The 72,089-nt window shown below is 44.8% G+C and overlaps 1 long non-coding RNA gene across 31 annotated transcripts; it reads left to right on the top strand.

Moving 5' to 3' along the window:
* Positions 1–33,390: 33,390 nt before the first annotated feature.
* Positions 33,391–52,519, top strand: LOC125539440 (uncharacterized). 31 transcript variants are annotated; one of them, XR_015617248.1, is made up of 9 exons: positions 33,392–33,967; positions 34,126–34,219; positions 34,312–34,383; positions 34,512–34,667; positions 34,763–34,826; positions 34,930–35,000; positions 35,207–35,552; positions 49,246–49,358; positions 49,966–52,519. It is a non-coding gene; the product is annotated as an uncharacterized LOC125539440 (long non-coding RNA). The 31 variants fall into 31 exon arrangements; XR_015617247.1 differs by having other exon boundaries at positions 35,195–35,552; XR_015617239.1 differs by adding an exon at positions 46,855–46,926 and having other exon boundaries at positions 34,763–35,270; positions 35,436–35,552.
* The last annotated feature ends 19,570 nt before the right edge of the window (positions 52,520–72,089 follow it).

Here is a 72,089-nt window from a genome sequence, read left to right as displayed (position 1 = left end):
TTGTTGGGTTGGCATAGATCAAGATTAGGATTTGTCACTCCGTATTTCGGAGAGGTATCTCTGGGCCCTCTCGGTAATACTCATCACTATAAGCCTTGCAAGCATTGTGACTAATGAGTTAGTTGCGGGATGAAGTATTATGGAACGAGTAAAGAGACTTGTCGGTAACGAGATTGAACTAGGTATTGAGATATCGATGATCGAATCTCGGGCAAGTAACATACCGATGACAAAGGGAACAACGTGTGTTGTTATGTGGTTTGACCGATAAAGATCTTCGTAGAATATGCAGGAACCAATATGAGCATTCAGGTTCCGCTATTGGTTATTAACCGGAGACGTGTCTCGGTCATGTCTACATAGTTCTCAAACTCGTAGGGTCCACACGCTTAACGTTCAATGACGATTGGTATTATGAGTTTATGTGATATGATGTACCGAAGATTGTTCGGAGTCCTAGATATGATCACGGACATGACAAGGAGTCTCAAAATGATCGAGACATAAAGATTGATATATTGGACGACTATATTCGGACACTGGAAGTGTTCCGGATAAGTTTAGAATAAAATTGGACTACCGGGGGTTACCGGAACCCCCACCCCTCGGAAGCTATTGGGCCTCATGGTCCATAGTGGAGAGAGGGCGGCCAAGAGGTGGCGTGCGGCCCTCCTTGCCCTAGTCCGAATTGGACAAGGGGAGGGGGCGGTGCCCCCCCCCCCTCTCCTTCCTTCTCTCCACCTCCGCCTTCCCCCTTCTCCTTGTTGGAATAGGAAGGGGGGCAAACCTACTTGGAGTAGGATTTCCCCCCCTTGGCGCGCCTCCTCCCCTGGCCGGCCTCCTCCTCCCTCCCTCCTTTATATATGGGGGCAAGGGGGCACCCTAGAACACACAAGTTGATTGTTTAGCCGTGTGCAGTGCCCCTCTCCACAGAATTCAACCTCGGTCATATCGTCGTAGTGCTTAGGTGAAGCCCTGCGCCGATAACTTCATCATCACCGTCACCACGCCGTCGTGTTGATGAAACTCTCCCCCGACCTCAGTTGGATCTAGAGTTCGTGGGACGTCACCGAGCTGAACGTGTGCATATCGCGGAGGTGTTGTACCTTCTGTGCTAGGATCGGTCGGATCGTCAAGACGTACGACTACATCAACCGCGTTGTCATAACGCTTCCGCTTTCGGTCTACGAGGGTACGTAGACAACACTCTCCCCTCTCGTTGCTATGCATCACCTACAGATAGATCTTGCGTGATCGAGGAAAAAATTTGAAATTACCGCGTTCCCCAACACGCGTCAGCATGGGCCAGACGACGTCGCCGCCGCCGACCTCCCTGGCGCTCTCTCGGATGATCACGGCGTGGCCTCCGTGCCGCGTCGGGCTCCACCCGCAGCTCTGTGTGCGGTGTTGCTGATCCGCCACCGGCGTCCCTGTCGGCGCCTGCGAACCTCGTCCGCCAGCCATGGCTCTTAGCTCTTGATCAGAGGCTCTGATGCCACTTGTTGTAGCTGATCCAGAGAAGAACTCGCCTGATGAACTCGAACACACACACACACACGAGAGAGAGAGGAGGGTTTTGCGCTGTGTGCAACTTCTGCAGCTTTTTTGTTTTCTCGTTTATTTAACAGCTCAACTAACTAACAGAAAAATCCTAATTTTGTGCCACGACCAAGCTAATTGGATGTGCCATCCCACGTCCTTGACCACGCACAAAGCATCATGCTAACAACCTAGCTACTGCCCCGATTCAGACGTGAACAAGCTCACGTTGCATGGACCAGTTTATTTGCTGAAAACAAACCTAAGCAACTAGTGCGATAGGATTACAAACATTCCAACAGAGCTTGCCGGCGGCTTGTAGACGAGGCCGGAGGCGACGCGCCGGACCGCGCCGGAGGGCGTTTGGACGAGCTCGCCAATGGCGTCATAGACAAGGCCGGAGACGACGCAGCGGACCACGCCGGAGGGCGTTTGTACGAGCTCGCCGACGGTGTCGTAGACGAGGTTGGAGACGGCCGCGCCAAAGGGCGTTTGGACGAGCTCGCCGACGGCGACATGAACGAGGCCGAAGGCGATGCAGCGGACCGCGCCAGAGGGCGTTTGGATGATCTCGCCGACAGCGTCGTAGACAAGGCTGGAGACGACGCGGCGGACCGCGACGGAGAGCGTTTGTACGAGCTCACCGACGGTGTCATAGATGAGGCCGGAGACGACGCAGTAGATGCCGCTCCGGAGGGCATTTACACGAGCTCGTCGACGGTGTCGTAGACGACGCCGGAGACAACGGGACGCCCACGCCAACGGCTGTTTGCGGTGGTTGCCATTGATGATGATCCTGTGAGAAGGCAAGAAAGATGAGGAATGACTTGCCCTTTTCTCTTCCTCTTTGCTTCATGATCGATCATGCAGAAGACAAAAGACAAACTCATTGTTAGACGATTTATTGTAAAAATACTAGATCGAATGGATACTTCCCTGATCCTTTTGTTTGTGCGAATGGCGCAATGGCCAGACATCCAACGGCCAATTTCTCTGACGATGGTCATTGATCCGCTGCCGCAAATTGAAGTAAAACCATTTGCATCATGGCTCGATAGACGCCATGCCACACGGTGGGTGCAAACTGTCGTGGGAATGATTCCGACAATAATAAGGGATAGTGTAAAGAAGCATGATCTATCGAGATGCATATGGGTAACATAGTGGTTTTAGCGAGTTCGGGCCTCTCGCGGTGAAGATAACAGCCCTACGTCTTGTGCTTCGGAGAGGTTTTGTTTTATTTGAGTATATATCTGGAGATTACAATTTGAGAGAGAGAGAGGAACAGATCCCCGTGCCTGAGCTAAGTCCTCAGACTAATGGCGAGAGAGAGCCAAGAGAGGAATGAGAGAAGAAAAAGGCCCCATGTCTAGTGGTGGGGGTGGCTTATATAGAGTGTGCCACCTCCCCACCTCTTATGTTACAAAGTGGGGTCGTTAATGCCATAACTTAGCCTAATACTAAGATGATGCTTCAAGTGCCTTATCAACTGTTGGTCTTCGCATATCCGAGTGAGATCAGGTGTTCCGAGTGGAATGAGTTCGTCGAATGGAGTGCTATGCTTCGAGTGGTTGTTATCATCCGAGTGACTTGATGGTCATCCGAGTGGATGGTTTGTCGATTGTCTAAGTGATGTTGTGGGTTCATCTAATATGTGAACCCCGTGCTTTATGATCTTTGATACTTCATGGGCCTACCTGTTATGTATGTCTCCAACAACAACACATACACGATTCGATGGAAAATGTGTAGCGCTGAGCTGTTGTGCATTGTGCCATGCTGCCATGGGCGGCAACTACAAGCCTGCAGGCGTTTCGATCCGCGCAAAGACGCGTGGCCAGCAAAAGCTAGCGGACAAGATGAGCGGTGAATCCCATTTCCCTTATTCTGCGCCATGTCGAGCCATCCAGTGCGTGTTGCTTGGATATCAAATGGGATGAATTGCTTTTGTTCTATACTTCTATTTATGTGTTTGATACGTGTACAAAAGTGAAGTGGGTTGGCTCCATTGCTACCTTTGGTTAGAAAGGTGCTGAGGTGGAAATAAGATTAAGCATAATGTTTACTCTCAGATATACTCCCTCCGTCCCAAAATAAGTGTCTTAACTTTGTACTAGCTCTAGTACAAATTTGTACTAAGCTCAAGACATTTATTTTGGGACAGAGGGAGTATATGGTAACTAGCAAGATGCCCGTGCATTGCACGGAAAATCAAGATGCATTTTTTTATAAACACCTGTTGTGGTTGATCCATGCGGGAGTAATCTCATATGTAAAAACTAATGATATTTCGAGAAAGAGGAAGATGAGGTGAGGAGGAGTGAGGCGTGGTGGTGATTGGTGGTCGGACTGAGCGAAGGCATGCTGATAGACGAGCCGACAGCGGCCACCATGCCAGATTGTTTCAGAGGCTTTCTTTTTTAATTGCTCAACAATGACGTTGTGGGAGATAAAGATGAACAAGAAAATGCCTTATCTGCAATTTTGTGGAGAGAGGTGCGGGTATTTTTTCATAAAATTGTCATAGTTTGTTTTCTATCCGTCAGATATAGATCAGACGGTCTATATTACAAGATGACAGGCACACCATCTTCACCAACTCAGTTTTTTTATAAAAGTAGAGAAGATCATGAACACATGAGAATGCTCTAAAGACTGACTTCAATCACTTTCTTCATGTTATTGTATTTTGAATAAACAAACCATAGCATGTCCCGCTATCTAATAAGCACATCCTGTCCAAGCTCCCATGAATGCATGCCTGCCTCTCAGCACATGGTTGCACTGTCTTTGGGACAGACCGATTACAATTTGTAATTGCAGGATAGTTGAATACTCATCCTTGGGTGACAATAATATTGAAGTTACAAATTGTCTGGGCACTATAGCATGGAGCGTATAAGTTTTGAAGGTGTACAACGATCGGCATATCATCGTTCTGCCTTTATTGTCAACATGTCATTACCTTTCAAAGACATGGCAGGTGAAACTCTATACGATTTAGCATGGAGCGTATAAGTTTTGAAGGTGTACAACGATCGGCATATCATCGTTCTGCCTTCATTGTCAACATGTCATTACCTTTCAAAGACATGGCAGGTGAAACTCTATACGATTTCTCAACCTGGTGGGCAACTACGGACTCATCTAGTACTGTAACACATACAAGGTCAAAGCTTATGAGAAATTTCAACTTACTCAAAGTAATTCCGTCCTTTATAAAATTTTTTTGTGAAATACGTATACACTTAAGAAGTTTATCTTAAGGATTCCTTCATGGCCCTAATTATCATTATTTACTATTATAACAATTCAGGCCCATTAAGAAGTGTTTGGGGGATCGTTGTGACAGTTTTAGATTTTCTCGTTATAATAATAATAATAATAATAATAATAATAATAATAATAATAATAATAATAATAATAATAATAATATAGCATATCTTTCAAAAAATAGTTAATTGAAATTTTCATGATTGAAATTGTTAGAATTTTTTATGTTGCCTTTGACTAAAGCCCCTTTGGAAGAATATTATTCCAGCATACACCATAGGGTAACCAGTAACATTAAGATTGATGGTGTGTTTCCCGCAAAAAACAAAGATTGATGGTGTGTTTCCTGTGGTACTATTGTAAACCTTAGAGCATGATTAATAGTATAGCCAACTCTTGGCTATATGGTGTTGCCATGTCATATATAGCCACCATTTATAGCCATTCAAACAATAAGGTTGGCTATAAGAATACTACCTTTTCTCATCTTCTCTCTTATTTTTTTTCTTCATATTTATTGTATTGGCCTAGGAATCCGCATATAGCTTGACTCTTGCATGAGAGCTCACTCACTACAAGAAATATGTCAACTAGTGACCTTCTGTCAGTGACCCTGGAAGAATTGGTCATAGATCTATGACCATTTCAGACTAATTGGTCAAAAGCTATTCGGGGGGCTCCAAACCCTGAACCATTGCGACCATTTTGGTCAGAAAGGTCGTAATTTCCTTACACGAAATGGTCATAAAGCAAACAGCGCTAGTCTGCTACCTTATTTCTAGTTGTTAACGACCAATATAGATGGTCATAGCCTTGTAAATTGTGATCGGTTGCTATGACTAGGCGCCACCTCATCAGTTTTGCCTATGTGTCATGTCCATGTGGCAGTTTTTGCCCTAGGTTGTGAAGCAACTACATTTCTGTCATTCCCAAAATTCCCAAAAAAATCTCATAAATTCTTTGGGTCATATCTTCGTCAAATATGTAAAAACCTTCCTTGCCTAGTTCAAAAATATTCATTTTCCTATTCTGTTCAGAACAACAGTTTGTGAAGGAAGTACCACTTTGGCATGTCCAAATAGTATCTATTTTCTACAGTGCTTTCCTATGCCCAAATAACCATCCTCCACCAAATGCCAGCTTAATCCATTCATTATTTTGAGTCGAGCTTCAACATTCGTATTTATGTCCAGTGTGGTAGTTTGCAAAGCAAGTACCACCTAGGCTCCTCCTTTTGAGCTGAAAATTTGTGAAGACGGTCTTCTTAGTAACTGATCATCCTTGACCAAAACTCACACCCATTAGCCATGTACATTTTCTGTACCGCTAATCAAACACTTGGCTGCTAATTCATGTTTGAGCATCGATCGGTCTCCTCGTGAGAATCTTATGTTGTAATTTTCTTCCTAGCACCTACCTAGGGAGTGCCCAACCCACTAGACATGCCTAGGCCGCCCAGAACACATGGCAACGCCACGGTCACGCGGTGACCACGCGGCGGGCATGCGAGTTTACATGCTCTAGAGTTGGGGCCTCGGCCACCGCCCAAACCTCAACGTATCACCACCAAACCATGTATTTCTGATTGAATAGGTCCTTATGTAACTAGAAATGATTTTTGGAAAAAATAAATAGCAAACTATGAGGCAGCTGCAGTTCAAATTTGACCCGCTTCCAGCTGAATCGGCGGAAATTTGTCTTTTTCACGAGAGGTGGATCAAAAAATTTTACACCCAACCATTTTGTCAATTGTGCATTAAATATGTCCTAGTATTTTAGAAAATTTATTTGGTCCAATTTTGCAACAATTATTTGGTAATTCCTTCACAAAAAAACCTCATTTCGAGCACTCGAAAAATGGAAAATGGTTTTTTCGTCCAAAGAAAATGAAAACTTCCTTAGGCAACATTGTTTGTCATTCCAATATGCACCCTTGTGCACAATATGAGATCATTTGAACAAACTATGTCATGGATGTGGCCATAAGATTGATCATTTGGCTTGAAAGCCATTGATCTCCACACGTGATAGCTCGTTTCTGAGAACAGTTTTTTATAATAATTGTCATATTACAAGTTTGTTATTTTTCCCTAGGAACTTGGCCACATATGATGACACAATGCGAAGGTTTCCCAATTTTTTTATTTTTTTTTATTTTTTATGCCCGTTTCAAAATGCTGTCAAGACAGCAGGAATGACCGTTCCTAGCTAGTGGTTGAATCTTGGAATTTTTTTTGGTGTTTCTCTGATTAAATAGATACTTATGTACCTAGAAATAATTTTTGGAAAAAATAAAGAGCAAACTACAAGGCAGCTACAGTTCAAATTTGACTCGCTTCCAGCTGAATCGGCGGAAATTTGTATTTTTCATGAGAGGTGGATCAAAACTTTTTACACCCAACCATTTTTTCAATTGTGCATTAAATATGTCCTAGTATTTTAGAAAATTGATTTGGTCCAATTTTGCAACAATTATTTGGTAATTCCTTCACAAAAAAACCTCATTTCGAGCACTCGAAAAATGGAAAATGGTTTTTTCGTCCAAAGAAAATGAAAACTTCCTTAGGCAACATTGTTTGTCATTCCAATATGCACCCTTGTGCACAATATGAGATCATTTGAACAAACTATGCCATGGATGTGGCCATAAGATTGATCATTTGGCATAAAAGCCATTGATCTCCACACGTGATAGCTCGTTTCTGAGAACAGTTTTTTATAATAATTGCCGTATTACAAGTTTGTTATTTTTACTAGGAACTTGGCCACATATTATGACACAATGCGAAGGTTTCCCAATTTTTTTATGCCCGTTTCAAAATGCGGTCAAAACGGCGGGAATGACCGTTCCTAGCTAGTGGTTGAATCTTGGAATTTTTTTGGTGTTTCTCTGATTAAATAGATACTTATGTACCTAGAAATGATTTTTGGAAAAAATAAAAGCAAACTACATGGCAACTACAGTTCAAATTTGACCCGCTTTCAGCTAAATCGGCAGAAATTTGTCTTTTTCACGAGAGGTGGATCAAAAATTTTTACACCCAACCATTTTGTCAATTGTGCATTAAATATGTCCTAGTATTTTATAAAATCTATTTGGTCCAAATTTGCAACAATTATTTGGTAGTTCCTTCACAATAAAACCTCATTTCGGGCACTCGAAAAATGGAAAATGGTTTTTTCGTCCAAAGAAAATGAAAACTTCCTTAGGCAACATTGTTTGCAATTCCAATATGCACCCTTGTGCCAATTGTTCAGACTTGTTTTTGCGGGGAGCAAATCTGCATGTGCAAAGTGTGTTTGTGTGTGTGTGTGTTTGTGTGTGTGTGTGTATGTGTGTGTGTCCAGTGAGCAAATCTGTAGTAATTATTGAGTATACTATCTGCTTTCTTTTAGTGTCTATTATCTGCTCAGTTCTCTTTTGACATATAGTTTATTCATCATACTTTTATCTGGTTGTTATTCATGCAATAGGAAGCAACTTAAAATGCGATTTAAAAATTAATTTCCAACCAAATGAGCTTTTCTTTCTTCTATATATTCTGTTGTCATTGAGTTTCTGAATTGCTTTATATTATGATCGGGCTGAGTCTTTGTGATGGCTGAGTCTTTGTGATGTTACTTTATGGTCACCAGCTCACCGGTGTACATGTTTGCTTTCTGTTGGATTCTTGGTGTGCTAGGAAGCACTCTTTATACTTCCAGGGTGCATTTTTTATATGTGAGTATCTTATGTTGCTGTAAGCATTAACACAATATGCCATGTGCAGGTAGCTCAGCATCCGAGTCCCAGCCCACCCCTCGCCCTCGCTCCGATCCCAAGGTACCGCGCGGTTCCCGGCCAATCCATGATTTTGGTTTCTGCGGGCTATGATCAGGTTGGCGTCCGGCGGCAGGATGAAGGCCAAGGTGAGCTCCCGCGCCGGCGACTCTAGGTCAGTGCCCCGACCCGACCCCTCGCTCGTTATATGGTGTAAGTGCAATGGTACGCTAGGTATGTGGTGTAAGTATCTCCACAAGATTTCATTCAGTAAATCATCTTAGTTATCCAGTTTTGAAATATTTTGCCGATGCATCATCTCTATGTGCCAGAGTAGTAGCACTCTTTGTTTGTTGAGTAGATGTTCCTGAGCCATATAACTACATAGCTGATAGTGTCAAACTATTCACCATATAGTTATGTTCCGATATGGCTGCTCTGGTCTAGTTGTGTGAACGGGAACAGGCAAGCTGATCTGCTGCTGTTTTTCTCCCCTTGAACGATCTAGTGAAGGACAAGTTGGTCCATAGGTCCTCCTGCCCTGCTATCTCTCTCTGTTGCATAGATAGGTTCAGTTTTTCTTTTGTTCTCTTTCTAGTTTAAGCATGAGGATATTCCAGTGTCTATGTATTCCTCTCGTGCTCATAAGTCAGAACATGTAATCTAATTAGGGACTGCAGACTTGCTCATGTCATGTGCAAAACTTTCATGAATGTACATAAACATTTTCATGTCCAGAACCATGACTGTACATACTCATGAAAATCATTCACAACCTTTGTTCACTAGTTCCAACTAGTAATCGTGTATATATATGTAAGCTCCAAGCCTGATGTGCTTTAGGCATTAAATCTGTGTATATATACGATCTTCTTGATGCATGTATAACATGACACACACATCAGGAAATTTGGTTATGTTTCTTGAGTCAGGATTCACTTGATTATGTTTCTAACTTATCATAATTTATTATTTGCAGATGCTGGCCTTCAGTCTTCAGAAGTTGGAGCTCTAGGAAGAAGAATCCAAGTTCACAGCTGTGAAGCATATCAACAAAGACTAGCATATTATGTGTTGTAAATGTAGGCAGTAGTAGGCTTATCTGGGTTGTAGTATACTGTAACGTTTGTAATAGACTAATGTCGTGTTGTTTTGGATGAATTTCATTTGCTATTTGGATTGTTTGAAATAATGATTGTGTATGTGATTTGAATACCCGTCAAATGGAAACCTGACAAGTTATAATGGTTGTTTGACAGATTTTGAATTTTTTGATGTGTGGGATCAGTTTTGTGATAAGCATGACAAGTGGGATCAATCTGATTGATGGGACCAGTGGCAAAAAAAGACGAAAATAAAAAATTAGTAGACTGTAAAAGGCTGCATCTTAGAAAAAAAAGGCCAAATTAATGGCCCAAGCCCATGTAGCTAGCGAAAATTAACAAGAAAAAAATACATTAAAAAGGCCGAATTGTTGGGCTAGGCCCATGTAGAAAACCGAATTGGACCGGGCTGATTCTTGTGCCACATCATATTGCCACGTCGGATGCCTACGTGGCCTAGGGAGGCTGCTAGTGACCAAAACAAGACAGTGGGCATATTTTGGTCGTAAACGTCCACGACCTTCTCACAGAGAAGGTCGTTAATTTCAGTTTACGACCGCCAACTTTTGACCTTCTGTTTTTGGTCAAAAAAATGTCGCAAATGAAAAACAATGACCTTTCAGTGACCAATAGTCAAGGTCACAAATTGACATATTTCTTGTAGTGACTCCCTGTATTTTTTTCATGTCTCTCTCCTTCACATAGACAAAATTGCCATGTAAGCGGGCTATAAGTCTGCTATTGTACTTGCTCTTATGTTATTAGTCTGCATACTATGTATTCCCTCCGTTCCTAAATATTTGTCTTTTTAGAGATTTCAAATGGACTATCACATATGGATGTATATAGACATATTTTAGAGTGTAGATTCACTCATTTTGCTCCATATGTAGTCACTTGTTGAAATTTTTAGAAAGACAAATATTTAAGAACGGAGGGAGTACAGGTCTTTTAAGAGATTTCAGTATAGACTACATACGGAGCAAAATGAGTGAACCTATACTCTAAAAGACGTCTATATACATTTGAATGTAGTCCCTATAGTGGAATCTCAAGAAAGGCTTATATTTAGAAACAAAGGGAGTAAGTTATAACTAAAACGACATTTGTGCAATGAAAAATTTAATGAAACATCAAGGGGTCAACATTGTTTGTTACGATGTATCTTGGATGTGGTGACCTATCTACAATGACGTATGAGGCGTTGTACTCCCTCCGTCCGGAAAAACTTGTCCCTTATATGGATGTATCTAGCATCAAATTAGTGCTAGATACATTCATTTGAAAGGGCCATTTGCATTTCTGTCCCTAAGTCGAACCACCTACTCAGATATGCCCCTAATTTCAAAGTCTGCTCAAATTTGCCCCTCTGCCGTTAAGTGACCCTACAAAAATGCCCTTCTGTTCCGTTTCCGTCCAGTCAAAGGGGCTTGACCGTCTATGGGGAGTTTGTTGGACATTTTTACCCCTGAAGAAAAATAAAACAGAAATTAAAGAGAAGAAAGAGAGTGCTTACCTTTTGGCCCAAGTGCAATGTGCACTTTCGGCCCATGTGCATATCGCCAGGCCCACCCATCTCCCCCAGTCGTCGTCTTCGTCAGCTCATCGACTGCACGCGCCGGCGCGCGCCACCGTCGCCTGTTGCTCGACAGTTGCCGCCGTAGTAGCTCGAGTAGGGCTACTTAGCGACGCCGGCAGGCCCTTGGACAACCCTAGCTAACTTTCCCTCCCTTCCCCCGCTCGCTCTCCTCCCCTCAGCCGCATCCCAGGACGGCCGTCGTCGTGACCTTCGCCATTGTCGCGGTCATTGTCCTCACAGACGGCTGAAAATCTATCCAGGAGATGTGCACGCCTCGACTTCTGTCTACTCCTAGGAGCAGCTCGAGCAGGACCTTGCAAACATGACCGGATCGACCATCTTTCTCGTCTGCAACCGCCGGAGCGCCATCATCGATTCGCCGCCCCTGTGCTGCTAAACCACAAATCAATGTCTCGGTCGTGTTCGTGGTGCCCCTAAGATGTCGCCCAGACCCCTAAACCACTGGATCCATGGCCGCCTTCTCGAGTTCGTTGAGCGCCGCCGTCGGCCGCCGCCTAGCTCGTCGCTGCAGTCGACTCCGACCACCCCTTCACACTCTGTTGGTACCACTGGACGTGCCCCAGTGCACTCGTCCGAACTATACTCTTCGTCAACAAGTTGGTCGTCGGAGTTGCGATTTCGTCCATCGTCACCTTGGCTTTGGTCACTAGAGCACGTCGCTAGTCCAGGGCACAGTCACGGGAGAGGGAGGGAGAGGAAGGAAGGGAGGGAGAGGGAGAATGGAATGGAGGGAGGGTTGCGGCGCGTGGGGAGCTGGTGCCGACGACGCACAATCCGGCCTGTCGGCGCTCGCCGGAGGTGAGACAGAGAAGTCGTGAGGTAGGGGAGAGAGGTGGAAGGGGTTTTTTTATTTATCTATTTTGTTTGGGGCCCACATGTAAGTGTGTGAGAGAGAGGGTGAGAGGGAGAGTTTTTCCTTTTCCTTTTTATTTATTTTTGATTGGGTCCCACATGTAAGTGGCACATGGAGGCAAGGGCAAAATGTCCAACAAACGCCCCATGGACGGTCAAACCCCTTTGACCGGACGGAAACAAAACGGAAAGGCATTTCTGTAAGGTCACTTAACGGCAGAGGGGCAAATTTGAGCAGACTTCGAAATTAGGGATAAATGTGAGTAGTGGGTTCAAGTTAGGGACACAAATGTAAAAGACCTTTTGAAATACAAGCTTGGGACAAGTTTTTTCGGACAAAGGGAGTATATCTCATTTGTGACTGCGGGCACCAACAAAATCATCCCATCATCAGCGACGATGGCAAACAGGAAAAGTGGCAACACAAATTGGTCGCTTAAGGCATGTGATCATTTATTTTTCCCGGCGCAATGCATGGACACATTTACTAGTAAAAATAAAGAAACCAACATAAATGAAAAACAAAAAGAAAGAAAACCCATTCAGGTAACCAGTGGAGAAAGACACCCCAGATGAGGGGTATTCGCTCTATGCAACTGGGGAAAAACGGTTAAAAATAAACTACTCATTCAGAAAAGCCGGTTTCTTACTGACTTAAAAAATGATCATGAAATCAAAAGTGTTCACAAATTTAAATAATGATCTTCAGTATTCTAAAATGTTCAAAAAAGGAAATATTCATTTAATTTTAAAATAATTATAATTCCAAAAACTTGTTCACAAAGTTTAGAAGATAATTATAAATTAAGTTGAGAAATAGAGGAAAACACAAAAGAAACATAAAAAACAATGGAGCAAAAGAAATTCAAAAATACAAAATGCAAAATCGACAACAATGTACCGGCCCAGCAGCCCATGTCACTGGAGGGGTGTGCAATTCAGGCACTATTCCGCTAGGAGCAGTACGCAGAATAGGATAAACCCAAGCACAGCAATGGCAAGAACTATACTCACTATATAAATAGCTTGCTGACGCTAAATATCAACACACAAATTGAAAAAAAAGGGAAAAATGATTCTTACCACTTACTAGTCTCATACATAATATGATATGAAAGTACATGAAATTTTAAGTTTGATGAGAACTGCAGTAAGAACTATTTTGCTTCCTAAAGCATGCTAGAACTGTGAAATGACTACCATACACTTCCGTTTGCATTAAGAACTCCCTACGAACATGATAAGGAACTGCAAAATTACTACCAGCACATGTATCAAGAGGCCCTTGTATTTGTTCCGAAACTACAACCTGCGTATCAAAATATAAGACGTTTTTTTACAGTCAAAAAACATCTTATATTTTGATAGAGGGAGTACATTGTGATTCAATTCTCTTATGGCTGCCAACTCTGTTATTACTGATTTAAAATGAGAACAAAACTGCAGACAATATGAAATGGGACACAACCCATTCAGATACACCTCCTTCAGTGGTCATCTACTCATGTTTGCTTGACACTAGGCTCAGTTCAGTTCGAAAAACCCATCTTCGCCATCACTATCATCCACACTTGGGACTGAAATTAACAGAAATCATAGAGTTAAATGAGAATATAAAGACCATAAGAGTAAAATAAAAACATTAGATCAGACTATATGACTAACCTCCCATTAACGTCAGCTTCTCCGTGGCAATTGTCATATTGTGGATGATGGGCTTCAGAGCATCACTAAACTCTTTCCTTGCAAGTGCAAAAGCAACTGACGCACTTTGGCAGTGTTTCCCATATTCCAGTCTACCCTTACAGCCATCAGATTATACTGTGCAGCTTCAACAGAGTCATGGAGATCATAATCTTGATATTCGAGATTTTCAAGTGCTTCATTTAGCCTCTCAACAGTCTCAGGGGAATCTTCATGCACAGCAGCATTTGGGTGTTGGCAATGTTGACAGTCCAAGTAAACAGTATTATGTACTTCAGGAAACATTTCCAGTAAAACGTTGTGTGCCTCTACAATAAACAAACAGCAAGCTTATCATGTGTTGAATAAGACATTATATCATGTTTTGAATAAGACAGCATAAAACTCAACAGCAGTGGGCTTGACATTCAAGAGACTGTAGATGCATTTCTCATGTTAGCTAGATTTTGATAGCAAACAAGCATGCAATTCAAAGAAAAACTATGCGAAATAAATGCAGTCAGCGCAACCAGATAAAGACGAAGCTCAATGCTTGTCAATTTGACATGAAACCATTTCATCATAGTGCACATACTATAAATACTAGTTTACTAATGGGCACCCCATACAGTGATACAGGAGCAGGTTATCACATGAAGCAGTACCAAATCACCCATCAATTTCTGGCGTCTTCTCTAAAATAAATCTAACATCCATACAACTTGAGAAATGCATTACTGAAAGAAACCCTATGTTGGATTAACATCCAAATGAGCATATGAACAATGATAGATGCTTTAAGTTGAATGCTAGAGATGCATGACAGTAACTAGATGAGTTTAATGTTATACATTGACTGATAGAAAGTTCCGATGAAGTTTGAAAAAATGAAGCATGGCTGCAATGGCGTGTCATAAAGAAAGAACAATTTTTGGATCTTATGCAATGTTTTCCTTCACAATGGGTTGTAACTCTACCATGATCTGAAATGCAATTTATCATGCTTAGTTATTCACATAATGCAATTGTAAGCATCAAAGTAACTAAATGACACATATCTGGAGGGTCGCACTATACATAAAATGGCAACGGAACTTCATTTTGCTGTTGATGTTTAGCTGAACATTATGCATCAGGTTATAGACAACAAGACGTGACTTGAGTTACTCCTTACATACCTGGAATGTTCCTATTGTACATGATAAAGATAAGCATCTTTTTAGCTTCATCCAAAGCAGCCTCCAAACTTTCAAGATCTGGTGATGGTCTACCAGCAAGTACATCGGTGCATATATCAGCGTCATTGATGAACTTTTGTATTGGATCAGACAGGAATGAAATCATGCAGTATTGATTTGCCTTGGACCAGAGAAGGTTATAGTTGACAACTGTGAAACCGATACTCAGATCATGCTCAGCATTAGGTGGAATGTATCCCACCTTCTCATCAGGGCATTGCATCTCCACTTCCATTGGCAGTACATATGGTTCGACTTGAGGTTGAGCATCGCCCATCAACTTCCCAACATCATATGAGAAGTTATCAGATAATATATCTGAATCCTGCATAAGCCCATGCAGTTGATAGGCATCACCAAGAGGCATATACACCATCACCGTGACATGAAGAGAAGAAGGCAATATAGGGGCAGCTACTGTCTGTCCATAAGTTCTGCAACTAGTGACAAAAGGGTCAAATTTTGAAGCCCTAATCCATTTAGTAGAGCCTCCTTCCTGAGTTCCCACGCTCCATGAGAACGGGATAACCTCGTTGTCAGGGTACTCAAAAACTTGTAGTGGGACTTTGGCATTAAAGCAGTCTGGTGGTATATCATCATACATGACAGAAGCCATGTCCTGAAGATGCTCCATAGCCTACAATTATAAACACTGCATTAATATATACTTGATGTTGCCATTTTAGAGAAACTACTAGTGGGGCAGCATAACAGGGTCAACCTCAAGTCTGAACATACACGCAACATGCATAATTTGTATAGTATGAACTCCAATATATGCCTGCACATGAACACTCACACATCTCTGATATGCTGTCTTACGGATAGCACATAACATGACATGATGCAGAGCACGGCAGCATCGGATCAAAAAATTAGAAAAGGGTCTGGAACACAACATTTGCAGTACATTTTGTACATATAGAAACAGACATGAATTGAACAAAAAGTTTTGTATTGCATTGTTCTCACAACGCAACAAAATATAAGATAACAAGCTTTTTTGGAGAAACACGCTGAGTAATTTATACATCTATCCACTGTCTTAAAACATAAAACCATTGCAAAGAGGGAAAGAACCAACAAGTTTCTAAAGGTCACCTAGTTTTTAGGACAAAACAGGTCTGTTTTAGCATATAGATCCACTCCCGTGAATACTAGCTACACGGGTGATTCAATAGAAGATCCATTCACCTTCTACACTATCAATCCACTGCCGTACAGAAGCAAAAACATCCAAAGATATTGGATATCGGACCAGATGATTTGAGTAACACAGCTTAATTAGAGTATAATCCCAGTAAAAGCATACATGATTGAGCAACTCATAGCACAAACTGGCTAGGGTTTCCCGGGGATTACCAGATCAAGTGGCAGCGGCAGGCTGTGATGTACTGGGATCTCCCGATCGCCATCGGGGGTGTGGTCAGGTACATGCTCTTTCAGTTGAGAGACATGGAATACTGGGTGAATCAGAGCTTCATCGGGTAGCTGCAATTTGTATGCAGCTAGTCCAATTCTTTCCAGGATTTCAAAAGGACCAAAGAACTTGAGGGCCAATTTTGGACAAGGCCTGTTGGCCACTGAATGTTGAGCATAGGGTTGTAACTTGAGGTACACCTTGTCGCCAACCTGAAACTCTCTTTCACTTCTTTGTTGGTCAACATAGTGTTTGATCCTGGTCTGAGCTCTCAAGAGATGTTCTTTAAGCTGATCACAGTGTGCTTGATTTTCAGAAATCCACTGCTGCACATCAGGCTGTGGAGAAGAGGCGGTCACAGGAAATGTACCATAATGAGGTTCATGTCCATAGAGAGCTTTGTAAGGAGAGCAACCCAAAGAGGTGTGGTGGTTGGTGTTATACCAGAATTCGGCCACAGAAAGCCAAGATTGCCACTGTCTAGGTTGATCATGCACAACACATCTCAAATACATTTCTAGACATTGATTCACCCTTTCGCTTTGTCCATCAGTTTGTGGGTGATAGGACATGCTCATCAAGAGTTTAGTGCCCCATAATTTGAACAACTCTTTCCAAAAAAACACTAGTGAAGATTTTGTCTCTGTCTGAGATAATAGTTTTGGGAGGGCCATGTAGCTTGACCACTTGATCCAGAAATGCTCTTGCTACTATAGGAGCAGTGAATGGATGCTTGAGTGGGATAAAATGACTGTATTTTGTAAACCTGTCGACCACCACGAGGATAGAGGAGTAACCATTTGATTTAGGCAGTCCCTCAATGAAATTCATTGTAATGTCCAGCCAAGGCCCCTGAGGCACAGGCAATGGATTTAACAAGCCCGGAGATCTGCAATGTTCATGCTTAGCTTGCTGACAGACTCCACATTGTTTGACAAAGTCTTGAACATCTTGTTTCAGATTTGTCCAGCAGAACAGTTTCTTGACCCGCTGATAAGTTGCTTGAATTCCAGAGTGTCCCCCTACTGCACTGGAGTGAAAGTTAGCAATAACTTTAGTTTTGAGGGCTGTATTGGCCCCTAGCCAAATCCTTCCTTGATAGTGAATAATGCCCTCTTGCAGACTGTAGCCATCCAGAGGCTCTGAGGAAAGGGCCAATTTCTGCAGAAGTTGTTGTGCTTCCTTGTCCACTGTATATGAATTTAAAACTTCCTGCATCCATGCTGGCTGAGTGTGGGAAATTAATCGAGTGGCTATAAGATGACCCACCCTGGACAAAGCATCAGCAACCACATTCTCCACTCCTTTCTTATACTGAAATTTGAATTCCAATCCTACCAATTTTGTCATTGCTTTTCTTTGCAATTCAGTTGAAAGCACTTGATCCCCCAGGTGACAAAGACTCTGGTGATCCGTCTTAATAATGAAAGGCCCCCTGCTCAAATAGGCTCTCCATTTCTCCACCGCCATGATGATAGCCAAAAATTCTTTATCATAAATGGAGAGCTGCTAGTTTCGCACACTCAAAGCCTTGCTGTAAAATGCTATAGGGTGTCCCTCCTGAGCCAACACTGCTCCAATGCCCGTTGCACAAGCATCTGTCTCTATAGTGAATTGTTTAGAGAAGTCAGGTAAAAGCAGCACCGGAGTAGAGGTCATGGCCTTTTTGAGAGCTTGGAAAGCTAGGTTGGCCTCCTCACTCCATTGAAAAGCTTTCTTCTAAAGCAAGGTTGTTAGTGGTCTGGCCAGCACTCCATAGCCCTTCACAAATTTTCTGTAGTAACCAGTCAGCCCCAAGAACCCTCGCAGCTCAGTTGGGTTAGTTGGCACTGGCCACTTAACCATAGCCTCTGTCTTGGCTGGGTCTGTGGCCACCCCTTTGTCAGAGATGATATGGCCCAAATATTCCAACTGAGACTGAGCAAAGGAGCATTTGGATTCTTTTGCATAAAATTGATGCTCCCTGAGCAGTTGAAACACCACCGTTAAGTGCTCCTTATGCTCTTCCAGAGTGTGACTGAAGACTAGAATATCATCCATAAAGGCGAGCACAAACTTCCTAATATACGGTGCAAACAGATAATTCATGACACACTGAAATGTGGATGGGGCCATTGCCAAACCAAAAGGCATGACCTTAAATTGGTATTGTCCCAGATGTGTCTTAAAGGCAGTCTTGAACTCATCTTGAAGAACCATTCTAATTTGATGGTACCCGGCCTTTAGATCTATCTTGGAAAAATAGGCTGTGCCAGCCAACTCATCCAATAATTCTTCCACAATTGGCATAGGAAATCTGTTCTTCATAGTGATAGCATTTAATTTTCTATAATCAATGCAAAATCTCCATGAACCATCCTTCTTTTTCACCAATAGAACAGGGGATGCAAAGGGACTCATGCTAGGTGTGATTAGTCCAGCTTTAAGCATTTCCTCCACTTGCCTCTCTATCTCATCTTTCTGTAGAGGTGAGTATCGATAAGGCCTGGAATTAACTGGCTGAGCATCAGGGATAAGATGGATTGCATGGTCAAAAGTCATGTGGGGAGGGAGTGTCTTGGGCTCTTGAAATATGTCCTGATATTCAGTAATGAGCTGCTGTATAGGTTCCGGAGGGGCTACTGAAGTTGGACTTTCCTTAGGCATAAGCACAGCAGTGGCCCATATATCATTTCCTTTCTCCCATTTCAACACTTGATCAACTGACATTCTCTGTAACACTGCTGGTTGCTGAGTCTGAATGCCCTTCAGTTTTATTTCTGTGCCTTTGTAGAGAAATTGAACCCACTTTTCCTTCCAATGGCAAGTCATAGGACTCCATTGTTCGAGCCAATCCATTCCCAGGATTATGTCATGTCCTCCTAACTCCACCACTTTCAGTGGGTAACTGAAAGTGTTGCCCTGTATCCACCAAGTGAGTTCTGGAAGTTCAGCTTTACAAGGTAACACCTCCCCATTAGCTACTTTAACTGACAGAGCTGTCTGCAGAGATTGTGGCTGCAGTTTCAATCTGTCCAGGATAGCTTCATCAATGAAACTATGTGTACTGCCGGAGTCAAGGAGAATAATCACAACTTGATTTCCCACCATTGCTCTCAATCGAATTGTTTTGGGATGATCTGCACCGGAGAGAGCATTGACAGATAACAGGAGCTCTTCTTCGACTGCTTCCTGCATAGCAATGGCGTCCAACACGGCGTCAGGTATTCGGTCAGCATCAGTGTCAGTCCCAACTATGGCATTTGCTTGAGCCACCGCGGGTTTAGCACAACTGTGACCTGGGGCAAACTTCTCCCCACACCCAAAACAGAGACCATTTGCACGGCGGTACTCTTTCAGTTGTTGTGTGCGCCAGATATCCCCGGAGGCTTGCCCCCCTCTGCTGTCAGGTTTAGTGACACTGGATTTTGGAAATTGTCGTGGTGCCCGAGCTCTAAGCAGAGTTCCCTCTTGAACGGATGCAAATGCTGCAGCTGCTGCCATTGTGAGTGGAAACTGAATCTCCACTACCCCAGGCAATTCTTCTTTTAATCCTAAAATAAACCGTGTGACCAAGAAGGTATCACTGATAGCAGGGTCATACAGCCGCACCTGATAGACTAACTGAAGCAAACTTCTCTTTTATTCATCTACAGTGCTTTCCTGTTTCAACATCAGCAACGCTTTCATCTTATCCCGGTGACAGTGAGCATCAAACTCTTGTATGACAGCCTCTTTGAACTGATGCCATTCCACCCATCCCACCTCCTGTTTGTATGTGAGATACCAATGTGCAGCATCACCTCCCAAGTGCAGAGTAGCTGATGTTACCTTGAAGTTCTCCGAGATGTCATAGAGCAGGAAGAATGACTCACAACCATCGATCCAGATGCGAACATCGTCCCCTTCAAATCGTGGGAAGTCCATTTTCGGCATCCATGGCCTGCGTGACGACTGCCCCTCCGGGGTCTAACCCTCCACACGTCCTGGATCCGGTTGAGCTGAGGATCTAGTTTGCAGCCGCGGCCGGGGAACTTGTATGGGCGGAGGCAGGGGATGCGGAGGTGGCGAGGGCAGCAACGCCTCGGTCGCGTCGCACGGTGAGGCGGTCTGCTGCGCCACCTTGGCCCCCTTGGCCACCGAAACTTGCTCTTGGCGCACATCCGCGATCGAGCTCATCGTGAGGTTCACCTTTGCTTGTACTGCGTCGATCCGGCCAGCTTGTTCCTCCATCTTCTTATCGATCTCCTCCAGCCGCGATGAGATTGTGTCAGTCCCCTCAATTTTGTCCCGCACAAATTTGAGGGCCTCCAATTCCTTCATCAATCTCTCCTCAAACGCCTCCATGGCCGAAATCACCTGCCTCGATTGCACACTCGGCTTGGATGGCGCCGTTGCTGCTCCCGCCCCGAATCCGCTAACCCACTTCTGGATTTACGCAGATCAAACCCGAGGGCGTTCTGCAACCTTCCGCAGGATTTACCAGCTAGATCAAGAGAATAGGGAAGCGCAAACGGGTCAGACCAAGCTCTGAATACCATCTGTGATGTACTGGGATCTCCCGATCGCCATCGGGGTAGGTAGGAGCGAGTAGGTGAGGTTTCCGTGGGGAAGGGGAAGAAGGAAGGAGGAAAGGCGATGGAAGAGAAAGTGAGCAATGAATCAATTCATCATAGCTATCGTTTACAGAAGCACACCTCCAGGTTATATCCTCCTGGCCACTTACAGGCTCTCACACTCCAAGGCCCAACGACACGGCCCAGCACTTTCTCTTACTCCTGGGCTAGGCCCAAACACACTCCCTCTACTACTCTCTATTTCCTCCTGACGGCATGCCCGCAGTAGTTGAAGCCATGGTGCTGACACAGGCGCGCTGAAGGAGCGACGGTGATGGAGACAAGTTTGGAGGTGGCGACGGCGACTAACTCGCCAGCAGGGGGCGATGGCGACGGCGACGAACTCGGAGGGGGCAATGGGCAAACGAAATCGCCAGCGGGGGACGACGCGAGCGGTGGTGAAGTGAGAAGCCCCAAGCCGAGAGGGGGTGGGGTGGGATTGGGGGCATTTACTGGGGGCGGTGCTTTACTTATTTATTTTCCACATAATTATTCGGACGAAATCGAGCATCTTCTAGAATGCCTGTCGCAAATAATGAAGATGCGCATCCTTTTTTAGTTTACTTTCGATTTCTACTTACTGGCTCAATTTCAAAGGAAAGTCACTTAATGTACTAGTAGAATATACTCTTAAACCTCGCAAAAAAAACTACGCACTATTCAAACCAGAGGTACCAACTTACTAAAGATGCTTGCGCAGATAGAAAAAGAAGAAATCAGATTTCAGTGTGATTGTGTAACATCCTCTTGCATAGTGAGCGGACTGACCTGACATGAATAAGGGCAACAACTAAGAGAGAGCCGCGTTTTGGGTCGGGAGCAATTTCAACGCGCCGACCAATTTTGTTCGCGTGCGTCTGTTTGGATCGCTACGGACAGAAAAGTCGACCCGACACGCCAACCCAAACGGACGCGCGTTCGCTTTTCGTCCGCCTGCTGAACCATTCCCGACCCAAATTTGAGTCACATTTGCATCGACGCGGACACGAAACGGACGCGCGCGATGCGCGCCTACTCCTCGCCCTGGCCCGCCAGTCGATGGCACAGCAACCACCATTTTCCTCCACTTTCTCAAAACTCTCCCGCCCACTCGCGCTCCCAGCCATGGTCGACGATGCCCCGACCCTCGATGCCGTTGCCGGCCTCGCCTCGTCCGACCTCGCCTCTGTCGCCTCCGCGGAAGGAAATCACCGCGCGCCCTGCAAGAACGCGGCGCCGCCCAAGAAGAAGACGCTGACGCCCGAGGAGAGGGTCGTGCAGCCGACAAAACGGAAGGACAGGAGGCACGCGGCGGACGGAAGGGAGGCCATAGTTTGAGAAGATGCAGGCCGTCATGCTCAAATTCATGATCTATGGCGGAAAATGCCATCCTTTTTTATGCCGGCAAGTGTGCTGGCATGACCACGGCTGAGATGGCGTGGTCGAATTCCCGCCCCTTTTGTGTAGTGGCATGTGTGCCGGCCGCTGGCAAGTACGCCAACATGATCTGTGTGGTGGATTTTTTTTTGGAGGCTGGCATTGTATGAAGGCCGCTGGCATGGTGCCGGCATGAACTTTGGGCGATGGCATAGCATGATCTATGGTCGCGGGCCTTTTAAAATTTATGCGTTGACATGAAATGGGTCACGCGCGTTGGGTGCACAGCCAACCCAAATCAAAAGAGGGCGGACGTCGAGCGGGCGGCCAACCCAAACAGACAAAAGACAGATAAAGCGTGCGTCCGTTTGGATCGGTGCGTTGAAGTTGCTCTAAACGCCCCCATCTGATCCATGTGTGTCTGTTTGGTCTCAGACGACAGACGTCGCGGTCCAACGCGCGGCCGCATCCGTAAATATTGTATGTTTGCGTCTAGACAGACAACGAACGGACGGGCACGTGTTTGCTTCTCGTCCACCTCGAGGACGCGTGGCGGCTGTCCACCTACCTCCACCACCCAAAATAATTGCGCACGCGCGGCGGGCCACAACTGTCAGCCACCCAACTGCGCGGTCATCGTCCTTCTTAATGTGGAAGTCGTGGACCGGCAAGTCCACATCTTCCATTTTCGAGCCCGACTGCCTCCTCGAGCCCCGACACGAGTCAGCAAACCCTAGCCGCCGACGTATCCCTCTCATCCACCTCCTCACCGACGCCATGGGCTGGCATTGGACCAGCAAGGGGAAGTACGACCATGAGGCTGACTCCTCCACCGGTCGCCGCCACTCCACAAAGTCCGCGTCGCCCTCACCACCCGCTTTTTCCATAGCGCCGCCGGCCGCCCCGTAGCGCAGACGACCCTACGTCGGCAGCGACATCTGCCGACGCTATTGGGAGACGGCAACGCCACTCCCGCGGGGAGATCCCCACCTCCCCAACAATTGACATCTCTCCGCAGATCGGGTGTCAATCCCACCGGTGCCGGTGAGCGGCCGCGTCCGCCGTGAGGAGATCAGCCGTCACCATGCCCGCCTACCACCGGATCTGCTCTACGACCGCGGGTACACAGTAGATTCGCCGATGTGGGATACGTGGCTCTGTGACGAGCACGACCTGCGGCAACAATCATTTTTTGTCGGTCGTCCTCCGAGCCTGTGGCGACCGCGTCCTACTCGTGCTCAGAGTCTTCCCCAAACGCCTGGGTGTACGCATGTGCGCGGCCTCACGCCAACGCCATCCCCGTCCCCGCCACCACCACATCCCATGACCGAGGAGGAGTCGAACTCATGAGGCAGGTCATGAAAGACTCCATTAACACCTACGACGACCGCCGATGGGAGGGCCTCGAAACCCAGGTGGCCCTCTCTACAACCGATGACTTCGCCATCCCAGAGATGGACATGGCCGTCAGGGAACAGGTTCGGGAGGAGGTGGTGTAGGAGCCGCCCATCGCCGCGTGGAACGGATGCTTGGTGGGCCAACAGTGGAGTTCGTCGTCCACGACGCCAGAGAAGGCCGACGCGGTGGGTGTCAGGCGATGGTCAGCCATGTCGCCACGGTCACCAGAGAAGGAGCTAGAGCCATGGGAGGAGGTGGTGCAAGCGCGTCCGCCCTAGCACGGGCCACCAGCCCACCTTTGGCAGCCTCCACCATACGTCGACTTCACCATGGACGACGACGATGATGGCGACGTGTGAAGATGACATCGGGATCAAAGACGACGACAGGGGCATCCAAGACGACCACGTCGGCGACGTCTATCTATCTTTTTCTTAAATTGTTAAGTTTAAGTTATGTTTAAATGTGCGCCCGGGACTAGTTTGAACATAAAGTTAACATTTAATTATGTTTTATGTGTGTGTTTTAACATTTACGGCCTGTTTTTCATTTTTAAAATGTTCGTATGCGATGAGGACAAGATGCGATGCGGCCGCTTGTTAGGGACAACGTCCGGCGAATGGGCAAAAACAGACAGGGGCGTCCATTTTGCCGCCCCAAATGGATGAAATCCGAACAAAATGAAGGTCCATTTGGGGTCGTGCGTTGGTGTTTCCCTAAGAGAGCTGGTCATCCAACCGCACCGCATCCCCTACATGTCTGTCTAGATCCGGCTAATTTAACATTCAAATGTACAACGGCCAATCACAAAAAAAGAGATCGGCGTCCATTGCTTTGACAGACACAAAAGTATCTTAGCCCAGCAGTCCGTGCTAAAAGGATTTTTTTTGCCCTCCCGGACTAGCTATCTAAGACTCCAGGCTCACTCTGTCGTCGGCTCCTCCTCACTAGTCGCCTCCTTCTCTGACGTCTCAAGCTCGGTTGCGAAGCACTTCAACATCCTAACATGTACGGCTTGCATGATCATCCTTGCATCTTCATTTAAGTCGTCCATCTTCAAGGTCAACCTCTTCGAATCCTCCAAAGCAGTCACGATCTCAACCTTCTTCTCTTCGAGTATGGTCTTCTCTTCGAGTTTGAGATTCTTCTTGGTCGCCGTCATGAACATGTTAAACCTCTCGGCCTTTTTTTCCTCCTTGACGTCATAGTGCTTGACACATGCCTCCTCCTTCTTCATCAAGATGTCCTCAAACCTCTCCATCATCTTGGCCGCCACCCCTTCTCTCTTCTCCTCTCTCTAGTTCTTTCCCCGAAACCCTCTTCTAATCTTCTTGGGTGGCTCTTTTGTTGGGTCGGTTGGAAAACCCAGCTTTTCCTCGGAGCCGACGCCGACGGTCTTGATGGTGTTGGCAATGAATATACTCCACTCAACTTCAACCAACAATGCATAAGGACGAAGTTTCTCTTCTCCACCTTCAATAACAAGTTGCATGCACGAGAAGGCTAGAAAGAAACAACATTGTCATCAAGTTGCATACCGGGCCAACAAGTTGCATATCCAGCCAAATGACCAACACATAGAGCATATCTGACCCACAAGTTGCATGTCCGGTCAAAATGACTAACACATAAACAACTTACTTGCTCGGTGATTTGCGCACCACTTGGCCATCGAACGATTAGTTGTTTCAAATGCCACAATACTTGGACACGACCTCTTAGATGGAGTACCATCGATAGTTGAGTGACTTCCTCCCACGGTTGTTGATGTGTTTGTCGAAGTAGGGATTGAAATGCTTGTGCTCATGGAATCAAACATGAATGTTGGCCCAAAATGTTGCACCTTTTTGCTCTGTGCCCTGGATCAGATCGATGCTAGTGGCCAACCATGCATCGCCCAATAACTCGCCCCCCTGCATGTTGAAGCTTTCTTCTCTACCCTTTTTCTTTGGATTGGCCGCAAATTCGTCCGGATCAAAGTCCACCGTCACCGTCCTGCTCTGCTTGTCGTTGTATGAATACGTCTGGCCGATATACGTGCCCGACTAGGTGTACATGCCTGACTATGTGTACGCTTCTGACTGCTATGCGTGCTCCTCCAACCCCGAGTCATCCATCTGCTCGTCCTCATACAAGCCTCCGCCCACCCCTTCGTTGTGGATCATCTAGTCATGTACCGAGCTGCTCCATGCCTGTCGGCCGCGACCGGACAAATTGCGGCGACACACTAGAAGAAAAGGAGAGGCACATCATTGACGTCAACACAATAAGGCACGTGCCCAGTGGCGGATGCTGGGGACTGCTCGCCGAACTGCTGGGCCGCGTAGAAGTAGGGAGGCTTGTATTGGTCCGACCAGGACGGCGTCTGAATGGGCGTCGATGACACCCCATGTCCCAAGCCCCGCCAGGCCCCTGCACCGTTGCCGCCCTTCTTTTCGAGTATTGGCTCCTTTACCCTTCTGTTTGAGGCGGCGAGCCTGTCGTGTCGCCGAGTTGATATTTCGAGTGGCCGTCTTCACTGGATCCTCCACCTCCCGGTCTCTGGTAGCATTTCGAAAGGGTCCATGCGGCAGCGGCAACGAAGAAGGGCAGGAACTAGGATGCAGAGCGACGGGATGGTAGAGGAGAGGGTTGAGAAAGGGTGGTTGCCGGAAAAAAGTGCGGCCAGCTCCAAATGCTTGGGCTACGCCTCAATTTTGGGTGGGCCAGGGATGTCGGAGTCCTACATGGCTGTTGTTTGGACTCCCGCAAAGCCCCCCGGTTTGCTTCCGATTCGCGGGAAGTTGACACACAGATTGGTCCATGAAAAAATGTGGGACACCATTGGATGGCTTACGACGTCCGGACAATTCAGTCTGCATGCTTGCGAGAGGTTTGGCGGTCGGCATTCATGATGCCCTTTATACGCTCAAACCATTTTTCTTTCCCAAAAAATTATTTTTTTTCGAGGGACTAAACTTTTTCTCGCTAGCATATCCTCTAAATTTAATACCCTAAAAGATTTCACACACAAATTTTAGCACCCAAATTTATTTTAAAATACTTTATTTCATAATTAAACAACGGTATTGTGTTAATATCAAATCTACCATACTAGAATGAATCATTACATAGTACAGTAATTACAACTAATCAACATTGAACTAAGAAAACGTCACCTACGCATAGATAAAATCTACGCTTGTTGGAGGATATGTTGATCACCCCTGCGCTAGAGGAATCAGCCTCGTCATCGTTGGCGGCAGGCCGAGTCCACAACATAGGGGGCTAACCTGCCGGCATCCTTCATCTCCTCATCGGCCATTTCGCCTTCTATGTTCTTGCACAACTTCACAAACTCGAACTCGCAAGAAATGTGCTCAACTCGTGCGCGCACTATCCAACGACATGAAGATCGTGCGATTCTCGGCCATGATCTCCGGGTTAGCAGGAAGCGCGGCGACGGAAGCGCTCAGCCTCGAACTACTCCTTTGCCTCGGCTCCTCCACCTCCTCGGATAGCGCACGCTCGTATTCTGCATGTGCCTCAACATCTGGAGGAGGCGAATGTCATCGCCCCTAACCGCCACTCAATCACGTCAAAGCCGGTAGCAGCGAACCCGGTGTCAAGGTCCACCGCCATTTCCTCCTCCTCCGAGCTCTGGTCTGGAGAACTCAAAGGCTCGGCGGTGGCGATGTGTGCCGCCCTACGCGCATGGTACACACGCTCCTCGGTAGCAAGCTGCACGGCGCGCGAGCATGAGCAGCTTATATGTGGTGATTTTCTTCTTAACCATGGTGGGGCGGAGAACCAGGAAGAAGGCACCAAGATGATGGGAGGTGGCGCGGGAGCTCGGGAAGCAGCGCCGAGGTCGGGATGTGGCGATGCTCGAGGGCGACAGCGTCGTTTGCCCGAATCCGGGTGGTAGAGAACCGAATTGGCGGCAACGACAATGAAAATGGGTTGGGGAGGTTTGATCTAGGATTTGGAGGCGTTGCGCCGACTTTTATGGGCAGTGGTGGTCAAATCTGGTATTGCGCTGGCCGCTTGGCCATAGCAGCTTCTCATATTTACTGAGACTTGCTCCTATTAGACTAAAAATACGGAGATGGTGCAAGGTTTTCAGGGACAAAAGTCAAAATTTTGATGCACTCGTTTAGGGTATCTACCAGCTAATGCTTAATTATTTAAAACAAAAATTCTCATCAAAATTGACTTTTGAGGCATCTGCTAGAAATGCTCTAAAAGGGATACACATAATTGTTCTAATAAAAATTCAAAGTATCATCTGATGTGTTCCAACCAATGGGCTACTTATCGGATTGCATGTATAGTAAAGACTGAAACTACCTGCCTTACCTTATGAAATAGAGGATTTCCAGGACGGGAACTCGAACTTCAGCCTTTAAGAATAAGAAAATCAAATCCTGTAATATAATACAAACTACACGAACCATCATGTCAGTGTTGATTGTCCTCCTTGACATAGGAATCCGTACTATCATAATGAAAAAGAAATTTCACAAGAACTACTATTGTAAAACACAGGTCCCGAATCTATAGATAGGAGAACGACGGTCGACGGGAATGGTAGTGCAGAGTGGTATTTATCAGAATGCTCCGCGCTAATGCCACGGACGACTACGAATGCATCGGCTGTAGTTCATTGTTTCATTATTTCCTCTATCCCTGCATTTCCGTATTCAGGCTGAGGAGTTTGGACCCCACCCACGTGATGGATTCACCTCTCCCTCTCTCAGGGTGTGTTTGGTTGCGTTCTCGTCTCAGCACAATTGTTCCCTCTTTATGCATACTCAACTCAACATCCCTTTTCATGCATGCTCTTTTCATGCATGCTTTTAGTGTATTTGTGCTAAGCTAGTGTGAATTCATGCACCCTCCGTATAGTCTAACAAACATTCCAAAATGGGTCGAGAAGGGAACTCTTGGGCTCATGCACCCTTCATACACCCTAAATCTCTGTCTCCTTGTTCACTCCTAACAACTTTTCATTGAATGGGTTTCAAAATACTCCCTCCCTTCCCAAATATAAGTCTTTTTAGAGATTCCAACAAGTGACTACATACAAAGCAAAATAAATGAATCTACACTCTAAAATATGTCTACATACATCCGTATGTTGTAGTCCATTTGAAATGTCTAAAAAGATTTATATTTAGGAACGGAGGGAGTATTTTTTATTCAACCCTCCTCAACTATTTTTAAACTGTTTAAATCATGGATCCAAAAGTGATTTCAACCATTTCATTCTTTCAAAAATATTGACCACAACTATTTCAGAAAGATGACATTGTTTCTAAAAAGGTGATTTAAACTAGTTCATTATTCCAAAAAAGGTGATTTCAACATTTCAAAAATGATTTCAACCATTTCAGAAAAAAATGGCATGTTTCAGAAATAGTGATTTCAACCATTCCAGGAAAATGTTAGCATTATTTAAAATAATAATGGTTTAAATTATTTCGTTATTATTTCAGAAAGGTGATTTAAACTGCATTACTCAAAATTGATATGAACTATTTTCATTATTCCTACATAGAGATTTTAGTAAAAAAAAGCATCATTAAAAATAAGTTATATATTTCAAAAAAATGATTTCAGAGTTTTCATTATTGGAAAAAAACTATTATTGCTTTTAAATATGATTTAAGCAATTAAGTATAAATTGGTAAAAATGTACATCAAAATCAATCTTAACTATTTTCATTATTCTGAAAAGATTATTTAAGAAAGGTTTCACCATTTAAAAAAACAGTTATATATTTAAAAAAAAGTGATTTAAGCTATTTCATTATCCAAAAAGTGATTTCAAAGACTTCACTGTTAAAAATGATTTCAATTGTTGATTTTAAATATGATTGAAGAAACTAAATATAAAATTGGTGAAAATGTATCTCAAAAATTGATCCTAACTATTTTTATTGTTCTGAAATTTGATTTTAGAAAGATTTCACCATTTCAAAAAAAAGGTTATATATGTCAAAAAAAGTGATTAAGCTATTTCAGTATAAAAAAGTGGTTTCAAACATTTTGCTATTAAAAAACGATTTCAGTTATTGATGCTAAATATGATTGAAGCAATTAAATATAAATTTGTGAAAATGTGTTCCAAATTGATCTTGTTTTGAACATCTTATTGCTGGGAATTCAAATATATAAAAATATTAGAAATCAAAATTCTGATTCAAAATAATCACAATGAAAGAAAACATATGCATTTTGTATGTGATAGAGAATATTGAGTTGCATGCAACCGTAGTCTCTGTGTAAACTTTCTGACAAAAGGTGGGCTTTGGACTTTTGGTGTATGCAGAGGCCCACAAGCCACATCATAGGGTTGTATTTTGTGTTACGCATTGTTTCTGGTCACCGTTTTGACACAAAAGCAACGTGCACTCCCCTCCGGCGCTAGCTACTCGCGTTTATGTCGATGTCGAGCCGTCGGTCCACATTGAAGACGGCTCAGGGCAGACGCGACCTCTCACTGCCCCGCCATTGAAGTGGCACCCCGGTCAAGGGCGCTGCCCGCTGCAACCCGGCTGAACACGCCTCATCGCCGCATTCAAACGGCTCCATTAAACCCATGTGGAAGGCGAGAAATCTTACTCCAGCCACACGTCCGTTCATGAGCGGGTCGGCATTAAACACAATATCAGGCAAAGTTCTTCCCATCTGCCCGCTATTCAAAGAGGCAAGACGCCGGGGCAAGAATCGCATCACTCCGCCGCTCCCCATCTCCTCCTTCCACCATTTCTCGACCCTTTGAATGGCGTGCAACAAGCAGGAAGAGCAGTTGTCTGGCATAAAATCTAGCTGGGTTATCCGTCGAGCCCGCCGGATATGAGCAAGGCAACTCACTGCTCCACCTTCCTCGCCTAGCCCGATGGAGCAAGTTGTCGCCCCAAGCCAGCACGTGGTTTAGCAACTCGCTGCTCCAAGACAGCTCGCGGAGGAGTGGCAAATTGCTCCAGGCCGACGCGGGAGGGAGCACGGCAGCACACGCATCGTGGCTGCATGAACGACGCCGTGTCGTACCGCCCCTCCCGTGCTTTCGACCGTGCCATTCGACTTCAGCGCACGCGTAACCGGCCCTACCCGTAGAAAAAGAAGAAGGTTGCATGAACATCGACGAGGTGGCGGGCAGCACGACCACACTCGCTGCCATCATCGAGAAGTAGAACACGGGAGGCTGCCGCCACTTGGGTCCCATGAAGGCCATCGTCGAGGAGATGCCGGCGTACACAGCCGGGGTCTCACCCTCTGGCAAGCCACCGTCACCCCCTTACCTAAAACCAACTTTGATCCATGCAGTGTAGAACCCTTCCCCTCTGGCTGAAGCATCAGTCGGCAGTTCCACTCCGATGAGCGGTGGGGAAGCAAGCCGCCCTTTGCGCTGAAGCATATACCTCCAGGGCTCATGGCTGCCGGACATAGGACGACAATGAAGATCCGCCGCGGCCGGCAGTAGACTAGTTAAGGGTATCCATGTCGTCGGAATGGATATCCGTCGGCGCCGGTCGTACACTAGTTTTATCTTAGCCCGGTTTCATTTAGTTTACGGCCGATTTGTATGAAATTTGCTGTGTTTGCATGAACATCATCCGATGTTATTTTACCTGTTAAATATTTTTTAACTAAATGATGTTATTTTACCTGTTAAATATTTTTTAACTAAATGATGTTATTTTACCTGTTAAATATTTTTTTTAACTAAATGATGTTATTTTACCTGTTAAATTTGCTGTAAACGTCGACTAGAATACGATGTTATTTTACCTGTTAAATATTTTTATATATTATTTTAGTGCAAGCTTGCAAATAAACACCTAGTAAAACCAGATTGAGATGAAAGAAAACATCAATAACCACACATGCACACCTTTGAAAAATCTCGCAGGGGAAAACAACAAATTTCTCATCTTATTCTGATGAGAGAGAGAGAGGCCTTAGGATTGACCACATTCAAACACGTTATGGTTGTGTGAACGCAAATGTGATGCCCTATTAAAATAAAGGATGTGGACCTATTGAGGTCTTACTCATGGTTATTAGGTTAAGAGCGTGTATTGTTTTTTCTTCTGTTGCAACACACGGGCTCTTTTGCTAGTGTGTACTTACAATAACAAACCATTGGTTGGACTGTTAGACTCGGTAGCCTAAACCAGTTTACTCATTTGTCTAGTTCAATAACTGTGCAGTGAATAAAGTACTAGGTTGTTTAAATAACCCATCTCATAATCTATATGAGTTCTTCTAGGTACACTATTTGAGCACTGCAACTAGCATAAGGGAAATCCGTTGTTTTTACACATAACCATGTCAGATGAACAATCTTTTACCAAGAACTAGCAGAAAGGAAATCCATTGTTTTCCCACATAGCCATGGAACATGAATAATATCTTTTACCAAGAACTAGCAGAAAGGAAATCTCATGTGTGTGTGTGTTTGTACAGGCGTACCAAGAAGCGAAATAAATAAATAAAAATGATTACAATAATTACCTGTAAAATTATTGTGCACTAGAATAGCCCATGAGTATATAAGATTCTCCCTCGGTGCTAATTTCATCAGACTAGTCTACAAAAATATCAGAAACTAGAAGACATAAGCAAACATGTGATTTGGAGGACCAAGTAGAAGGGCAAAAGCAGTTATAAAATGGGGTAAAAAAAAGCTAGCCATTTTAAACTGAAGTTGAGTTAACCTAGGGATAACAATGAGGTACCTGGCAAGAATGAAAACCACATAATGCATGGGTGGCAGCAGGAGATAGACAGGTAGTTTGAGGTCACGGTCTATGATTGTAAGGTCGCTTTGTATTTGTTTATTTATGCGCATCCTTTGGGTTCTAAACTTATTTTATTTCTAAACATAAACACATGTAGATCTTCTGCATGATCTCGTGTACACAAATAATTAATCACAACTGCATATTGGTATAACAGTAATGCTTTATCCAGATTCGAGATAGAGGAAATCAGCATGAACCTGGCTTTACATCAGACTCGAACATTGAAAAGGTGATCAATGCTTGGACATGCATCTAACTATTGACCTCAGATTATCAAGATGGATACAAAATAACTTGATAACAAAAGGAACCTATGGTGTCTTGGTGGCAATCCTCCATAAGTCGCATTGAGTGGAAGATGAGCAACTGCGAGTACATTTTACTGAATAGACTGATACTGTGACATGGAAACTAGAAAATCAGGAAATGTTTCCACAAAGTCTCTTGGAAGAAAATAATTAACTGTGGGGCTCTTCATGATTACAGAAATAATGGATGTGTGGCGGAAGATACCCCATTCGAAAACAAAATTTTTTTTTGTAGATGTGGAAATATACAAGCAGCTGGTCAGCTTGTTGGGGGAGATGAAACATGTGGATCACATCATTTTATCTTGTAATATTTATGGCTAAGTGTGGTGTTTTCGTGTAGATTTCTTTGATTGGCAGATTTTGGAATAGAGTTGATTTTGCTAATATTTGTCTGAAACAAGGTGGAAGACACTACCCCATTCTGATTTATTCGTGACGGTTCAGCACATTCGTGAAGGTCGCCAGGCCTCCTTCAGGAACGGCTCGCACCCAGCCTTCAGGAACGTGGGTGCGTAAAATACTGCCTTTGTTTTGGCTTGGGAGGGGACGAAGAGTCAAAATCCCTAAACAGTTGTCCCCATCTCCCTAGTTGCATCCCGCCGCCTCCTCCGCGTCCGGCGCCGCCGCACCCCATCTTGTGCTTGACCCCAATCCCGCCGCTGCCGCCCCACGCCTCCAGCGCCGTCTCCATCCCCATGGAGGGCCGCTCCCTTGCCGTCCAGCCACTCCTACGACGCCTCCCTCTCGTCGAGGGGCTCCTCCCTCGCCGTCCAGCGCCGCCCCCTCGCCGTCCAACGGCTCCAGTGCCGCCTCCATCCCGATCGACGGGCGTCTCCCTCGCCGTCCAGCCACCCCAGCGCCGCCTCTCTCCCCGTTGACTGGGTCCTCCCTCGCCGTCCAGGTCTGCTTCCCTCGCCGTCTAGATCTGATTCCCACGCCGGCCAGCCGCCTCACCCTTCTGTCTCCCTCCCAGTCCAGCTCCTCCCACTACCGAGTCAAGTCTTGGCGAACTACAACCGACCTGAGGAGAGGAAGACCCAAAAAAAGGTAGCAGCATACACTTTTTTTCATTATTGGTGTCTAAATCCTAGCAGAGAGTTCAGCAGTAGCCGCAATGGTCTTTGTTTTAGTTAGATCTGTCGTAATAACACACCTAGGTACTGTATTTAATCAACTTGAAGTTGACATATTGTGTTTATTTTCAGAAATCTGAGAGAAACATAAATTGGAAACTAGAGGAGTTCTGGGCAACTTTATTAGTCTGAATCCCTAGCTGAGAGTTCAGCAGTAGCCGCAATGGTTGCTACATTACCTTCTCTGGGCAACTTTATTACATTTGTGATTTCTGAAGTAGACTACATAACCGAGTTGCTCTGTTCCTCCCGTACCAGGGTCCGAGGCTAGCATGTCAACTACCACGGCAAGGAAGGAGGCAACTTTCCCGCTACATTCATCCTCTGCAGGTATATTGTTCTTTATAGTCTATAAGATTAATAGAATATACACACGATTTGGAATGGCTGACATTGTAGGATAAATTAGTTCTGTATTAATTTTGAGGCTCCCTTCTTATCTTTTGTTTACATTACAGTTTGAAACTCTGAATGTAATACACATGCAACAAGCCTTATTACCAAGAAACACGTGGAATGTGAGGCGGCGGCGAAGCATTAGCTAGCGCGGGTGCGTCACCTCTGTGGTATTGTGGGCAATCACGGTTTTGGCAAGCTCACTGGAATCAAGTGAGGTGAGAATATCGATCTTCCAGACACCTATTTCTTGCAAATTTAGAAAAGGGAGGTTGAGACATCATTTCCATTTCCCTATTTCTCTAATCTATAGGGCAGTGAGATAACGACGAATGTGGCAGCGAGAAATGATGGTTCTCCTGATCTTCCTTTCTGTGGTATCTTCTAAGGCATCCCTGATATGTCTCTTTTTGGTTCTTAAAATTTTCTTGCTATGAATAGTTCATCTCCTAAATATATCTTAATTGTGTTTGTCTCTAGGAGCGCGACATCGTAACCCAGACAAGTTCTTTCCAGATTTAGATATAGCTCAACATTAAAATCGCAACTTCGTGAGATTCTAAACCTGAAGGGAGAGCACTACGTAGCGTTCCTTTTTGATAGTTCTCTTTGTCATATCTCATTTGATAGCTACATCTATGCCGGTGCTAAATGCTTTTTACTTGGTTGCACTGCTGAAATTGAGCTGAATTACACTTCTACAACTTTGTAGCTATATGTGAGCCTCCCACTAATTTTTTGACAGTTGCTTCGTTAGGTACACTCATCATTCATGGTTTTTTATTACCGTTTCTTAGCATACATGATATGCTTACCAACAGGTTCGTGGTACTACTGTCTTCGAACATTTCAAAGCTTAAGACATGGCAAACTGATGAGTTGGAAAACTTTATGATGCTATCACCATAATAGGTCCATGTACTAAAACCCAGTGTATATATAATAGGTATTTCCCGCTGACAAGTTATTTTCTTTGTGATTATTAGGTTCCAAACCTGCTGTTTGATGTTGCTGGTATTATGTTTGGTCAATGGTATACCTTCTGAGAGTTCTTCTGTGAAACTCTTTGATTGGGAAGACCAGCATCAAAGACTCGTATTCAGGTCTGTTCTATACATATTTTATCAACTAATCCTTATTTTAGTTGTTTTCTAAGGTACTCTGGTCATAGACTATTGTAGTACAAGGTTCAGAGGTCCAACTTGTTTAATTTCATATGCACACTTGATACTGTTATAGTTGCTTTTAGCCATGAAGATTGTGATAACTAGTCTTTGATTGGGATATCCGATGAATATGATAGCGGATATGGTATCAATAATATTCGAGGGATGTGGATTATCCGGCGTTATCAAATAGGATTATCCAATAAATTTGGTCCAATCGACAAGCCCAAATACCCAATTAGGCCACTGATTAAAATCACCACATATAAATATCATATAACCCCAACCCTAATAGCATCGTGGTACGACTGTACACATCACATGTACGTACAAGTCTAGCCAATTGAATTGAGAACACATACTGTACAAGCTCACTTACCTAATATTTAAATAGATTTTTATTATGGACTAGAGAACACTATGAAATTATGATGTCTAATGTCTTGCTTGCTGCAGCGTGTAAGCTATTAATTTCATTGATCAGTGACAATTGATTGGTTACTTATATACTGTTCTTTGCATAGATCATGATAGATATTAGGGAAAATATGTACATAGATTTTTTACCCGTTTTCAGTCCGAGTCCGCTCCGCTCCGAATCCGTAGTCCGGTATAATTGGTATTCGAATCCGCATCCGGTCATTCTCCGATCCGCGCCGAATCTGACAAAAAAATATGGTCAAGGATATGGTAAAGACATTATCCTATCCGATCCGATTTGTTTACATCCCTACGGGTCATCGTTCCAAAAAACTATCGCTTTTTTAACCTTTTCAAAAAACTACCACAAAATTGTTTTGTTGTTCCAAAAAAAACCAAATGACCATCTGATTTAGAATTAACCCCGTTTATGATAGGTCGGGCCTGCTCTTAAACAGACTGTTTGTTTGACCGTTTAACTTACAGCTGGGTCCCACATGTAAGTAATCTCTCTCTCCCTTATCTCTCTTCTCTCCCCCTCTCTCCCTTATCTCTCAAAACTCGAGCGCCACGGCCGGCGGAGCCACGGCCGCCGCCGCCGCCTGGTCTGGCCACCACCACGCCATGGGGAGCGCCTCTGGGCCGGCCACCACCACGGCCGGCGCAGCCATGACCGTCGCCGCCAGGGCCGACCACCACCATGCCACAGGGAGCGCCTCCGGGCCGGCCACCACCACGACCAGCGCAACCACAACCTCCACCTCTAGGGCCGACCACCACCACGCCATGGACGCGCCGCCGCCTGCTTAGGTCCGCCCCGCCGCTGGACACGAGTATCCGCCCCGCCCCTGGCCGTGAGCTCGAGCATGGGTGGGGAGCAGCCATGGAGCTCGGGCGGTTCCAGCCCGCCACGGCTGTTGCTTCCCGCCGGCCACGACCAGAGCTGGATGGCCCTGACGAGCTCGCCGGCATGGTGCTGGCCGGCTCCGGCGACGAACTCCCCGGGAGGACGGGATTGCCTTTATTTTTATTTTTAAGGACCCGATTGCTTTTATAGTTTGTTTTAGGGACCTGTTTGCTAAAAAATACTTAGGCCCCACCTGTCATAATATGTCAACGGTCAAACTAACGGTCAAATCTAACAGTCAACCTGACGAGTGGACCTGAGCTATCATAATAACGTTTAAAGTTAACCAAAGTAGTCATCAGTGCGACATGGTAGGTTTTTAGAACAACAGAACAATTTGGGGTAATTTTTTGAAAAGATTAAAAAAGCGGTAGTTTTTTGAAACGATGACCCGTAATGTGGTAGTTTTTTGCTATTTACTCGCTGGAAAGAGAAAAGGAAAGAGGACGCTGGGTGCGGGCTGCGAGGGTCGCTGGCGTTCTGTTTCTTTCCTCCTTCGACACAATAAAATCGCGACAGTAAAAATTGCCTACATGGATAGCGCAAGCATCCGCCCCTTGCACGTAGGTTAATGAGTCTGATGTCATGTTAGATGTGAGGTATTATCTCACGTCTATAGATGTCATACTAGTGGTTGGAGCGTCATCATATGGCGCCGCTTAAAAAAAAAGCTGTGCGCATCTTTTCATTTAAAAAAATACAAAGAATCCTCGCCTCCGTTTAAAAAAACATCTCAAAAAAAACCCGTCACATTCATCTAAACAAAAGTAAAAAAGAAAAAAAATTACCACCGCAGCAACACCAACGAGCGACACTTTGCATAAGCCTTCATTAAAAAAATACCGAAGGGCCTCACTGCATCTAAAAAAAGATACATTGAAAAAATAATCCACACATTCATCTAATTTTTTTCCAAAAGATCTCTCACCACGGCCAACCAACTTGCGCCATGTGGCATAGCTGGTTGACCGTCCTTCAGAGCATGGTTAATAATACAACCAACGGGCGGCTATAAGAAGTCGCCATGTCATCTATAGTCAACCTCTTAGCCAACATGTACTCCCTCCGTCCGGTAAAGAGTGCGTTTGGCTTCAAAATTTGTCCATAAAAGAGTGTACTTCTATTTTTCTAATGCACTTTAAAGTAGAAAAAAATACTTCTCTTTCATCACACGGTAATCAAGACCAATAACCATCTACACATGGTCTTTTTAATTTCTACATGCACTTAGCTCATTGGATGTTGGTTAATTAAAAAGGAGAGAGATGGTGGCTTGCCCTTTTTCAATGCATTTTTTACTTGACTTCATAATTTGTCCTAAAATCTTTAGATGTTCATTCTTCATCGGACGGAGGGAGTATAATAAGTAAGTTTTAAATGTGTACTAGTTTATTAATAGTTGGTCCACTTTACATCCTCACAAAGTGTGCTGAGTCTCATGTTGGAACTGGCTATTAACCAAGAGCCCGCTTCTCTTATCACTCCTCTTCTCTCTCCTCTAACTAAGCATGGATATATTATTATATTCTTTATATTCAGCTTATGTCACCCTATTGTACTTGCTCTCATGCGTAGCTCAATGGGTTTAATAGTCACACTCTAAAAAAAACACGGGACGAACCTATGCAGTGCGCATCTTTCCATTTTAGAAAAATACAAAGAGTCCTCACCTTCGTCTAAAAAAACATCTCAAAAAAAATCGTCATCTTCATCTAAACAAAAGTAAAAAAAAGGAAAAGGAAAAAATTACCACCGCAGCCTATCAATGAGTGCCACTTTGCATAAGCCTCCATTAAAAAAATACCGGAGGGCCTTCCTACATCTAAAAAGAAAAAATACATTAAAAAAATAATCAACACCTTCATCTATTTTTTTCCCAAAAGATCTTTCATCACGGCTAATCATTTTGCGCAATGTGGCATATCTGATTGACCGTCCTTCAAAACATGGTTAATAATAGAACCAACGGACCGCTATAAAAAGTCGCCATGTTATCTACAGTCAACCTCTTAGCCGACATGTACAATAACAAGTTTTAAATATATACTAGTTTATCAATAGTTGATCCATTTTACATCCTCACAAGGTGTTTTGGGTCTCGTGTTGCAGCTGGCTATTAATCAAGAGTCTGCTTCTCTTATCTCTTGTCTTCTTTCTACTCCAACTAAGTAAGGATATATTCTCTCCGTCCGAAAATACTAATCATCAAAATGAATAAAAAAAGATGTATCCAAAACTAAAATACATCTAGATACATCCCCTTGTATCCATTTTGATGACAAATATTTCCGGACGGAAGGAGTATTATTATATTCGTTATCTTCAACCAATGCTCTCATGAGTAGCTTAATGCGTTTGATGGTCAGATTCTAAAAAAAACACGGGACGAACATATGCAGCTCCGTATATTGTGCCCACGTCGTTGCCCCGCTCCGCCGGGTCGGTGAGACCGCCGCGGTAAAATATGTGCCTCGTAGTCACATCCCAACGGACAACCCCCCCACCCCCACCCCCGATGAATCAGCCGGCCGCAGAGGTTATCTCATCGCTAAATCCTTAGATCCAGTCACTCAGATGCGACGCGACCCTCCTTGATGGGTCGCCGGTCGCCGCGCTTCTACATGGCAGAGAACGGTGGCTTCCCGCCCAGATCTCGTGCTTTCTTCGGGCGTGTGCCAGCCCGCCCCGCTGCAGGTGGGCAGAGGGGATGCCGCAGGGCCAGAGCCAAACGGCTATGCCGGCCGGGCTGGTGCAAGTCGGTGCCGATGGGATGCCCATGCCGTGTTTGACGTCCCCAATTCCTCCTCGCTCAGTCCAGGTAGGAGGATGGCGACGACTGGTAGCGATCCACGATGGGAACCGCAAGATCGCACGATGCCTGCCACTATGCCGCAGGGCGTTCCATGCTTTGCATCGAGTCCTGTAAGTTTCTACATGACTTGACCTGATGCTATGGAAATATGTTTGTTCTGGTTCGCGAACTCTCTTGTTCTCAATCTAAAAAAGTCTCGTGTCCTCCACCTTCTGTGTCCTTTCTTATTTATACAGTATTTCATATCATCATATATGTTGACATATGGATATTGATTGAACTCGTTAGGCCATGTTGCAAAAGTAACCTTAGATAGTTTGATTGCGAGTCAAGGACTCAGGGGTATCAAATCACCTGTGGGTTGTCTCATTGTGTTAGTTAAAAATATTGTCTTTCATTGATTTGCTGTTACACATGCACCTAGACGTTCCAGAGTTTTTATCAAGCCAAATTAGTATCTCAACGTCTACATTTAATCAGTTTGTGGCTTCTTCCGCATCTGAAATATGTCTTATAGTTGCTTTATGTACTTCTGTGAAATATATGAATTACATAAGTTTCGTACATGAGATGGTATAGGCGAGGCTTCAAGAATCGCAAAGCAAGCTTCATTACTTGGTTTCTTTGTCTCTATTTTTCGATCACACATCAGAGCCAAACGCCCCCGACTTCGAGGCTGAAACCTTTTTGACACTATTTGAAATCCGAAAGAAAAACGAAGATAACCAGATATAACCTGCCCAATGGGTATAAAAACTGGCACCACCAGATCCCCTATGACAGTTTGGCTTCGCAAGACTGACCCTTCTAGGCCTTGGCAGCATCTTCACATCCCCTGTGCGCCAGAGGTTCACTCGATCTTCAGGGCCTCAATGCGCTGGGAGCTTGGCGATAGCGCATCCTGCAGATTCTGGGAAGATCATTGGTTGCACGGCAACTCTATCTCCGAGATTGCCCCCCCTGATACACACGCTGGTTCCAAAGCGACGCCGTCGGCAGCGTACGGTGCGTGATGGCCTGCTTCACCTGGCTTGGATTAGCGACATCCACGGTAGCCTGGGGCCCGAGGCCTTGGTCCAGTACGTTCTTCTGTGGGCTCAGCTTCGCGACTGCCAGCTCTCTATTGGCCCAGATCGCATCACCTGGCGCTGGACCTCCTCTGGCATCTACTCTGCCAAATCTTGCTACAAGGCACTTTTCTCTGGTTCGACCATTGAACTAGCCTGGCGGCTTACTTGCAAGTCGTAGGCTCCTCTCTGCGTCAAGATTTTCCTCTGGCTTGCCTATCAAGGCCGATGTTGGACGGCAGACAGGTTGGCGCGCCGTGGCCTCCCGCACGCCCCTCTCTGCCTGCTATGTGACCAAGAGCCCGAGACCATGCAACATCTACTGGCTGGATGCTCGTTTTCGCGGCAAGTCTGGCATGAGATCCTTTCCTGGTGTCACGCCACTGCCGCCCTCCCTAACCCGGACTGCGAGTTCCGCGAGTGGTTCTCTGCTGCCATTCATGGCTCCCCGACTGCCCTTCGCCGAGGGTTCGCCACCATCATCATCCTTACCAACTGGAGACTCTGGAAGCACCGCAATGACTGTGTGTTCAACGCCGCCAACCCCTCTTATCTCCAGACTCTCTGACAGCATCAAGAAGACGCGCGCGCTTGGGTGCACGCCGGGGCCAAGGGGCTTGGCCAGATTATCGATGAGACGTAGGATGCTATGTTAGGGTCGCGCGCGCATCCCCTCTGCTGTGCCTTTGTTTTTCTCATTCACACCATCTCCTTTGCGCATGTGCTCATGAGATCACCCCTGTAACCATCACTCTATTTCCTCCTATCAATACAATGATACGCAAGCCTTTTGCGTATTCACGAAAAAAAAGTTTGGCACCAACAAACAGAAACATCACATCATTGAACACAACAGCCCTCCGCAGTAGCTTTGAGCCAAATATCACCTACAAGAGACTGAAAGTAAAACAAAAGAAACATCAGTCAGTTCTATCACGTTGTTGACATTTCTTCATAGATGTCCACCCAGATATTAGGCTTCACCAGAGCACCCCCAACTTTCTAGAGCTGTTCTGAAAATAGTACGAAATCGAACTTCCACCTCCTACATTGTTGCATCAGGGATAAATTTGTAACAATCATGTCATTTCTTATGTTCCAAATGGATCAGAACACAGCAGCGCATCCAGATGAAAACATGTCTGTAGTGTCCCACTAGAATGACGGCCTAGAATGGGGTAGTGGCGGATAAACAAACAGCAAGCTTATCATGTGTTGAATAAGACATTATATCATGTTTTGAATAAGACAGCATAAAACTCAACAGCAGTGGGCTTGACATTCAAGAGACTGTAGATGCATTTCTCATGTTAGCTAGATTTTGACAGCAAACAAGCATGCAATTCAAAGAAAAACTATGCGAAATAAATGCAGTCAGCGCAACCAGATAAAGACGAAGCTCAATGCTTGTCAATTTGACATGAAACCATTTCATCATAGTGCACATACTATAAATACTAGTTTACTAATGGGCACCCCATACAGTGATACAGGAGCAGGTTATCACATGAAGCAGTACCAAATCACCCATCAGTTTCTGGCGTCTTCTCTAAAATAAATCTAACATCCATACAACTTGAGAAATGCATTACTGAAAGAAACCCTATGTTGGATTAACATCCAAATGAGCATATGAACAATGATAGATGCTTTAAGTTGAATGCTAGAGATGCATGACAGTAACTAGATGAGTTTAATGTTATACATTGACTGATAGAAAGTTCCGATGAAGTTTGAAAAAATGAAGCATGGCTGCAATGGCGTGTCATAAAGAAAGAACAATTTTTTGGATCTTATGCAATGTTTTCCTTCACAATGGGTTGTAACTCTAACATGATCTGAAATGCAATTTATCATGCTTAGTTATTCACATAATGCAATTGTAAGCATCAAAGTAACTAAATGACACATATCTGGAGGGTCGCACTATACATAAAATGGCAACGGAACTTCATTTTGCTGTTGATGTTTAGCTGAACATTATGCATCAGGTTATAGACAACAAGACGTGACTTGAGTTACTCCTTACATACCTGGAATGTTCCTATTGTATATGATAAAGATAAGCATCTTTTTAGCTTCATCCAAAGCAGCCTCCAAACTTTCAAGATCTGGTGATGGTCTACCAGCAAGTACATCGGTGCATATATCAGCGTCATTGATGAACTTTTGTATTGGATCAGACAGGAATGAAATCATGCAGTATTGATTTGCCTTGGACCAGAGAAGGTTATAGTTGACAACTGTGAAATCGATACTCAGATCATGCTCAGCATTAGGTGGAATGTATCCCACCTTCTCATCAGGGCATTGCATCTCCACTTCCATTGGCAGTACATATGGTTCGACTTAAGGTTGAGCATCGCCCATCAACTTCCCAACAGCATATGAGAAGTTATGAGATAATATATCTGAATCCTGCATAAGCTCATGCAGTTGATAGGCATCACCAAGAGGCATATACACCATCACCGTGACATGAAGAGAAGAAGGCAATATAGGGGCAGCTACTGTCTGTCCATAAGTTCTGCATCTAGTGACAAAAGGGTCAAATTTTGAAGCCCTGATCCATTTAGTAGAGCCTCCTTCCTGAGTTCCCACGCTCCATGAGAACGGGATAACCTCGTTGTCAGGGTACTCAAAAACTTGTAGTGGGACTTTGGCATTAAAGCAGTCTGGTGGTATATCATCATACATGACAGAAGCCATGTCCTGAAGATGCTCCATAGCCTACAATTATAAACACTGCATTAATATATACTTGATGTTGCCATTTTACAGAAACTACTAGTGGGGCAGCATAACAGGGTCAACCTCAAGTCTGAACATACACGCAACATGCATAATTTGTATAGTATGAACTCCAATATATGCCTGCACATGAACACTCACACATCTCTGATATGTTGTCTTACGGATAGCACATAACATGACATGATGCAGAGCACGGCAGCATCGGATCGAAAAATTAGAAAAGGGTCTGGAACACAACATTTGCAATACATTTTGTACATATAGAAACAGACATGAATTGAACAAAAAGTTCTGTATTGCATTGTTCTCACAACGCAACAAAATATAAGATAACAAGCTTTTTTGGAGAAACACGCTGAGTAATTTATACATCTATCCACTGTCTTAAAACATAAACCCATTGTAAAGAGGGAAAGAATCAACAAGTTTCTAAAGGTCACCTAGTTTTTAGGACAAAACAGGTCTGTTTTAGCATATAGATCCACTCCCGTGAATACTAGCTACACGGGTGATTCAATAGAAGATCCATTCACCTTCTACACTATCAATCCACTGCCGTACAGAAGCAAAAACATCCAAAGATATTGGATATCGGACCAGATGATTTGAGTAACACAGCTTAATCAGAGTATAATCCCAGTAAAAGCATACATGATTGAGCAACTCATAGCACAAACTGGCTAGGGTTTCCCGGGGATTACCAGATCAAGTGGCAGCGGCAGGCTGTGATGTACTGGGATCTCCCGATCGTCATCGGGGGTGTGGTCAGGTACATGCTCTTTCAGTTGAGAGACATGGAATACTGGGTGAATCAGAGCTTCATCGGGTAGCTGCAATTTGTATGCAGCTAGTCCAATTCTTTCCAGGATTTCAAAAGGACCAAAGAACTTGAGGGCCAATTTTGGACAAGGCCTGTTGGCCACTGAATGTTGAGCATAGGGTTGTAACTTGAGGTACACCTTGTCGCCAACCTGAAACTCTCTTTTACTTCTTTGTTGGTCAACATAATGTTTGATCCTGGTCTGAGCTCTCAAGAGATGTTCTTTGAGATGTCAACATAATGTTTGAAACTCTCTTTCACTTCTTTGTTGGTCAATATAATGTTTGATCCTGGTCTGAGCTCTCAAGAGATGTTCTTTGAGATGTCAACATAATGTTTGTCGATCAAAGCTGGCAGTCGCGAAGCTGAGCCCACAGAAGAACGTACTGGACCAAGGCCTCGGGCCCCAGGCTACAGTGGATGTCGCTAATATAAGCCCGGTGAAGCAGGCCATCACGCACCGTACGCTGCTGACGACGTCGCTTTGGAACCAGCGTGTGTATCAGGGGGGCAATCTCGGAGATAGAGTTGCCGTGCAGCCAATGATCTTCCCAGAATCTGCAGGATGCGCTATCGCCAAGCTCCCAGCGCGTTGAGGCCCTGAAGATCGAGTGAACCTCCGGCGCACAGGGGATGTGAAGATGCTGCCAAGGCCTAGAAGGGTCAGTCAGTCTTGCGAAGCCAAACTGTCATAGGGGATCTGGTGGTGCCAGTTTTTATACCCATTGGGCAGGTTATATCTGGTTATCTTCGTTTTTCTTTCGGATTTCAAATAGTGTCAAAAAGGTTTCAGCCTCGAAGTTGGGGGCGTTTGGCTCTGATGTGTGATCGAAAAATAGAGACAAAGGAACCAAGCAATGGAGCTTGCTTTGCGATTCTTGAAGCCTCGCCTATACCATCTCATGTACGAAACTTATGTAATTCATATATTTCACAGGAGTACATAAAGCAACTATAAGACATATTTCAGATGCGGAAGAAGCCACAAACTGATTAAATGTAGACGTTGAGATACTAATTTGGCTTGATAAAAACTCTGGAACGTCTAGGTGCATGTGTAACAGCAAATCAATGAAAGACAATATTTTTAACTAACACAATGAGACAACCCACGGGTGATTTGATACCCCTGAGTCCCTGACTCGCAATCAAACTATCTAAGGTTACTTTTGCAGCATGGCCTAACGAGTTCAATCAATATCCATATGTCAACATATATGATGATATGAAATACTGTATAAATAAGAAAGGACACAGAAGGTGGAGGACACGAGACTTTTTTTAGATTAAGAACAAGAGAGTTCGCGAACCAGAACAAACATATTTCCATAGCATCAGGTCAAGTCATGTAGAAACTTACAGGACTCGATGCAAAGCATGGAACGCCCTGCGGCATAGTGGCAGGCATCGTGCGATCTTGCGGTTCCCATCGTGGATCGCTACCAGTCGTCGCCATCCTCCTACCTGGACTGAGCGAGGAGGAATTGGGGACGTCAAACACGGCATGGGCATCCCATCGGCACCGACTTGCACTAGCCCGGCCGGCATAGCCGTTTGGCTCTGGCCCTGCGGCATCCCCTTTGCCCACCTGCAGCGGGGCGGGCTGGCACACGCCCGAAGAAAGCACGAGATCTGGGCGGGAATCCACCGTTCTCTGCCATGTAGAAGCGTGGCGACCGGCGACCCATCGAGGAGGGTCGCGTCGCATCTGAGTGACTGGATCTAAGGATTTAGCGATGAGATAACCTCTGCGGCCGGCTGATTCATCGGGGGTGGGGGGGGGGGTTGTCCGTTGGGATGTGACTACGAGGCACATATTTTACCGCGGCGGTCTCACCGACCCGGCGGAGCGGGGCAACGACGTGGGCACAATATACGGAGCTGCATATGTTCGTCCCGTGTTTTTTTAGAATCTGAACATCAAACGCATTAAGCTACTCATGAGAGCATTGGTTGGAGGAGATAACGAATATAATAATACTCCCTTCGTCCGGAAATATTTGTCATCAAAATGGATACAAGGGGATGTATCTAGATGTATTTTAGTTTTGGATACATCTTTTTTTATTCATTTTGATGACTAGTATTTTTGGACGAAGAGAATATATCCTTACTTAGTTGGAGTAGAGAGAAGACAAGAGATAAGAGAAGCGGACTCTTGGTTAATAGCCAGCTGCAACACGAGACCCAAAACACCTTGTGAGGATGTAAGATGGATCAACTATTGATAAACTAGTATATATTTAAAACTTGTTATTGTACATGTCGGCTAAGAGGTTATTGTAGATAACATGGCGACTTTTTATAGCGGTCCGTTGGTTCTATTATTAACCATGTTTTGAAGGACGGTCAACCAGATATGCCACATGGCGCAAAATGATTAGTCGTGATGAGAGATCTTTTGGGAAAAAAATAGATGAAGGTGTGGATTATTTTTTTAATGTATTTTTTCTTTTTAGATGCAGGGAGGCCCTTTGGTATTTTTTTAATGGAGGCTTATGCAAAGTTGCACTCATTGATAGGCTGCGGTGGTAATTTTTTCCTTTTCCTTTTTTTTACTTTTGTTTAGATGAAGGTGATGATTTATTTTGAGATGTTTTTTTAGACGAAGGTGACTATTAAAACCATTGAGCTACGCATGAGAGCAAGTACAGTAGGGTGACATAAGCTGAATATAAAGAATATAATAATATATCCATGCTTAGTTGGAGGAGAGAGAAGAGAAGTGATAAGAGAAGCGGGCTCTTGGTTAATAGCCAGTTGCAATATGAGACTCAGCACACTTTGTGAGGATGTAAGGTGGACCAACTATTAATAAACTAGTACACATTTAAAACTTACTTATTGTACTCCCTCCGTCCGGTGAAGAATGAACATCTAAAGATTTTAGGACAAATTATGAAGTCAAGTAAAAAATGCATTGAAAAAAGGCAAGCCACCATCTCTCTCCTCTTTAATTAACCAACATCCAATGAGCTAAGTGCATGTAGAAATTAAGAAGACCATGTGTAGATGGTTATTGGTCTTGATTACCGTGTGATGAGAGAAGTATTTTTTCCTACTTTAAAGTGCATTGGAAAAATAGAAGTACACTCTTTTATGGACAAATTTTGAAGCCAAACGCACACTCTTTACCGGATGGAGGGAGTACATGTTGGCTAAGAGGTTGACTGTAGATGACATGGCGACTTCTTATAGCCGCCCGTTGGTTGTATTATTAACCATGCTCTGAAGGACGGTCAACCAGCTATGCCACATGGCGCAAGTTGGTTCGCCGTGGTGAGAGATCTTTTGGAAAAAAATTAGATGAATGTGTGGATTATTTTTTCAATGTATCTTTTTTTAGATGCAGTGAGGCCCTTCGGTATTTTTTTAATGAAGGCTTATGCAAAGTGTCACTCGTTGGTGTTGCTGCGGTAGTAATTTTTTTTTCTTTTTTACTTTTGTTTAGATGAATGTGACGATTTTTTTTCTGAGATGTTTTTTTAAACGGAGGCGAGGATTCTTTGTATTTTTTTAAATGAAAAGATGCGCACAGCTTTTTTTTAAGCGGCGCCATATGGTGACGCTCCAACCACTAGTATGACATCTATAGACGTGAGATAATACCTCACATCTAACATGACATCAGACTCGTTAACCTACGTGCAAGGGGCGGATGCTTGCGCTATCCATGTAGGCAATTTTTACTGTCGCGATTTTACTGTGTCGAAGGAGGAAAGTAACAGAACGCCAGCGACCCTCGCAGCCCGCACCCAGCGTCCTCTTTCCTTTTCTCTTTCCAGCGAGTGAATAGCAAAAAACTACCACACTATGGGTCATCGTTTCAAAAAACTACCGCTTTTTTAATCTTTTCAAAAAATTACCCCAAATTGTTCTGCTGTTCTAAAAAACTACCATGTCGCACTGATGACTACTTTGGTCAACTTTAAACGTTATTATGATAGCTCAGGTCCACTCGTCAGGTTGACCGTTAGATTTGACCGTTAGTTTGACCGTTGACATATTATGACAGGTGGGGCCTAAGTATTTTTTAGCAAACAGGTCCCTGAAACAAACTATAAAAGCAATCGGGTCCCTAAAAAAATAAAATAAAGGCAATCCCGTCCTCCCGGGGAGTTCGTTGCCGGAGCCGGCCAGCACCATTTCGGCGAGCTCGTCAGGGCCATCCAGCTCTGGCCGTGGCCGGCGGGAAGCAACAGCCATGGCGGGCTGGAACCGCCCGAGCTCCATGGCTGCTCCCCACCCATGCTCGAGCTCGCGGCCAGGGGCGGGGCGGATGCTCGTGTCCAACGGCAGGGCGGACCTAAGCAGGCGGCGACGCGTCCATGGCGTGGTGGTGGTCGGCCCTGGAGGTGGAGGTTGTGGTTGCGCTGGTCGTGGTGGTGGCTGGCCCGGACGCGCTCCCCGTGGCATGGTGGTGGTCATCCCTGGCGGCGACGGTCATGGCTGCGCCGGCCGTGGTGGTGGCCGGCCCGGAGGTGCTCCCCATGGCGTGGTGGTGGCCGGACCAGGCGGCGGCGGCCGTGGCGCTCGGGTTTGAGAGATAAGGGAGAGAGAGGGGGAGAGAAGAGATAAGGGAGAGAGAGATTACTTATATGTGGGACCCAGCTGTAAGTTAAATGGTCAAACAAACGGTCTGTTTAGGAGCGGGCCCGACCTGTCATAAACGGGATTAATTCTAAATTAGATGGTCATTTGGTTTTTTTGGAACAACAAAACAATTTTGTGGTAGTTTTTTGAAAAGGTTAAAAAAGTGGTAGTTTTTTGGAACGATGACCCGGATGTAAACGGATCGGATCGGATAGGATAATGTCTTTACCATATCCTTGACCATATTTTTTTGTCAGATTCAGCGCGGATCGGAGGATGACCGGATGCGGATTCGAATACCGATTATCCGGACTACGGATTCGGAGCGGAAGCGGAGCGGACTCGGACTGAAAACGGGTATTAAATCTATGTACGTATTTTCCCTAATATCTATCATGATCTATGCAAAGAAGAACAATATATAAATAACCAATCAATTATCACTGATCAATGAAATTAATAGCTTACACGCTGCAGCATGCAAGACATTAGACATCATAGTTTCATAGTGTTCTCTAGTCCATAATAAAAATCTATTTAAATATTAGGTAAGTGAGCTTGTACAGTATGTGTTTTCAATTCAATTGGCTAGACTTGTACGTACATGTGATGTGTACAGTCGTACCACGATGCTATTAGGGTTGGGGTTATATGATATTTATATGTGGTGATTTTAATCAGTGGCCTAATTGGGTATTTGGGCTTGTCGATTGGACCAAATTTATTGGATAATCCTATTTGATAACGCCGGATAATCCACATCCCTCGAATATTATTGATACCATATCCGCTATCATATTCATCGGCTATCCGCTTGACAAAAATCTGTATCCGCATCCGTATCCATGAATTGGGGAAAGTGCATACCATATCCTTAAAAAGGATGCGGATGCGGATTCGGAATGGAAATTATCCGTACCATTTACATCCCTAATGACCCGTAGTGTGATAGTTTTTTGCTATTCACTCCCTTTCAGCTGTTGCCGCCACCGCCTCCTCCGGTCCTCCCATCTCCATCCTTCGCCTCGGCAACGTCCGCAAAGGAGCAGAGCGATCGGCAGCAGATCGGCGCGTCACGGGAGCAGACACGGCGACCGTAAGGTACAAATCAGAGCGAAGTCGGTGCGGCAGACGGGCGAGATCTGGAGAGTGGTGTTCTCTTTTGAAATCTCCTAGCGCCGGCGCCTCCACTTCTCTCCTCATCTCCTGGCGCGCAGATATCTTATCTTTCTCCCTCCTCTACCGCTGCAACTCCATGTGCGTGTTCGCTGTTGATCAGTGTGTGTTCTATGAATCCAATCCTTCAGTCTGCAGTGGGTGCTTTGGGGTTTCTGTAGGGACAAGGAGAGGATCTGTGATGCGTAGATCGCCGGGTCGCACCACTAAGCCAGCGATGGCTTCGCGGACCAGCTGTCGGAGATCGCCGAGGCCACCAGGGGCAAGGAAACCCTCTTGCAGTGCGCCTTCAGTCAGGTGAGGTCCCATCCTTCTTCAAAATTCATCTCATGTATGTACCTTCTTGATTCCTCCAACATTACTTGCTAAGCCAAGCAAGGTAGTAGTATACTAGAAGAAAATTACTTTTTGTGGATGCCCATAGGTAACAGAAAGCCACGAGTGGTCAGGATCAACAAATGACATGTGGAGCTTCATATTCAGTTATTTGTTAGCTACTTGCTTGCTTCAAATGTCTACATACTATAGGAATTAAGGTTCTATTGTCTCTATTTCATAGATTTCATTGTATATACATGTAGATAACTTCAGCATGAGAGCAAGAGTTTGGAGCAGATGCAACACATTCCGTTGCTCCTGCACTATATAGATGCATGTTTTTGTAGGTGATTGTTCATCTTTTAGTCAATTTCCTTATAGTTGTAGTTCAGACACAACTTTCCATGTTGTCAACCAGAAAAAAACTATTTGTTGGAACCATTAGATCATGGACCTCAATAAATCTCGAACGTTCGGAATTTAAGCATGTCATCCCGAACGGTTTTTGATGGCAACTTTAGTTGCTGCGAGGTGACAACTTTAGTTGTTAACACATGGCAACTTTGTTCCGGTTCGATTTTTTGTCAGAAAATTGCCATGTTTGTCAACATCGCCTTAACTAAAGTTGCCATGCAAAGTGTTCGGATTAGCATGCTTAAAAATGGAACATTTGGGATTTATCTATTTCGTAGATTATTAGTAGATGTAGTCATTATATTTCTATACAGGGGATGAACTAAAGTAAAGAAACCCATCCTTTTTAATTCATGTAAAGTTCATGTATGTAATGAGGTGGCACTCTTAAAGGTGAAAATTATGCAATATTAACCCCTTTCTTTTGTCGGTTCTAAATATTTTTTGTGGTCCGTACTTTGCCAATGAATCTCATATCCCAATACTTAGCTATAACCATTGTCACTACACTCATATGAATGGTGACAAATTACATGTTTGTAGATTTTTCAACTTAGCAGAATTAATATGTTGATGGAAGGGGAAGCCATCAATTTCGGGGACAATGCTCACAGGGACAACACCGTTAGGCATGGTGATGGCACTAGATGTGATGAAGGGTATAGTGGCCAGGATCAACAAATGACCTATGGAGCTTCATATTCAGCTATTTATTAGCTACTTGCTTGCTTCAAATATCTACATACTATAGACTATTTCCTAGACTTTACTGTATACATGCAGATAAATTATTCAATTTGTTAGACAATGAACATGTTTTAAGAATAAAAGTGGATATTATGGTGTGCATTGATACGTCTCCAACGTATCTATAATTTTTGATTGCTCTATACTATATTATCTACTGTTTTGGACTATATTGAGCTTTATTTTCCACTTTTATATTACTTTTGGGACTAACCTATTAACCGGAGGTTTAGCCCAGAATTGCTGTTTTTTGCCTATTTCAGTGTTTCGAAGAAACGGAATATCAAACAGAGTCCAAACGCAATGAAACCTTCGGGAACGTGATTTTCTCACCGAATATGATCCAGGAGACTTGGACCCCACGTCAAGAAAGAAGAGAGGCGGACATGAGGGTGGAGGGCGCCCCCCTAGGGCGCGCCCCCCTGCCTCGTGGGCCCCCCGAAGCTCCACCGACGTACTCCTTCCTTCTATATATACCTACGTACCCCCAAACGATCAGATACAGAGCCAAAAACCTAATTCTATCGCCGCAACCTTCTGTACCCACGAGATCCCATTTTGGGGCCTGTTCCAGAGCTCCGCTGGAAGGGGAATCCACCACGGAGGGCTTCTACATCATCACCATAGCCCATCCGATGAAGTGTGAGTAGTTTACCTCAGACCTTCGGATCCATGGTTAGTTGCTAGATGGCTTCTTCTCTCTTTTTGGATCTCAATACAATGTTCTCCCCCTCTCTCGTGGAGATCTATTCGATGTAATCTTTTTGCGGTGTGTTTGTTGAGACCGATGAATTGTGGGTTTATGATCAAGTTTATCTATGAACAACATTTGAATCTTCTCTGAATTCTTTTATGTATGATTGGTTATCTTTGCAAGTCTCTTTGAACTATCAGTTTGGTTTGGCCTACTAGATTGGTTTTTCTTGCAATGGGAGAAGTACTTAGCTTTGGGTTCAATCTTGCGGTGTCCTTTCCCAGTGACAGTAGGGGCAGCAAGGCACGTATTGTATTGTTGCCATCGAGGATAACAAGATGGGGTTTTTATCATATTGCATGAATTTATCTCTCTACATCATGTCATCTTGCTTAAGGCGTTACTCTGTTTTCTTGAACTTAATACTCTAGATGCATGCTGGATAGCGGTCGATGAGTGGAGTAATAGTAGTAGATGGAGGCAGGAGTCGGTCTACTTGTCTCGGACGTGATGCCTATATACATGATCATACCTAGATATTCTCATAACTATGCTCAATTCTGTCAATTGCTCAACAGTAATTTGTTCACCCACCATAGAATACTTATGCTCTTGAGAGAAGCCACTAGTGAAATCTATGGCCCCGGGTCTATTCTCATCATATCAATCTTCCACCCGGCATAACTTTCCGAGTAGATGATTTTTCATATATAAAACTTTTTAATCCGAGTTCGTATGCAAAAGTTATGCCCATTTTACAAATTTCCTAAGAGATTTTGCAAATAAAGTCAAAATTTATATTTGTATATTTTCCCAACAACTAGACCACATATCACATGGCAGCACCTGGTAAGAGGAGCTTTATGCCAGTATCTTACAATGTGTGTGCTTGATGCAGATGGTGCGGCCCCCGTGGAGAGTCTTCGGGCGGAACTTGCTCGAGCTAAGGAACAAGCCAGAAAAAGTGATGCGGCTGCTGAGAAAGCCCTTGAAGAGCTGAGAGCCGAACAGGCTGCTCACTGCCGAAGCAAGAAAGAGATGGCCGTGAAGCTAAAGAGCGCTGCTGACCGTTGCAAGCTTCTTGAAAAAGAAGACCGGGCGGGACAGATGGACTTAGAGAAGGCCGTTGCCGATGCCAAGGATGCTCACTCTGCGATGAGAGCTACGAAGGAGGAGCTGCGTCAGGCTGGAGAGATCGCAGCTGGAAAGCCCTTTATGCTGCGGAGGAAGTTTTGTGATCCTAAGCATGCTCCATTAGACCGGTTGTGGAGTACGGCGGACACCTATCTGGATTTGGCAGCGAGTGCTACTGATGCGACCGAACACTTTCGAGATCAAGAAGATCGCGAAGTGGAAAAGCTTTTCTGGTCACAGTTCCATAATCCAGAGCGCCCACTGTCAGTGGCCGATCGTCTGGCCGAATGGGCCGAACTGAATAGGTTGTCCGGACTCGCCATGAAGTGCGTCATGAGTCACCTGTGGCCGGGGAAATCGGAGCCAAAGAGTTATTTCAGCTTGGTGCAGCAGTTCCTTGGTGCGGTGCCGCGTATTAATGCAATTAAAAGGTCGGCATGCATAGAGGGTGCGTGGATGGCTCTTGCCCGTGTCAAGACATACTGGGCGGAAATGGAGACCACCGCTGTTGCATCCCGAGATTCGGACAGAAGCCGAGTACCTGCCGAGAACTATTTTCAGGAAGTTCTGCAAGGCGCTCGTGTAATAGAGACGCAGTGCTCGAAGGATGCTATGCTCGAATAGCATATGCGATTGTAAAATGGTATTTTGATAAATTGTATGAACTTTTTATACTTGTGCCTGCAAGTATTGTAACACCTCCTGTGCGGCCGTTTAAAATATATAAAATCTGAAAGATGGCAGTCGTCGGCTTCAGCCCCCACGCAAATAATGCGGGGGTGTTCACAGAAGGCGCATTTTCACACTTGATCCAACATCTTGGTCCTACAAAGGAGGTGATAGCGCAGCGAACTAGGCAATCAGACTATAATGCTTTATCACTTTCACTTAGCCATAGGAGCTTGACAGTGAGGCTACTTAGATAGCCCCTGGTGGCGACTGCGCTCGCCCGAATTCGGGGCGCGTATGTGCCTGGCCGGGAAACGACCCTTCGTTAATGCGGAGGAATCCTATAGATTCCGGTGAGTCATCGAGTGGTTGACCAGTCTCACGCTATATCATGACAGTCAGTTTTCGGCTTTCTCTACTGAGGTGCTCGCCTGGCCGAACCGGGGCACAATCGCAGTAGTTCTCCTGGTGCCGCCTTAGCCGATAGAGCGGAACATAAGGCAGCCGAACACAGGAGCCGGGCAACCCAACATTTGACCAAAGACATGATTCGGAGCCGATGCATATAAGGCCAAACTCGCGACGCCGAACACTCCCTAAGGTATTCGGTCTTTATGAGGGCGGGCGAGACAACGCCCTTAGGTATAAGCCCCTAGTGTCCAGGTATGCGCAGAAATTCTAACGTGGCCACATGCCAAGACGCCAGCCTCCTCCTTGGTTATACCAGAGAAAACCAGGGGATGTGTATCAACAAGAGACAGTAAAAAAGGTTTACGCAGGGTCTTAATCTGAAAAGAATCCTTGAAGCGGATCCCTGCTGCACGTCTGCGCCTGTGTCTCCGTTGTGCCGTATCCTGGACGGGCGCAACACGATATTCATCTGTAAAAGAGAGGAACTAAGTTGAAAAAAGGTCGTGCCGAACAGAAGTTATACTAAATAAACAAAGTATAAATTGAAATGGGTAAAATTGAGCTTGATTGTCTCTTATTTTATATGTGTGGAGCCCCTAGAGCAGGGGTATACGGCTATTAAGCCTTTATCAATGATATTTTTGTGCCGGACTCGTCTAGCCGTGTCCATGGTCTTAATGACCTGTTTAGATGTTTTGGCTGGTGAAGCCGTTTTATTGTGGGGCTGTTAAGGCGGCCGCACAATCTTCCGCGTGGGGGGGGGCGCACTCAATGCTTCCCCTTTAATGAGATGATGCCTCGTGGACCGGGCATCTTAAGCGTAAGAGATGCGTAATGCGGTATTGCGTTAAAGCGGGCGAAAGCTTCGTGTCCCAGCAGTGCTTGATAGCGACTTGAGAATGGGACAATGTGGAAAGTTAGCTTTTCGCGGCGGAAGTTATCGGTGGAGCCGAATATAACTTCAAGCCGGAGAAAACCCATGCAATGGGTATCCAGACCTGGCGTTACCCCTTGAAAGGAGGTTTTGCTGTGGCGAATTCTTGTTGGGTCTATCCCCATGTGGCGGATTGTGTCCTGATATATCAGGTTTAGACCGCTGCCGCCGTCCATCAGGACATTTGTAAACTGGAGTCCGCCAATTATTGGATCGAGTACCAAGGCAGTCTAGCCTGTGTTCCTGATACTTCTAGAATAATCCAGGTGATCGAAGATGATTGGTTTTGACAACCAGTGGCGAGATTCCTTTGGGATAGGCCGTATGGCGCGTACCTTTATGGGCGCCGCACATTTTGTTATGTGAAGTAAGTTTACTGTTTTTACTTCTTGTGGAAAATTCTTTTGTTTCCTGGTGTTCTGCTTTTGGGGTTCGTCATCGTCTTCGCTTGGTGTGTCGAGCCCCTTGTGTTCGGCGTTGAGTCTGCCGGATTGTTTGAAGACCCAACAATCTCTGCGGGTATGGTTAGCAGGCTTCCCGGGAGTACTGTGTATTTGACATATACTGTCCAAGATTTTGTTTAGGTTGGATAGCTTGTCCCTGTTATCTTGGAGGGGCGACTTTTTCTGACTCTGCTGTGAGCTTTTGAATCCGGCGTTGACTGCCGTGCTCTTCAGACTGTTTTTCTTAGTCCGGCGACTATCCTTATTGCGTCGCGGTTTTCCGTTTCCATCCCTAGTTTCGGATGTTCTTGGGTCGCTGGTGCTACATCTTGCCAACCAGCTGTCCTCTCCTGCGCAAAAGCGGGTCATGAGGCTTGTTAATGCGGCCATTGTTCTTGGCTTTTCTTGGTCGAGGTGTCTGGCGAGCCATTCGTCTCGAACGTTATGCCTAAAAGCTGCTAAAGCTTTGGCGTCCGGATAGTCGACTATCTGATTCTTTTTGGTAAGAAATCTGTTCCAGAATTGCCGAGCTGACTCTCCGGGCTGTTGAGTTATGTGACTGAGATCGTCTACATCCGGAGGGCGGACATAGGTCCCGTGAAAATTTGCTCGGAAAGCGTCCTCGAGCTCTTCCCAACTTCCAATTGTGTTTTCAGGAAGGCTTTTAAGCCAATGCCGGGCTGGCCCTTTAAGCTTGAGGGGTAAGTATTTTATGGCGTGGAGGTCATCTCCTCTAGCCATATGTATGTGGAGGATATAATCCTTGATCCAGACTCCAGGGTCTGTTGTTCCATCGTATGCCTCTATGTTTATGAGTTTGAATCCCGCTGGAAATTCATTATCCAGGACCTCATCCGTGAAACATAGGGGGTGTGTGGCACCCCTGTATTTGGGTGTGCCGTGATGTTCGAATACTGGTTTTCTTGCATTGCTTACGAGAGCTTACTTTCTTGGCCCATAAATAGACCTGGCTGGGCCATCTTTTTGATGCGAATCCTTGAGTGGGTCGCATGCCGGCTTGAGTGCGGTGCCGCTTGCCGCTTTATGCTGGCCATGGAGTCGTCTATCCAACCGGGTGGCTTTCTTACTTTTTGAATGTGAGGGCTCTAAGGCCTCTTCGTCGAATTCAGGCAGTAGCTTTCGCTTCGGATAGCTTTTAGTGTGGCGACTGCCGCCGTATTTGTCTGCGGTATTGATTACTTTGCTCCATCTGATTCTGAGTGCATCTTCCGCAGTTTTTAGCTTCTGCTTCTGCTTTTTCAGGCCGCGTGCGGTTGCAACGAGCCTTTTGTGGAGGTTCTTCTGCTCCGTGGGCTTATCCGGCGTAAGGTCGTCTGGAATGCCGTTTTCGCCGGGGACGGGTTGTTCGGTTTCTTTATCCGAGTTGCCCTGTTCGGACGGTTGCTCTAAGGCATGCTCGTCGTCTGCCGGCTCATGCTGCTCTATGGCTGGGTCTGTATCGAGGCGGGGCTTGGAGCGGCGTTTACGTCGGCGCTTTGATTGCTTTTCGAGAGATTGATCCCTTGTTGCATCCCCATGTTCCTCGTTGTCGCTTCCTTTAGGTGTATCCACCATGTACACATCATGAGATGAGGTGGCTGTCCAATGCCCTATAGGTGTTGGTTCATATGCGTCTCCTGCATCGTCGTCCATACCGTCGATGTCTTCGGAGTCGAAATTGAGCACGTCGTTTAAATTATCGACGGTGGCTACCAAATGGTTGGTGGGTGGGCTTTGAATTTCTTCATCATCCGTATCCCAACCTTGCTGACCGTAGTCTGGCCAGGGCTCTCCTGATAAAGAGAGAGACTTTAGTGATTTCAGAATGTCACCGAAGGGCGAGTGCTGAAAGATGTCCGCGGCGGTGAACTCCATGATCGGCGCCCAATCGGATTCGATCGGTAGGCGCGCAGAGGGCTCGAAGTCCGGAGAGGAATCCGGCCCCTCGGAGTCACGGGCCTTGCGGAGTGCGGGGCTGATGTTCGGCTCGATCGCCTTTGAGATCGCAGCCCCCGAGGCGGCGTCCAACCACTCATCCTCGATCGGCGCAGTAGGCTCCGAATTAAGGGTCGGAACCGATGCGTGTGCGGCCCCAAGGGCACTGTTCGGCGGCAGAGCTAGATCATGCCCATCGTGATAGCGCGGCGCGCTCGGCTGTGGCTCGAAACCATCGAAGATCAAGTCCCCGCGGACGTCAGCCGTGTAGTTTAAACTTCCAAACCTGACCTGGTGGACAGGGGCGTAGCTTTTGATCTGCTCCAGATGGCCAAGTGAATTGGCCCACAGTGCGAAGCTGCCAAAGACGAAGATCTGACCGGGGAGAAAAGTCTCACACTGGACTGCATCGTTGTTGATGATCGAAGGAGCCATCGGGCCTAAAAGCGACGACACAGAGAAACTCTTAATGAAAGCACCAATGTCGGTGTCAAAACCAGCGGATCTCGGGTAGGGGGTCCCGAACTGTGCGTCTAGGCGGATGGTAACAGGAGACAAGGGACATGAAGTTTTACCCAGGTTCAGGCCCTCTTGATGGAGGTAAAACCCTACGTCCTGCTTGATTAATATTGATGATATGGGTAGTACAAGAGTAGATCTACCACGAGATCAAGGAGGCTAAACCCTAGAAGCTAGCCTATGGTATGATTTTTGTATGTTGTCCTACGGACTAAAACCCTCCGGTTTATATAGACATCGAAGAGGGTTAGGGTTACACAAAGTCGGTTACAATGGTAGGAGATCTAAATATCCGCATCGCCAAGCTTGCCATCCACGCGAAGGAAAGTCCCATCCGGACACGGGACGAAGTCTTCAATCTCGCATCTTCATAGTCCCGGAGTCCGGCTGATGGTATAGTCCGGCCATCCGGACACCCCCTAATCCAGGACTCCCTCAATGACCTAAAGAAAAAAATGAATGTGTGCGATGGATAGAATGATGAGGGAGGGGGAGGGCGAGGAGGGCGTGTGCATGCACGACAGAAAGTTAGTGCTAGCTACAAAGGTTAGAGGATTGTGTGGGTGAAGAGACTAACAAAGATCATAATTTGATATGAAAGTGGATTCATATATTTGAATAGGAGATCATAGTGTTATAAACATATGCATGCATGAATATAGCGGTGATACACGTGTTGTGGTTTTGCACATGTTATACCATAATGTGATAATGCATGGCGTTCGCAACTCACGGCTAAATGTCGAACAATCTAAACCATACTATACATCGAATAATCTCACATTTTATTTGAATTGTGATAATGTGTGGCGTTTGCAGCTTACAACTAAATATCGAACAATCTAAACAATACTATATATCGAACAACATCTCATTTTATTTGAATTTTTGGTAATGTGTGGTGTTCGCAACTCACATCTAAATACTTGTAGGCGTAGGGGGCGGGGCACCATACATTATGTGATAAACACATTATACATATGAGACATGGTTTAGATTATGAAGATCTAACTAGAGCTTGAAATGTACTGTGATTTGAAATCAACATAAAGTGGATTCAAAAAATCGAGTTCGAGTTCATATAGTACACATAGTTCATATGTAACTCGAGAGTAATCATGTGGTGTGCTGTGAAGATAATACACAAACGATGGTTTAACTTGACAATAATGATGATTGTAGATCTTATTAAAATAGAGAAACGAATTCAAATGGTTTAAATTCACAACAATCATTATTGTAGATCTTATTCAAATAGAGAAACGAATTCAATTTAGTCCATATTGAAGCGGTAGTATATACGTTTGGAATGCACTAAAAATGTTCATTTGAGTAGTAGGTTGCATGCATTATACACGTAGAAAAATATTTTAATTGAACATAACATGAATTGAAAGTTTTGAGTGACATTTGTAGTGCGAATTGATTTGGTACAGTACATGGGACTACACTCTCTTGCGTGCTGCGAATTGATTTTTTTTCGTCGACGGAAGTGCGAATTGATTTGGTACATTACATGTTAGGCTTGTCCGGAAATTTCAACTCGTGCCTTGTTAGCCCAAAATATTAAAGATATATCTTTGTCTCGTTGTGCTCTAAAAACTCCCTCCATCTCAACCCGCGCCTTCCTATTCCAAAATTACAACGCGCGTGAAAACTCCCACCTCCTGTGAAATCCCGACACACGAAATGCCCGTGATACCCCTGAACCGAAAGAACCACCTCAAATCGGTGGGGGTACTTTCGTAACTTACCCCACATTTTGGATAAGCGCGTCTCTAAGCCATGGTTCCCCACTCCCATCCCATCCGCCCACCCATTCGTACATCGAGGCCGCGAAAACCCACGAAGCCCCACACCCTCCTCTGTCCGCCACCCAGCCGGAGCCTCTTCCCCGACGATGTCGTCCACAGCAACACCTCGACGTCCCTCATCCACCATACCGAATGAGGATCCGTCGTCGATCTGGTCGTCCCGCCGGTTCATCCACCCCATCCTTCACCTCCTAGGAGCTGCCCCGATGTTCCCCTCGTCTTTCGCGCCACCTCTATTCCCATACCGCTGTCTTCACCTACACCACCGGAAGAGCAGCATCATCACCGTTTCCTCGGATGAAGCTCTGGCATAATCGGCGCCACCAAAGAGGTTGTACACTAATCGCTGCATTTTCTTCTTGATTCGATCTCACGGTACTGTCGGCACTCGGTCCCGGGCCGACACGGTGCGGCTTCATCCATGGCGGCATCGCCGGCCACTTCCTCTACGGCGTCGCTCCCTCGGTAGCAACGTGCACATCAGTAGGAGTTGTTGCTGCTTTAGCTCTTGCTCGCGCTGCTGCTCTGCTCTTGCTGTCGGTCCCCTGCCTGGTCTGCTCGTGCTCGCGCTGCTGCTCTAGCTCTTGCTCTTCCTTGCAATGCTGCTCCAATTTAGCTACACTTCAGCCGACTGAATCGACTTTTGGGTTAGTCGATTTTTAGGGGGTGGGGGGCTCGCTAGAGTTAAGGAAGAACCAGCTGCAGCGGGAAGGGGGGCTCGCCGGAGAGGTACCCCGCTATCTATCTTAGGGTTCAGGGTAGGGGTTGTGGTCGCCGATGGTGGTGGGGCGGTGGCGTGGGGATCGCCGGAGAAAAAGCTCGGCATGGGGGGCTAGAGGGATGGCCGGGGCGGCGGCGGACCAGCGGTGGGGAGTGTTTTCGGGGCGGACGGGGCGGCGTACCGCCGGTCGAGGGTGGCTGGGGGCGGCTGTTTGGCCGGTGGTGGCTGGCGGCTTAGGGGGGTGGAGGTTGAAGATGAACTACAGGCCCTTGATTTTCTATCCAATGGCTGAAAAATCGACTGACCAGGGATGAAAAAGTCAGTCGACTCACGTGTAGCCTCACCTCTAGTGCGCTCAGTTTCAACAGTAAAATTCAGTTTCGACAGCAAAATTCAGTTTTGACAGTTAAGTTCAGTTTCGATAGTTAAATTCAGTTTCGACAGTTAAGTTTAGAGATGAGCGGCTGATGTATTTTACATCTAGCACTTTCTGGTTATGTATTTTACGTCATCTATTGGAGATGCTATTAGAATTCCACTGAGATTAACGTTGTCTCTCTTGTCCTACTTCAGCCTTGGCGTCGTACATCTCACCGGAGCTGCTCCAACGACAAAACCCTCCATCACAACGGAGCAGTACCCCGGGCTCCATCTCAAGATGCCTAAGATCTTCTTCCCCTCCTCCAACAGCCAAGTCAGCCGGATCATCCTCACCGACCAACCCAATCATGATGAGATCGACATGACTTCGCCAAAGAGGTTGTACCCTTGTAGCATCTCTTTTTTACTCTACATGTTATATATATTGTCCACTGAGCACACACAGCAACGTGAAATACGATTAGTTTCTTCTACTATATGACAAGTAGTGAGGTACCAGGCAACTTAGCTATCCGTGATGGACTCTCTTGAACGCCATCATTATTTATCTCTGCGTGTTTGAGCTGTGCATTTGTCGATGGGCCTGGGAGTTGAGCTAGTAGGGCAGGGGCCTGGGTCCAAAGTAGTAGAAGTAGCACAAAAACATTTTTTAGTGTAGGGTTTTCCTTGCTCAAGCCTGCCTACTAGAATCGCCAGTGCTTGAAAGGAAAAGTGAAGGAAAAACATAGGAATTGGAAAGTCTCCTATGGTACTACTATTCATGCATTTGGTTCAAAGGAATGGAGCAAAGAAAAACTGTAGGATTTGCTCCTTTAGTGTCTCCTTGAAAGAAAAACCGTAGGAATTTTAATATCCACTTGTCCTCCTTTTCAAATTCCTATTCATGAAGCACAAGACTAAGAGATAGTAGCATAATAGCATTATAACCGTACATTTTCTTGTGGTTTGACTTAATCCCACCATGCTTGTTTGCATCCTATGATCTTCCAATTCTTGTGAACCAAACATCGAGATTGGCATAAATCATGTGTTTTTAAATTCCTTGTTTTGTATGTGCATTCATATCCTATCACTATGTATTTCCTATCCTTGCATTGTTAGAATCCTCCAATTCAAACGAGCCCTTACAGAATTACTTCTCTTATAGATAGTTGTCAAAGAAAACCTTGCGTGGTTTGTCCCGCTCCTGCTGCGCCGTCGTCCACCCCAGATCAGCTGCTCCAACGACAGAAGTGTCCAGCACAGTAGGGATCCGGCCTCCAGACTGTCTTTCGCCGCCTCAGATCTTCTTCCCCGCCGCCGGCAGCCATGAAAACTGCATTACCATCATCAACCGAACAGATGACCTCGAGGACTACACGGGTCCGCAAGAGAGGTCACATTCTTTCGTGTCTTCTTACGTTATGCATCGCTTAATATTACATGCTACTTTATCGTCTTGTTCATCGATTAGACTCTGAGTCAGCTCCAAACTAATGGTCAAACTTGAGTTTTTAAATGGTTGTGGGGTACATATTGGGGCCGCAATCAGTAGTATCTATCTACTATCTGGTTAATCTCTGGTGTCTACTATGAGTTTCATGTTGGGTGGGAAATAAACAGTAAAGAATCCATTATCTGTATTTTTTAAGTGAAGCCATTATCTGCCTGCTATCATTGGTTTTGGGTCTATCCACAGGTTGCTACCATCACTCTGGATTTCTGCATGCACTCCTTACATAATCTCACTAGGTTTTTATTCCTATGCATGACAGTTATTGTAAACAATGGAACTGAACATGTAGAGCAAAAGAGAGGAGCCTTGCGTGGCAATAAATTTCATGCAGACGTCGCTCCATGGTAGGCGCAAAGGCAGCCCCCTCCACCCATTTCGGATTGTAATTGAGAGGAAGATATCTATTCTGAGGGGGGTTTAGAAGGACAAGACCACTCATATTTACCCCCTGAGGTCTTCGCTCTAACTTGACATGCTGATGTTGGTTATATCATGCATATGGTGCCTTGCATTGCTTACTTTATACATCAAATATGTCATCTGCTTTGTTTAGACATCCTTTGTGTGAATGTCATATGTTTAGTTTATTCATCGTTTATGTGAACTATGCAACGCCATCATGTTTATCTAGGCATCATATATGTGAATTTTGCAATGCCATCCTGCTTAGCCAGTCATCTTATATGTGAATTATATCAGGCCATCTTTTTTTCGTTACGTATTACATAGTACATTCAACTACTCTTCGTGTGCATCAGCCATTTGACATGGTGATGGAAAATTCTGGAGTGAAAACAAGGTCTTCAGAGTAGACTATGCTATCTGACGAAGCGCATATCTCGCTGGTTACGGATAGCTCCTCAGAGGAGGATTTAGAGACAGATGACCAGTCCTATCCCCCCCGAGGTGTATGCTCTAACTTGGCAGGGTTATGTTGCTCATGTCGTGTGTACGGTGTCTTGCATTGCTATGTCATTTGATTAGTTTAGACATGCTTTGTGTGAATGCCACCTGTTTAGTGTCTAATTACCATATATGTGAATTATGCATTGCCATCTTGTTGCAAGAAATTATATATGTGAATTATCCAATGCTATCTTGTTGCAAAGGCATTATATATGTGAACTATGCAATGCCATGCTGTTTAGCCAATCATCATGTATGTGAATTATATCATGCTTTTTTTGTATTACGTGTTCCATTTGTTGACAACGTTTGTATATTCAACTACTCTTCCTGTGCATCAGCCATTTGAAGCGGTGATGGAAGTATCTGGAGTGAAAACAAGGTATTCAGAGCAGAAAATGCTACCTGCGGAAGTAGACATCTTGTTGTTTACAGAGAGCTCCTCATAGGAGGATTCAGAGACTGATGACCAATCCTATTTCCCCCCCTGAGGTCTATGCTCAAACTTGGCAGGGTTATATTATCCATGTCATGCATGTTGTCTTGCATTGCTTAGTTTTTACATCATATATGGATTGCCATCTGCTTACTTGCTTACTATATAAATCATATATTTGAATTATATCATGCCATCATGTTTACATACATAGCATCTATCTGAATTATGGCATGGCAACCCATTTAATAAAGACATCATATAGTTATATCATCTCATCTTATTTAGTGGTTACAGTCATCATATTTTGTATTATGTCATTCCATCCGTGAATTATATCATGCTATCATGTTTCCATAGGCGGCATGTATGTGACTTATGGCATGCCAACCTATTTAATAAACACATTATATAGTTATATCATGTCATCCTGTTTACATAGTCATCATATTTTGAACTATGTCTTTCCATCTTTTTTAGTTAGCCATCATAATGTGAAATTGTGTCATGCTATCATGTTTAGTTAGCCATCATATATGTGAAATTATGTCATGCTATCCTGTTTAGTTAGACAACATAAATGTGAATTATTTCATGCTCTCTTTTATTCCCCACTATCCATTGCACCTGTCTATCATACAATGTCTATACTTTCAATTACTTTTCTTTTTTATCAGACATTTGAATTGGAGAGGATGATGGCAGTATCTAAGGGAGTAACAACACGGTCTTTAGAAAAGATAGTGCTACCAGTTGATGCAGATAGAACCACGGTTCTACTTGCCCAAGAACCAGCCCCACCATACATAACCCAGACTCTCACAGATTGTACCCCTACCAGTTGGACAGAGAACCAGCTACACCCCTTCTAACCCCAACCCCGGCAGGTAGTAACCCAGTTCCAGTTGACACATCACCGTCTCCACCACAGAGAACCCAAACACGAGCAGTTTGTAAGGGAACTGCAATGCCCAAAGCACGAGGACACCACTCCGAATCCCAACTCAACGCTTAAAGGAGAAGAAGATTTGTTCTCAGGTCAGGTTCTATAGCTATGGTTCAAACTCCTTTGCTCTTACATCACTGTATTTACTCATACCAACTATTTTCAAATTTGAAGGACGGAATTGAAACTCCAATGGCGCAACAGGTATGTTTTAAACCTGTTTCTTTAACTGGTTTGCTGTTGTAACTTGCTCTATGTTGATTTCAGTTTCAATTGAATAAACAGTTATGTTCTTATGTCATGCACATTACAAGTGTTGTTATTGCTCTATAGTTTCCCACACTTATATTCTGTCTATTCTGCTTTCTCTTGAACAAATATTATTTGAACTCTGTCTCTATCTTGATTTGGCAACAAAACCTAGAATGATATAGACCATAAAGTGACCATGGTACATAGATATATGTTTGTTTCATGCTGTTATCCTGTCCACTTTACTACTGAATTGATTTACCAAAATGAGTTTCATATACAACATGGTAAACCTGTGATGTGTCTGCTTGTTTCTCTTTTAGAATGCAGACAAAATATTGGAGAACAGTACCCCGTTATGCAATGGTAAAGGAAGTAATGCAGATAAGGTTCAAGATAGTAAGACATCCCTGTTGGTCTCCAAGAAAGCTGATAAAAACTATCTTGACGACAGTGAGAGAACCCAAAAGTCCTGTCTTGTTGTATTGTTCAAGTTACTGGCCAGTACTGCCGGCACAAGCTCTTCGAACTCACTGCCTGAATGAGTTTGTCTTCTTGAGTCTCAACTTCAAGTTGAAAGACATCAATCAGATGTGCTGTGATAGAAAGCTGAAGGACTGAGGACGTCCCTGCAGAATTCAGATGCATACTTTCAGGTGCAACAGCAAATGCTGGAGGATTTAAGCGTCAAACAAGAGAAAGTTAATAAGCTTGCTAAGCATCTTGCCAGCATTATGGGTACACATGATATTGTTTCTTGAGATCTTCTGAAGTGGTTTCAGTTCTGGACTTGTTTTGCTGCGGCGTTTATTTGCGCTGGTCGCCAACTTTGAGAACCAGTGTATATGATATGCTGCTTTGTTCCCTATATTTGCACTGGTGGCGAACTTTGATGCCCAATGAATGTAATATGTGTAATAGCCGTGATAGCCTAGCGTAAGTTGCTTGCTTATTTATTTCCTTGTTGTCTTGTTTATTTGTTTGCTTGTAGTGAGTGCAGTTCTTTTTCGCGGTTTTCTAATGGCCGCAATAACCAATTTTTTAAAACTAGGCCACAATAACTATGTGCTACATATTTACTGTAGTGACACTGGGCCTCCTACGGGACGTAGAAACAATGGTCCTTCTATGGGCCGTAGAAACAAACAATGGGCCTCCTACGGGGCGTAGAAACAATGGCCCTTCTATGGGCTGTAGATACAATGGGCCTTCTATGGGCCATAGACACAATGGCCCTTCTACGGGCCGTAGACACAATGGGCCTTCTACAGGTCGTATCATCAATGGGCCTTCTACGGGCCGTATGATCGATTGGCCAATAACAGACCGCATTATGGTCGTAAATGGGCTAGAGTTGGAATCGTCCGTTCATGGGCCGACCATAACTGGCCGTCATTAATTGGCTGTATTTGATGACGCTATGAAAAGGGCCCAACGTATTAATAGGCCACAAACGGGCCAAATGTAACCACGGGCTGAATTTGGCCCACAAGCAGAAAATTACAGTAATAGGCCGTAAGTAACTGAATGCTGGAAATGAGCCCAAGAATAAATGGGCCCTGAGAAGGCCGAAAGATAACATGGGTTGGAAGCAGCCCAATGGAATAATGAGCCGTTAATGGGTATAAAGTGATACACTGTTCATTACGGGCCAGTTTCACCACGGGTCGTTAATGGGCCAAGAGTTACAAAGGGCCTCATATGGGCCGAAAGACGTCATGGGCCATACATGGGCCGGAAGTTAGAACGGGCTGGAATCATATTGGATGGCCCAAATGATGCTACTATGCCTAATTCGGATAGGTCGTAATGGGCCCTGGGTTAGCGGGCTGTAAATGGGCTATATGCGAACAGGCCGTTAACACGCTTTCCGTGGGCCGGCCCGCCACCTTTTGACCAAGTCAAATGGGCCGACCTTTTCACGGGAATGGGCCTTTGTTGGGCCGTGCCATGTGTCGACGTATCATAGACGCCTTTGGTCCAATGAGTGGATGGTATCTGTCCCAACGGTGAGCCGACACGTGTTTCCTCCAGCCAATGATGATTTTACACATGGAAAATTCCCATTGGTCGGGGGTGTTAATGGGTTATCGAATCCAAAACCGGACCCGATAGCTTAACGGTGTTCCCTTACGGTGGATGCCACGTGTCGGTCACCCTTGATGAAAGCACTTCTATGACACATGATTTATCGTCATGGAAGTGGACACTTCCGTGATGATAATTTTGGTAATGTCATGGAACACTTCTACGACAGCACAACTATGACTATCTTGATTCTGTCATAAAATCTTCATGGATGTACATGCATGACAGAAAACGTGACCTACTGTGACAAACACATATCATCACGGAAGTGTATTTTTTTGTAGTGTAGTTCTGTGTCTCCCTAGGTTATGATTGTTATATGATGAATATCATCCAAAGAATTTACCGATCCAATGCCTACGAGTTTTCCACATATTGTTCTTGCTAAGTTACTATTGCTATTGCTACTGTTTCAACTGTTACAAAACTGTTACTGCTGTTTCCGTTACCACTATTAATGTTACCACTACTATCAAACCATCATATTACTGTGCCACTGATCACTCTGCTCCAGATATTTAATCTCCAGGTGTGGTTGAATTGACAACTCAACTGCTAATACTTGCAAATATTCTTTGGCTCCCCTTGTGTCAAATCTATAAATTTGGGTTGAATACTCTACTACCCTCAAAAACTGTTGTGATCCCTTATACTTGTGGGTTATTAGTGTAGTTCTCCCACCATGCAGTTGTTGGTCCATCTAGCTGGTGGGCGGCAAACCTCACCTTCTCAATGTCATTGCATCATGTTGTGACTAGCTCCCTCCTATCTTGCGGAGCCAGTCGTCTGCAACAATCGGCTCAGTGCTACTTGAAAACACTGGTGGGTTCAGACTCAGGAAACGGGTAAGGCTATCCACTTGGGGTGGCGGCGGTGGGTTGTTGTTGTTTTCGTTCTGGTTCTAGATGAGCATCTGCATGAGAGCATTCTGGTTCTGGATCAACTAGGTGAGTTCCGGTGGAAAGTTGGATCCCGGGTCACATCTCAGAGGCATCTGATGGGTTTAGAGTGGATGATAAATTAGAATAGAATAAGGGCCTAATAAATAAAATCACACTACCCATATGCATATTATAGCAATAAAACTTCAAATCGGACCAATTCAATTTAAATCAAAGAAGTTCACATGAATAATCAAACCTAAGGTAAGCCATGTCACAAGATTTGACATGGTCTCATAAATGAATAAAACTAATCGAATAACAAAATCGAATTCCTAAACTCTCATGGTGGTATAAAATCTTACGCTCTTCCGATGATGAGCAGTCAACCATGTTGACATCGGGTGTCGGTGTCAAAACCGGCGGATCTCGGGTAGGGGGTCCCGAACTGTGCGTCTAGGCGGATGGTAACAGGAGACAAGAGACACGATGTTTTTACCAAGGTTCAGGCCCTCTCGATGGAGATAAAACCCTACTCCTGCTTGATTAATATTGATGATATGGGTAGTACAAGAGTAGATCTACCACGAGATCGGAGAGGCTAAACTCTAGAAGCTAGCCTATGGTATGATGTGATTCTGTCCTACGGACCAAACCCTCCGGTTTATATAGACACCGGAGGGGGCTAGGGTTACACAGAGTCGGTTACAAGGAAGGAGATCTACATATCTGTATTGCCAAGATTGCCTTCCACGCCAAGGAGAGTCCCATCCAGACACAGGACGAAGTCTTCAATCTTGTATCTTCATAGTCCAACAGTCCGACCAAAGGTTATAGTCCGGCTGTCCGGATACCCCCTAATCCAGGACTCCCTCATCGGGCGTTCTTGGATCACTCTCCGTGTTGTCATCTCCGAGCTCGTCATCCTGGTCCTTGTCCTGGCTGACATAGGCACCATAAGAGTGATCCTCCTAGATGTTTTCCCCTCATCCAGCTTCTCCTCAGCCTCCTCAAGATGAAGCTTCAGGTCATCGTACTTCTCTTGTAGTGCATCTGGCTCTCCCTCATGCTCGATGTGAGCGTCCTTTAGGTCCTCCTCGAGCTCGGCCTTGCAGGTCATGAGGTTCTTGCTCACGATCAGGTTGTGGTCCAGTACTACCTCCATCCTGCGAATGTGCTCCTCCATGTCCTGGATATGGGATGCTATCGTCTTGTGTTCCAGGGTACGCACCACTTCTCCATTCGATTTGCGGTGTCCATACATGACAAAGGAGATCTTCTTGAGGTCCATCATACTCATCTCGAATGAGTCCATGAGCAATGTGAGCAGTGATGCCCCTGCCCAGGCCTGATGATGTAGTATCCAGATGGAAATCAATGGGCTCGGTGGGGACTCCGATGATGCGTCCGGGATATGGACATCCATCCTCCAACGCATCTCCTCGGTCAAGGTGGTCGTGAAGGTTCCAGTGAGTTTGGGCAGCGCAATCTCCAGGTGCTTCACGATCTTCATCAGTTACCGTCCAAAGGGCATGGTCTCATCAGGCTGCTCAAACTCAACAATGGCAGCCGACATCTACATTTTGAAAGAGAGGAGAAATTAGTAATGAAGCAGAGAAAAGTATGAAACCAAAGGATATATAGGGAAATTATAAAAATAAAGATTTATCCTATGGCTTTCCATTTTCTAGGGGTCACGTCCTATAGTCAACGTGTGCTCTGATACAATCTTGTAGCGACCCAACCCGATAAGGATTGAAGTCTTCGTGCTTACCGTGCTAGTCCCTGGATCGACTTGCTAGCACACATAGTGCTCGATGAAATAACAGAAATAACACACATCTCTTTATTACATTGATAGTCCTAGATCAATTACAATTTACTACAAGATATGTCATAATACCAAATAAAACAAATATTGCGGAAGCAAAGTAGTAAATAAGTCCATCAACTCCATGAGCAAAAGCTGAGTGTAGAACATCGACCTATCGCACCTTAATCCTCGTCAGATATATCTGCAACGTGATAAGTTGTAGCCATATAGGTCAGTGCAATGAACGTACTCACAAGTCACATCATAAGTATAATGAACCTATTTGTACATGCAATTTGGCTGGTGGAAAGCTCTAAGTTTAGTTTGCATAAAGCTAATTTCTTTTCCCTAGTGCAAAAGATATTTTTCTACCACTACAAAATAGCATATGATTGAGATGGTGTCCTCGTCACAATCTATTCCCAAAGTTTAATTAAACTCAAATGATTAAGTTAAGGGTGATGAGATCTCCCTGCATTTCCACTACTAGATGTTGTTTGTAACCAGGGACACGACTAATTAATTATGTTGACACTCTGTAGAGGTTGCGCACTTTTCCCCACAAGAGTCGACCACCTCCATGATCGGAAGATTGAGACATAGTTTTTCGAAAGTATCCCCCCTTAACCCACGGATAGGACGGTACACCTACATATTCTACATTAGCTAGCCTATCCCGAAAGAGGTCACACTATCTACTCAACTAAGCCAGAGCCCATATGACTTGTGGCTGCACATGTAAGCTTCTAGACATGAAAATATGTTTGATCCTGAGCAGACGGACCACTAGTGTGCACTCCCATGGATTCCCCATGAATGCTCCCACTGTACATCGCCACCATTCAAACAAATTCCTCCCAGGTAGTTCATTAATTATCCTAGGTTCTGTTTACTACATTGTCACTCATACTTTATGATGAATCACTCCCCAATCCATGTCTACTTTAGCGAAGCAATGTAATGTAAAATGGTGGCACAATGTTGTAAGATTCAAACCTAACTCAATGAACTACTAGGTGTAAAGCACAGCCATCCGGCATTCTGACCATGCAATCCTACCGCAAAGGACTAAGTGCATATAAAACATAGGTAATGAAAACATGATCAAGATGTAAACTTGCCTTGGTATTGTTGGTTCAACTCTGGAGAATGATAGTACTCGGCTGCGCACTCCGGACAATCTATCGTCAAAGTAAATAAACATACATACACAATCATTCCAGAGAACCAAAATAATATGCAACATGCAAAGACTCGGAAAATCCAACACACTTAACTTGCATGAAAATTCCTAACTGCAAAAACAACAAGTGACATATGGTTCCAAAATGTGATGTGAATTAAGGTGCATACAAGGCATAGTAGTAAAACTATTGTGCACAGATCCTAATTGTGTGAAAATATTTTGAATATGGTCCAAGTCATAGGGTTTGGCTACGGTGACAAAATGCAAAAATAATCAATTCAAACGGGGCTACAATTTAGGAGATATGGCCGAATAGAGTTCGAATTTGAATTTGAATTTAAAACAATTCAAATTTGAAATAACCAAAAGTTTGCAAAGATGGGTTCTGTGGATAGATCTAATCAGGATGAACAAATTGTCGTTGGTTTCATCTAATTTGGGTCTATGATATGTCTCCAACGTATCTATAATTTATGAAGTATTCATGCTATTATATTATCTGTTTTGGATGTTTATGGGCTTTATTATACACTTCTATATTATTTTTGGGACTAACCTATTAACCGGAGGCCCAACCCAAATTGCTGTTTTCTTGCCTATTTCAGTGTTTCGAAGAAAAGTAATATCAAACAAAGTCCAAACAGAATTAAACCTTTGGGAGAGTTATTTTTGGAACGGAAGCAATCCAGGAGACTTGGAGTAGACATCAGGGATGCTTCGATGAAGCCACGAGGCAGGGAGGCGCGCCCTACCCCCTGGGCGCGCCCCCAACCCTTGTGGGCCCCTCG

This window comes from Triticum urartu, chromosome 2A (genome assembly GCF_056163025.1).
Source record: "Triticum urartu cultivar PI428250 chromosome 2A, HENAU_Tu73, whole genome shotgun sequence".
Lineage (NCBI taxonomy): Eukaryota > Viridiplantae > Streptophyta > Magnoliopsida > Poales > Poaceae > Triticum > Triticum urartu.
This window is presented reverse-complemented; position numbering and strand designations above follow the sequence as displayed.